This window comes from Gymnoscopelus braueri (genome assembly GCF_963280865.1).
Source record: "Gymnoscopelus braueri genome assembly, chromosome: 20".
In the NCBI taxonomy this organism is placed as follows: Eukaryota; Metazoa; Chordata; class Actinopteri; order Myctophiformes; family Myctophidae; genus Gymnoscopelus; species Gymnoscopelus braueri.
In genome coordinates, this window is record NC_137622.1 from 12300808 (window position 1) to 12361755 (window position 60948).

General features: G+C 40.6%; 2 protein-coding genes across 2 annotated transcripts; one reads left to right on the forward strand and one right to left on the reverse strand.

Moving 5' to 3' along the window:
* Positions 1-26252: 26252 nt before the first annotated feature.
* Positions 26253-40639, forward strand: aga (aspartylglucosaminidase). The gene is made up of 9 exons (XM_080415758.1): positions 26253-26533; positions 29354-29507; positions 32521-32633; positions 34018-34130; positions 36492-36600; positions 37061-37136; positions 37741-37848; positions 39193-39326; positions 40025-40639. The coding sequence occupies exons 1-9, from the start codon at positions 26416-26418 to the stop codon at positions 40123-40125; spliced, it is 1026 nt and encodes a 341-aa protein (XP_080271884.1). The 5' UTR covers positions 26253-26415; the 3' UTR covers positions 40126-40639.
* A 129-nt stretch (positions 40640-40768) lies between these two features.
* neil3 (nei-like DNA glycosylase 3) lies at positions 40769-59035 on the reverse strand. The gene is made up of 10 exons (XM_080415856.1): positions 58885-59035; positions 58342-58430; positions 57239-57373; positions 54714-54927; positions 54161-54235; positions 53423-53589; positions 43520-43701; positions 42134-42554; positions 41617-41797; positions 40769-41411 (listed from the first exon to the last, which is right to left on the reverse strand). The coding sequence occupies exons 1-10, from the start codon at positions 58990-58992 to the stop codon at positions 41229-41231; spliced, it is 1755 nt and encodes a 584-aa protein (XP_080271982.1). The 5' UTR covers positions 58993-59035; the 3' UTR covers positions 40769-41228.
* Positions 59036-60948: the final 1913 nt, after the last annotated feature.

Consider the following 60948-nt stretch of genomic DNA (forward strand, 5'->3'; position numbering starts at 1 on the left):
GAATGGAACCAAATGGACCCCCAACACTTGGATTTCATTGTGTAGGGTCTACAGCAGACGATGCCATGAGCAGTCATTAAGTGCTTTTCATTGATCGCCAAACTCTCTATCTTTTTCTTTACCAACACATGTCCTGTCTCAGCACAAATGCGAAGAGAGTGATTAAACGTTTCCGAGGACTGAGATCAGCACTTGCCGTGTTACTTTTCATAACAGTCATCTGAACTCCCTGTAGTGTTGAAATGAAACATTCCGTGTTCCAGCAGCGAGGGCAGATGTATCACTTCCTACAGTACATCTAGTTTGCATACAATTACCACTCACCCACCCCCTATTCGCCCACCCCCTATTCGCCCATTTAACCAACTCTGTCTGTCTGTCTGTCTGTCTGTGTGTGTGTGTGTGTGTGTGTGTGTTTTTGCATGCATGTGTGAAAGTAAACTTAATTTATCAGCGCCTTTTGAAACAAGAGTTACGCTGTACAATAAAAACACTACACAAGTAGAAATAAATTAAAATCAACAATAAAATAGGTTAAAAACTAAATGTAGGCCTACTAAAGGCCCGTTCATAGTCCCTAGATGGGTCTAAAACGTGCGTCAGGGGGTGAGGGATTCCATCCGTTCTTTACGGACGCATGCATAGTCGCTCACGTTATTTAGGGGTTATTTTATTTATTTTAAAGTGTACAGGCGTAATACACCTATTCATCCACCAGATGGCAATTGCGAGAGTATGTACCGGTACCTATAATGTTGCCATGTCTGCTTACTATAAGCGACTTTGGGCTTATTTTTCTGTAAAGTTGCTTGTAAACAAACAAGCAATTTTGTATTGGTGGTTGCGGTTTTATTTGGGCTTGTTTCTAAAGTGTAGTTGCTTATTTGGGCCAATTATTATTTAAACCAGTGATTCTCAAACATATATATTGTAGATCTGCTATATCTTAGTCGATTCTTTTGGGCTTGTTTTCATAGACCTGGTTGCTTATTTCTCTCACAAAACCTGGCAACACAGCCAGCTGCAGCTAACAACATGAAGCTACCATTGTAGCATCTAGCCAAAACAACGCAATAAAAGACACAAACTAGTCCACAAACTAGACAAAAACAATGGTTGTCTACAAAACGTGAGTTTCGACCCCTACTGCACTGTGCTATATATGCTATATATTGTCACAGACCGTGGATCGACCATAGGGATCGACGGGTCTAAGTGCTTAAGTACATTTACTCAAGTACTTCCACCAACCAACGTGGGTCTTTTTTTTGGAGAAAGAGGGCCAGAGGAAAACTTTTTTTCCTTATACTGCCAACGGGTTCCACTGGTACTACAGCCAACGTACAAACGAACGTACGTCGGCCTGACGGTGAATGTCGACTGCACGGACGGAAATCCTGGAGCCGTAAGTGACGGAGGGGGAGACAAAAACGACAACGCAAGGAGCGCTGGCGCTTGTTACGTCTCCTTACGTCCGACTATGAATGATACTTAATATAACCTTCATTTAACCAGTAGGATACATTGCTTTTTCAAGCATGAACTGGCCTAGAGAATTATACGGCTTCACATTAGGACAGTACAGAGCACAACCACATAACAAACAGAAAAACAAAAAAAAACAAAAGGACAAATACACTGAGATGCAACAATCTAAAACACTGATATAAAGAAAATAAATAAAGAAATAGGGGTCAAGGCCATCCAGACCAGATTACTGTTTATGGTCCAGTGTAGACAGCAGCAAACGCTTCTGAGACATGGATTCGGGGAGAAATCAAAGTCTGCCCATGTACTCTCTGAACATCCAGTTGAGAGGAAACAGAGTTTTGGTAATCAAATAAATGCTCAGCCTTTTAAAAGTGAGCATTAAAAACATTAGACATCTCTTTTTTTTAAATCAGAACACTCGTTTCTCAGAGTGTGGAAGAGAATATGTTTGAAATGCATCTGGCCGATTCTGAAAATATTTTTTGCCAGGGACCCCCATAAGACAAGATTTGTGTATTTGTGACAAATCTGTATGGTACAGTAGGCCTAAGATAATTCCAAATAACTAGCACAACCACAATGGTTGTATTTGGTCTCCCTTTTTTTTGAGAAATTTAGGACCACTACTGGTTGACAAGTGGTACTGCCTGAAAGTCAAAAATCGATTTCTCCCCTGAGCAAGCATGCTCCATTAAGTCAGTGGTAAGAATGGCAGCACTTTCGCAGGGGACCTGGGTTTCGAGTCCGGATAGGACATATACATTTCTCTGAACTTTGACCTTTCACCAAACAAATTCCTCAGTAGGTCAGTTCACTTTTTCTTTTCAAGCCATGTGAGGTCATATTCTATCACTGGCAAACATAACATTTTACTGTGCCAAATTGGAGAAATCACTGCAAAAATCACCTACACAACTCATATACATTTCTCCAAGTTACAGAGTGCACCTTTAATATGGATTTGATTTTGGAAATGTTTTTAAGAAATGTTTGTAAGAAATGGATTGGAACACTTCCTTTACGTTATTGTGTGTGTGTGTGTGTGTGTGTGTGTGTGTGTGTGTGTGTGTGTGTGTGTGTGTGTGTGTGTGTGTGTGTGTGTGTGTGTGTGTGTGTGCGTGCGTGCGACGAGAGTTCTCATTAGCGGAATACGTCATCACTGCCGTTACGTTGTTCAGTATATCATACTGTATGTTTGATCTCCTTTCAACGGTCTTCTGCTTTACTTTGATACAGCCATAACTTGGCTGTGTTTCTCTGAAATGTGTTTGAAGTGTGAAGAATTGACTGGCCGTTTACAGCTTGTTTTATTTAAAGCTACCGATGGCGACAGAATTAGTTCAGTCTAGTTTCAGATCCTCACTAATTAGTTACCTTGAGCATCTGACAAGGACAACAACAACATCTTTGTTGCTCTACGGGGGGTAGCAGAGAGGGTCAAACAGTGCTGAGTTGCAAACAAGCCCAGCAACATACACACAAATGCCGACTAATGTTGGGAAGGGAACAGACTACAGGATTGAAAAAACGGATAATGACCAGTACATGGAGATGGGCCAGTACTCACGTTACAGAGTTTGAGTGATTTTTGCCTAAGTGAGTACATTTACTTACAACCGTGTACCGCCTCCACATACTGGTGAATCTAGGTACACACTGTAGAGTTGTGTGCATGTTTATAATTAAGACAGCGGCCGCCTTGACTGAGGAAATGTATGGATTTCAGTTGGACCAAACTTGAGTTTCAAAGTTGGATACAGTGAAACATTAGGCCAATACGTGCAGAATAAGTAGCGAATGTTATGAACAGAGCGCAGTGCCCACACAATTTATATGTCACACTATATGTGCAATAGTACTACACAAATGCATTAACATTTACACTTAATGTTGTGACTGCATGTTTACATTCACTGCGTCCAACCTAAAGCAGGCAGCACACATCAAAATTAATCAATTGTGTTCTGCTTGCCAAAACCAAAGAAGTTCTCTGCGGATTAAATTATTTTATACTTGATACTGTTTTAGAGCATTGTCATCTGTTGAATCCCTTTCTGTATGGAGAGAGGTATAATTGCAATGATGTTCAATCTACAATAAAGACGGTGGCACATCTACAGTAGTTATCTAATCCAGTTTCAAATTACTTTAATGACATTGTCAATCAGCAGGTGTCCTACCCGCTTTACATTATCAGTTGGATTTTAGAAGCGTTCTAGTGATAGCGTTTGGGTGGCACAGGAGTAAATTACCTGTCCTCCACCACGGAGTCTAGGGGTTTGAATTCACTATGGTGCGTCTGGCTTGGCAGAGCCTCTATATGAACACAATTGGTGTTCATATAGATGCTGTGTTTGGGGGAGGGAAGCCAGGCGGGGATTGTGTCGCTGTGTTAGCAAATCCTACGGGCTGGGGCGGTGCCCGGCAGCAAGGGGTGTTAAACAGGATGGGCACAGAGGCTCTACGGTACATCTTCAATTGTTTGAGGCATATAATACACACCGACTAACACACATTCCAGCTAGGCATACTGAATTACACACATCGATAAAAACACTTATTCATTCCAGCTAACATACTCTCATTCTAGCTACCACCACGTGAAACATGGAGGAGTACAACAATCTTTTGTTGCAGGATAGCAACTTGTGTTTGTGACATTGACAAAAACGGAAACATACATCCACTTGTTAGCGCAGTGGCATAGCACTTCAAAGCAACCATGTCAGGCAAACTTCCAACGGCTCCAAGACAGTTTTTGGAAGAAAGAGCACCGTGGCGCGTCAGGCATATTAGCCTTCTGCCTTTTGATTCTCATCCTGCTCCGGGGGAGGGGCGCTCTGAGCATCGCTATGCAGAAATGCTGCCCGGGTTTCAAAGACCCCCTGCTGCTCATGGCAGAGCTGCAGCTCTCTCTGTACTCCATAAATTAAAGGTATCCCAAACCTCTTGTGGTATAAACGGAGGCTTCGTTCCCTCACTGTCAGGGAGGAACAACATTAATGAGTTTAAGAAGAAATGCTTGCTGCATCTTAACTGTTTTTGGTAACAGTCTGAAATGTTATCTTGGTATATGAGGTGTGTTCATTTGCTGCTAGGTCTTCAAATTAGTTGAATAAGAGCAACAACATTGTATTGGGCTGAGAAATATACTTCATTATACTCCTGCAATGTCAATTATTATACAAACAATTACTATTAACAAAAGTTCCATATATTGTGTCACTCTTGTTTTTCAACATAAGTGCAGTCATTTGGTCATTTATACAGGCTGGTAGGACTTGTTGGATTGTGAAACTCAACTGATTTGAAATAAATAATTGTTATAAAATGAAATAGAATATCGATGGGCTTACCAGCTCAGGGGAGTGTACCTTATTGCATATTCTCCCTGCTCAACCCCCAGAGGTGAGGGGATTGATTACACTTTACTGTGTTCTCTCTGCCTAATTAAAGATCTAAAGGATAACCTTCTCCTCATGGGAAAACCAGCTCTAGTCTTTCAACCAAATGTCACAGCATTCCAATGCTAAACCATCTCTATGCTGTGTTAACAGACTATGTTTATGGTGATTTTGTGCCCCAAGGAGTTTCTATATTTGGAGGGGCTTATGGGAGATCAACGCTGTGTGACTTCGAAACACAACACGTCGGCCTGTGCTGATCAGCGAAAACTCAAGATGTTCAGCCATCCATGTTCCTTGACCACAACACCAAAATTAGGGAAGGGAATTATCCTAGCCAGCACAGAACAACAGGGAGACAGATGGTGAGGCATAAAAGTTAGTCAATTACATTGATTGGGGCGACAGGTGCCAATCACAGCGCTGTCGCTGATGACTTTGATGGCGACAGAACATAGAGTTAACACGCTTCATTATGCCTCTGATTATTTGGAGCGTGCCAGCAACTTCCCACAAACCCCCCCCCCCTCCCCCGCCCTTAATTTGAATCCAAATCAATAAGCCTCTAGCTCCCTCCAACCTGAAAGAAAACAAATGAGGAGAACACGGAGCACAATACTCTCAGCGCACCACAAGATCCCTTCCTCCTGCCTCGCAAGAAATTGGCTATAAATTGAATTTGGAAATCAGGGCTACTGAAAGAAAAAAAAAATCTTTACTAAACAAATGAGCATTCATTGTCTCCTGGCGTCTGAAGTCAGTGGGGAGAGGTGAGGTGTCCAACTCTTATTGGGAGCTATATGGCCAACAAAACAATTCAATTGTGGCTTCAAGATTGGTTATCTGTCTCAATTGGGCCTAATAATTCCTTGTACATTCATTCTAATTAACTTTAATTGAATTGTGTTGTGCTTGAGGAAGCGGCAGTAACTGGTCAGCGTTCAAACAACACCGTCTTTGATTTGATTACTTCACCTTACATCTATTCAATAGCCTGTCCTAAGAGTATTTAAACACAGCACAAAGTGCAGAAATTACTTAAAAAGACTGTTTGAAAACAGTCCAAAGTGCACAAATGAATTCCAGACATTTGCACTCGCCACAGGCCAACATTACTGGTCTTTCCCCTATAGTGTGAAGTGTATCACTTCAACCTGGCTGTATTTTGACTGACATCTCTTATCTCTTAATATGAATACAAGGTTATTTTAACCAATCTGTAGTGCATGGTTGGAGGTGGTCTCCCTACTCTTCCATTGAGGAATGTACTCTAGTATTGGGCAGCTAGGACACCTACTGTACTGGTTGACAATGTTACTAAAGTTATTTGAAGCAGACAGATTGGACACTAGATGCGCCGCTATCTTTATTGCAGTTCAGACATCATTGCAATTACCTCTCTGCGCTTAAGAACAAGACAACAGATATAAACCTTACAAATTGTAGCTTTAAAACAGCATAATAAAGACAAGCCTCCATTGAGACTTGTTGCAAAACACAGAAACCATCCTGGTTCTTCCAGAAACCATATATCCTAAAAAAATTGCCTAGAGGGTCAACCGACGGCAGGCGGACGGACGGTGGGTGGGTGGACGTCACAAACGTAACATGCGGACCTGCGAGGCGCACCGTTGCTCCGATCCGCACCAAACTTGGCACCAACACTGGTCAGGGGTCTGCCATCAGAATAGCCACACCAGGGACCACGTGGCCCCTGGGTGCACCATTGCTCTGCCCTCTCTGTGTTTCTATTGGCTGGGCTTTAAACAGCCATAACTCCAGTTCCCAGCATGCTAAAGGCCCCAAACTTGGTAGGTGCTCTTAGACGGCCAATAGAGACAGGCTGTTATTGCTTAAGCCCGCCCCCTGTGTGTTCCTATTGGCTGGGGTTTTAAACAGCCATAACTCCAGTTCCCAGTATACTAAATGCTTCAAAACTGTTTGGTGGTCTTACAGGACGGGCTGTAATTGCTGAAGGCCTGCCCCCTCTGCTTTCCTATTGGTTGGGGTTTAAACAGCCATAACTCCAGTTCCCCGCATGCTACAGGCTCTAAACTTGGTGGGTCAACTTCTGTTTTTTCCTCTCTACTTCCGGTTGTCAGATTGCTTAAAAACTTCACCCACACACTCTCTGAGGGGTGTGGAGTTCAATGGTGTAACCCGGAAGTAGATCTGTTCACTTCCGGTTTTACCAGGAAGTGGTCGTAGAACCCTACCTCCCGAACACAAGTTCGCACAGGTATGCCTGTGGACCTGGGTGCTGCAAGTGCATCGCTGCTCGGCAGCAGTGTTATAGCAGTGTTTAACACTTCAAATGGCCATACTTCGGTGACCATTGCTCATACTGTATCAGCGCAACATAGGACTAGGTTTGAAGGCCGCGCAGAGGACTGAAAATCTAGTTACATAAAAGCCCAAAGCGACACACATCTCTGAAGCTACAGTGCAAAGGGGTGTTGAGCAGATCATGACAAATCATCATATACTTGTCACATTCATATGATTTTGAGTAATATCACACTCTTTTTATGGTAATTGTCAGATATACTGTAGCATAAAAAATGTATTTGCCTGACTACTGTGTTGCCAGCAGCGTAGATATATCCTACGCTGTCAAAGAGAAACATGTCGTCTTGATCCAGCTTCACTGTGGCAAAGCACGGACCAACAGAATTTTACACGAATGAGTCCATTCCCCCAGGTAATGGCCTGAAATGCTCTCCCGGCCTTCAACAGCGGTTTTAACTCTGCCTGTCCATTTGAAAAGGCTGGACTGACACAGAATTCAACTGCAATTTTTCAAGTCAAGTCGAGGTTGTCAGGATTTCTGACAAATTGCCCCATAAGTAGCCAGTCAAAGGGCTGCTGTTACCATGACACTACAGTGTGTGATGTACTGTACTATGCACTGCATCAGCTTGAAGAGAGGCTGCTAGAGGCCTTTTGGTTGCCAAGTCCTCTACCAAGACTGTAGGAATAGTCTTTCATTTAATTTATCTTACAAACCATTGGCAGTGATGTATATCAACAATGATGCAATTCACCTACTATACAATCAATATCACCTTATGAATGCTCTTTTGAAGCACTTTTGAAACAAACACCTCCATTATAGTTGAAGATTTGTATCACAAATGACACTTTGGTTTCAATGTGTTTGCCTTGTTTAAATGTTTTAATTGTAAAGAAATACATACATGTTCACAATATTAATTCATGAATGTAGGCAGTAATGGATTATTATTATTATTATTATTTTCATTTGGCAAGTACATGGCTCACATAAAGACAGACATAAAAATGTAACTGACAATATATAAGACAGATTGGTTGCTATTGAGCTGGGCGATGGCAGTGGGGATAAACGCATTTTCAAAACAGGGCACTCTGAACCATGTTACCTATATCTATTTTTAAATCAAAATTTGACAGAAAATGATTGTTTTTTTGTCTTGTGGCGTTATCTTATTCGGGCAATGACTATTGCACCAAGGGATTTAGGAAAAGTTTTCATCTCTACACAGCGTGAGTTTTCTTTCCTCTCAATGGGCTTATTACGGACTTAAATGTCTGGCAGGATGTTTCTTTAATGGAAACATGCACTCTGCCCTGTCAGAACACCACCGACAGGCAGCAAACAAACCTTGGCTTGTGACTCACTGGGTGAGAAATACTGCATTGAATCAAATCCATGCGACCGAGACCATGATCTGATAAGCCTTGTGAGTTAAATACACACATTAGATCCAGAGGTTTAATGTTTGCTGTCTCAATCCAAAGGTAAAGTAAGGTAAAAGGAACAACAAAACAGGAAAGAAGACAAATTACTGTATGTTTTACTTAACAAGCTATTTCATTAGTGAATTGAAATAATCGATTATAAAAACTAATTTATTGATTTAAATACAATAATTGTGTCCTTGTGATAGGCAACAAAAATGTAAAAACAATGTGGCACATTGTGTCCTTGTACTGTAACTCAGCTATTTTTGCTATTTTTGGGTGTAACTGCTGTATGATAAAGTATAAACAAGTGGTTAATCAGACTAATAAAAAAATATTGTACATCCCAATTGCTTGAGAACAACCTTTTGTTGCAAAATCCTTAAGAAATTCAGTCACAATATTGGCAAACATTCGTCATGACTATTCTGATTATGAATCATGATGATTCTTATTGGTGAGTTTGTTAGCCTCAACTTGGTCAGCCCTTCAGCATCATTATATACCTAGTCCTAGTATTTCCCCATCCGCCTCCCACAATACAATGCATCTTGTGATTTTACTTTATCATCATCATTATTAAATCTTTTTATCTGTGTCTTTCCCCCCCTTTTTTCTTCAATGGTCTACTTATGTCTATGGAAAGCTAACCAACCACAGTGACTTCAACAATCTATTGTATGACTTGATGTTGCAACTAAGAATAATAACAAATAAGTAAAACAAACAATAAACTGGGCCAACCAAGGCTCTGCCACAATATTTCCCCCTTTATTTCCACACTCCATTTATTATATTTTTATTATATTCAAAATTGAAAATGTAAACCTTTTCAATGTCTCATCACCTCTTGATGTGGTCCCTCACACCTACTGTACTGTGTATCTCAACCCTTTACCTTGAAATGTTTGGCCAAAATATTGTATATTAAGTGTCATACTTCTGCTTCTCACATCCCACTAGTCTTTCTGAATAGGGCACAGTTATTAAACCGTATTAAACTATTAACGCATTGACAGGAATATTTGGATCAGTCACATCACATACTGTACAAGCATAGCAGCTTCCCAGAAATTATAGCGTTAAACACATTTTGCAACTTATTAAGGTTAAACTTAATAAATTAACATTTTGAATAATCAGCTCACCAGTGACTCAATGAAATGGTGTAACCACGTGGTTACCTGTCTCCTCATACAGTCTTATCGGGGAGCAGAGAGGGAGGAACAGAAGAGACATTCACAGCAGCGAAAGCAGCTCTTCCTAAGAGGAGTTAGAATCTCTGGGGTAATACCTGGCATTCTATGATACATTGTATAAGTCCTTTAAGATGCATTTCATAGTCACATCAAAAGTCTTTTGAAGTCGTTTCAGGATGTGCTTTTATGAAGTACTGTGGGTACCATGTGCTGGGGATCTTGCTTTAACCCCACATGAAACTTCACAAGAATATAATGTGTACACACCTCAGGCAGATAATACTGTAGTGCAGACCTTTTTAAAAGCACACATTTTGACATGTAGTAGTAGGGCAAACACAGGTGTTAACAATGATACTAATTAAGGTTCAGTTGGAACTCCAATTGTCTAAACCTGTGTTTACCTGCTATTTTATTATAATATGGCTGCTGTGAAAAGATCTATTGTATTTGGTATACTACTCTTTGACAAAATTTAGAAAGAAGGTAATTCGACTTAAAAACCTGAACAAAACAGCTTCCATATTTGATTCAAACAAGTTGAGTTTACATTCAGGTCTATGGTTGTAACATTTGACAGATTGTGTCCAAGTTCCAGCAGTGTGAGGTTAATGCTTCAGCCCCATCCACTGGATCAGATGCTAAATTACATTGTGAATGAATTACTTGGATTCCCTTCATTACCTCTTCATTGCTCTTGTCTTTTTCCTTCTAGGATTACAGGAATATTATCAAGTTAATTGTACTCATTAATACTGGTTGCTTGTAATGCTGGTGACCTTGGTTTTGAAGCTTATTATACGCGCTACAGTAGTTGTAGAATGACAACGAGTAATTCCAAGCGAACAGAGAAGTATTATACCACTATGGAGTTTTGTCCCAGAGGCAACTTTGTTTCTAAAGTTGACTTTGGTTATGCCCAAAGTCCATCTATTTCTTCAGATGTTTTTTTTTTCTTTTCATTATAATTGATTCCTAGGAAATGTACTGTACCACTTCCAAGTAAAATGAAAATCAGAAAAATGAGTAACACTGAACACTCCCCAGTGCCATTTTTCATATCCTCAAAAAACTCGCTACACCTGATTGTATCATCTATCTTAAAACTGCTGTGTGCCAGAGAAAGAACCTGATACATTATAACCATGTCTGGGCCAAGTACAAGACATAACATTAATGTAAACACTGATTATGGCTAAGAGGAGGGTTACATTACACTATGCTTTTCATCATATTCCATAAGGAGCACAGTTTATTCTACACAGTAAAATTATGATGGACACTTTTGGGCCCATTTGCGACCTCTCAGAGTTAAATTAACACTTTTACAATGTAGTTGTACTTGTTTTTCCCAATTGAGTTTTATAGAAAATGCATGGTCAGTTGATAGCACATTTCTACACAAACGTATGTCAGAGAAGGCACAGACTCAGATGAATTAAACTAGAAGCCCGTGTCTCCTGGATATCCAAGGGCATGATGTTAATATGACATGGCACTAACAATAAAGCTGTCAAATAGAGCAGTGGTTTCAAGGCCCATTATTTATTCTGCATTTGAGCCACAGACCACCGTTTGATGAGACTTAGACTCTCAGACCCAAAAATATGTTATCGTTGGATACGATTTTGTCCACAATTCCATGCTGCATTGACGTCTCTTATAGGAGAGATAATAACAGGCAAACGTTGATCAAAATAACAATTCTTTTTTTTTATGTTTAACAATAATTTAACTCTTGAGAGCGTAAAATGAAACCACCTTGGAACCCCCTCAACCAGTGAGAACCATTGAAATAGAGAGCCTCTGATTAGATATTAATCACTACAACATGGATTATCTATCAGACAAGATGCAAACAGAGCTCAACAGTCAACCATTATATTATGTGAATTTCTCCTTGACAAATAGATAAAGTATAATCCTAGTCTACTACTTCACACGCTGGGGTTTGAACTGGGAACCTTCCGTTTCCAAGATGGACGCTCAACCCCCTCCGCCGCTGCTGCCCTCATTGTTCCAACAGCAGACATAATTGTTTCAGTGCGAGCACTGGATTTGTTTGAAATCCAGCATGTCCCTAAGTCTGTTTGGCAAGCTTCCACCAAAAGGAAAAAAACAAAAACATTGAATCGGACTTGAATCGTATAGCTTGTAGGTGTGTGTGTGTGTGTGTGTGTGTGTGTGTGTGTGTGTGTGTGTGTGTGTGTGTGTGTGTGTGTGTGTGTGCGCGCGCGCCTTTGAACTAAAACAGTGTCGATTCCTTTGCACTTTTGCAGCACTGTGGATGATGCTGCAATCATCTGTGGAAGTTACATTTTCTCATTGCTAGTGGGGATGAGAAGCACATTCAGCCACAGACTCATCGTTCCCCGGTACAGTATACCACAAAGTGACTTGGATGGTTCTTTGTGCCAATAGTTTTCAGGCTCCAAAACCAAGCCTGGCCCTCCATGTGTTCAGTTCTGTTCTGTTCCTGCTTTACTCTGGCACACTTGCACATGGACTACTGGGGTGTACAGTTGCCTGTTAACCCATTCAATCCGTTAGACAGCAGACCCCCCCCCCCTGTTCTTGTACATATTTTTTTCCCCTCTTTTTTATTTTTTTGTTGTACATAGTGTTATATATTGTTTTTGGCTGTTTATTTTGTAATGATATTTGAACTGTGGTGCCACTATATATGCCTATGAATTAAATACCAAGGCCCTCATTGGAAACAAGTCCGCAAGGACTTTTATGAACGGACCTGTTAGACAAAGTATTTTAAATGTAACTGTGCTGTTTTACATTTTTTGCCTAATAAAATATTCAATCAATCAATCAAAAAACGCATCTGTGTCATTTTAGATTTCTTTGACAATTCAAAAATAGCAGATTTACAAGCTCATAGATGAGCTTGTAGATCTTATTATTTTTTTATTTTTTTGAAGATTTATGCAAATCTTTACAAATGTCTTCTAAATTTTTCTGAAAAAAACTCATGTTGCTATATCAGTGGTTCTCAAAATGTTCATGTCAAGGACCACCCAAAATTAGATGTATGAAAAATATCAGTCATGTGCCAGTCTTGTATCTGGGCTTTCCTTGCTAGGCAGCCTCTTGTTGGAGGCCGGCCGTGGCAATTCCTGCAATTCCTGAAAAAACCAGGAATTGCAATTCCTGCAATTCCTGGTTTTCCTTGTCTACTGAAAGGCGGGTCAGACTGAAAGGCGGGTTTTCATTATTATTGTATGGATTATTGTATGTGGATGTTTTCGTTTTGTTTGTTTTTGGCACGTCCTACGCACTAACTAAACTCACAAAAAGTTTGGATACGTATTATTTCTCCCCTTTAATTATACCAATCGGTATTGTATCATTTTTGGGCGGTGAAACCGCCCCTATAAGTGAGATTTGGAAAAATGTACAAATATCTTGGGCAGTGAAACCGGCCCTAAAAGTTTGTACAATTATCCTGCGCTGTGATTGGCCAATCACAATCTATTCAGGACTGTGATTGGCCAGTGTCACATGACACATGTGCATAGCCCTATATAAGCAACCATAACTTAAAAAAAACCAAATTATTGTTTTTTTTTAAGTTATGGTTTTGTCCATCATAAAGTGTGTTTTACAAAAGATAAATGTATTTATCTTTTGTACATGATTGATCGACTCCATTCAGTATTGTGATTAGCTAGCAAGACACATGCTGACACTAAGTGGCTCTTTCAGATCAAAGCATATATATTGGTTGACTCCATTCAGTATTGTGGTTAGCTAGGAAGACACCGCCCACTTCACACAGGGTGTGATTTTTATCGTTGATTCACCTTTACAACAAGGTACAACTTGTAAAGATTGAGCAATTGTGAATGAGCAACACAGCTAAATGTGTTGGTAGCGCACCCCGAATATTTGCCAAAATCCTCCAATATGCTTCTGTTGGTAATCGCTCTCATTTTGAGCGACCTGCCAGCACACACCTGCTGGCAGTCACAGGTGTGTGAATGGCACCTGAGCATGGGTCCTTTCCAACCCATGGAAATATGCCACGTTTGTCCCTTCAGGATAAGTGGAAGCTGGTGTTCCGTTATGCAGAGTGGCAGAATTATTTGGTGTCAGCCCTGGTATCATTTGCAAACTTAGGACCAAGTTCTGTGAGACTGGTGAAGTCAAGGAAGACAACACCCCAAGAAGATCGGTTCCTCACCCTTGCTTCACTGAGGAACCATTCTTCAAGAGATTTACAGGCAAGATTTGCACAATGGTACCACAGACAGATGTCAAAGTTGCAGGACCCATACTCAGGTGGCAGTCACACACCTGTGACTGGCACACACCTGCTGGCAGGGGTCTCTGGCAGGTCGCTGAAAACGAGAGTGATTACGAACAGAAGCATATATTGGGGGACTTTGGCAAATGTTTGGGGGGCGCTACCCACACGTTTGGCTGTGTTGCTCATTCCACAATTGCACAATCCTTACAAGTTATACCTTGTTGTCAAGGTGACTAATCAACGATAAAAACATTTTCATTTAATTTCACCTTTACTTATTCAGGAAGGTCAATTAAGAGCCAGCTCTCTTTTCTAATGACGGCCTGATTAGTGATTACAGTTAACATAGCATACTATGTTAACACAAACAAATGACAAGATAATAGACATTTCAGAATTTCAAAGAGTGCAAGTACAGACAGATCTCAGAGTATTCCTCTAAGATGTTTAGAGCAATCAAGCAATTAAGTTTTTCAGTTTGAAAACTGAAGAACACATGTGAGGCCGGGGCAGAGTAATGAAAGTCTTACCCAGCTCAGAATTAACAGTGGGAATATTTAAAACCAAGTAGCCTTGAGAACGGGTATGGTGATGGCCAACTTTAGGTTCTAATAGGCTGTCAAGATAATTAGGTAATTTCTTTAGTAAGGCTTTGTAGATAAATACAATACCAATTGGTATTATTGGGGAGAAATAATCGACCGAAGTTAAGTTTCCAAACTTTTTGTGAGGAGTTTTATCATCAGTCACAGATGAATTCCACGTGTTGTTTGAAGACGTGTGTGGTAAAGTTAGTCATTAGAGTGTATATTAGTGTCAAACTGGCAATGTTTTTAAGGGAATTAATTTGGGATAAGGCCTCTCTCTCTTTCACAATTTTTTTAATAATAATTTCAGTCCGGAGAACATCAACCGATTTGGGTTGAGCTTCCTCTGAAGATGGATCAGTTGCTCGCATACTTCTTCCTGTGCCAGCCACTAAGCACTTCATTTTTTTCTTGTTCTTGTCCAACAGCTGCTATTGCGGTTTACCTAGCTAGCTGCCATTTTACACATGGCTTTCCTTTGAAACTGCCTTCCAACAAACCCATACATCCCTCCATCTGAACTTCACCGTTTTACAGGGAGATCTCTGAACAAATCAGCAGACCATCTGTTTAAGACAGTATTGTCGCGGCAAACAGGTCCAATTGACATTTCTAAACATGGAAATAATTAAGTCTCTGGAGGTCTCAGTGGTTGTTTATTGTAGTTTATTTGTGTAATCAGGGAATGAATTGGCTCAACTGGCTGATTATTTTTTTTTTTTGCTGAAGTGGTGTTCCAAAGATAAACTCATTAACAGTTATTTTTCATTTTGATTGATTGATTTCTTTGCCAAAATGCATATGCAAAAACATATTTGGACATCTGTCAAAAGAATAAAACATTATAAAGCTCGAGAGATTATTTCCTTTGTGGTCATTTGAGTCTAAGTGTGTGTATGTAAATTGATTGCCATGTTGGTTGGGTAGCAGAGAAAGTCATTCCGGAAAATCTAATAGAATTGATAATGAACACATTCATACAATTTAAGGAGTTTTGCGTCGCGAATCATTGGTGTAGACTGGCCTTAATTTAAAAGAATTGATAATAAACACATACAATTTTCAAAAAGAAAAACTAGAAAAAGTGCTCCTTGGAGCACAGGTCTCCGCCAGGTCAGGTAAGTTAGTGTGGGCCAGCAATGTTAGGAATTCGCCAAACAGGCTGATCTCGGACGGATCGGTCTTGATCACTTGACTAAAGAGATAATACCAATTTGCGTGATGTCAGATCCAGGCTCTTCCTGACAAAAATAGGTAAATTCATGAAAAAGTGAACAGTTTTAATCATAAATTAAGGTCAACCATAGACATAGTAGCACCTGAGAAGATCTAAAAGAAACCACAAACCGTGGCCACGCCCTGGAAAAAGGATCAAACTGGCCTGTTAAAGAGAGAATGCCGCAGAGCTGAGCGTGCTTGGAGGAAAAGTAAACTAATAGCCCACCGGGAAATCCTCTTAAATTGCATTCACACATACAATAAAGCTCTGCGCAACGAAAGGCAGGCTTATTTCTCTCAAATAATAAGTAATAATAGCAACAACCCCAGAATATTATTCTCCACCATTGACCGGCTTCTAAATCCCCCCCACCTCAACGAGCATCTCCACCAACCCTCACAGTCAAAGTGCGAGGAGTTTGCTTCATTCTTCGAAGACAAGATTATCAACATCGGAAATAGCATCTCAATTCATAATAATATTAATACAAATCCCCCCGTTATTAGAGTGAATTTGAACCACATACATCATTTTAATGAAATTAATGAAGGGGAACTCCGGAAAATTATTTCTGAGCTGAAATCCTCCACATGTTCACTGGATGCCATCCCAACCTCCTTTTTTAAAGAGACAGTAGACTGCTTTATCAATGAACTACTGGACATTGTTCACTGCTCCCTAGCATCAGGCACTTTCCCAGACCCCCTTTAAAAACCGCCTTAGTTAGGCCATTACTCAAAAAAACAAATTTAAACTCCGCTGTTATGACTAACTAGACCAATTTCCAACCTGCCCTTTGTAGGTAAGATTCTGGAAAAAGCAGTGCTGAAACAGCTTGAGCTGTTTCTTCATAAAAATGACATGTATGAAAAGTTTCAGTCCGGTTTCAGAGGCGGACATAGCACAGAGACAGCACTTATTAAAGTCATGAATGACATCAGATTGAGCATAGACCTGAAGAAAGCTTCTATCCTTGTCCTCCTCGACTTGAGTGCCGCTTTCGACACCATCGACCACGGAATACTCCTGAACAGACTTGAAACCCGGATTGGCCTCTCAGGACCCACACTGAACTGGTTCCGCACCTACAGTACCTCACAGGCCGGAACTATTCTGTGAGTCTTGGGGACTATGTTTCAGAGAAGCGAAGTTCCCTATTTGGTGTTCCCCAGGGCTCGATCCTCATTGTTATTCTACATTTACATGCTCCCACTTGGAGAAATTATACGTAGTCATGGTGTCCACTTCCACAGCTATGCCGATGATACCCAGCTGTATCTATCCGTAGACCCAAACAGCAGTGACTCACTTCATCCCCTGCTCAACTGCCTCTCCAGCATTGAGCAGTGGGTGAATGGCAATTCCCTTAAATTAAATCATGATAAAACTGAAATTCTCATCATTGGCACAGATGCTCAAAGGCTTGTAGTAATGGATATACTCGGAAATCTGTCCACACAGGTAAAACCAACGGTGAAAAACCTGGGTGTTATTCTCGACTCCGACCTCAATTTTGGTAAACACATAAGCAATGTCACTAAAATAGCTTTTTACCACCTGAGAAACATTGCAAGAGTCAGACCCTTCCTCTCCCTAGAGGACGCTAAGAAACTGACCCATGCCTTTGTTTTATCAAGATTAGATTACTGTAATGCACTTTATACAGGCTTACCCAAGAAAACTACTGAGTGGCTGCAACTCATTCAAAATGCAGCAGCCAGAATCTTAACGAACACCAGGAAAAGGGACCAAATTACCCCTGTACTTGCGTCCTTGCACTGGATCCCTGTGAAGTTTAGAATAGATTTTAAAGTTCTTTTACTTGTTTTTAAAGCCTTGAATGGCCTAGCACCTTGCTATCTGTCAGATTGCCTGCATAAGTACGTCCCAGGCCGCCCCCTCAGGTCACTTGGTGCTGGACTGTTGACGGCGCTATCAACAAATGGCAAGAGACATGGAGAGGCTGCCTTTGGTAGCTATACACCAAGGATTTGGAACTTACTCCCCCTGCATATCAGACAGGCAACCTCGGTTGACGGCTTTAAGAGGCAGCTAAAAACCCATTTCTATGACCTTGCTTTTAACTGATCTCCTTTTAATCTGTCCCCCCACCCCACACACATTTTTGAGTGGTGCTAGCCACTCCAAGGACTGACTTTGTGTGTGTGTCTGTCCGTATGTTTGAGCACGGCCTCAACAGCTGCGGCTGATTGCAACACGAAGATGCAACCAAACAGGAGTGCAGGAGTGCAACACACACACACACACACACACACACACACACACACACACACACACACACACACACAGGGTGTGATTTTTTCACTGTTTTTATTTTTCTCTTGAATAGATTTTAACTTATTGTTTTGTTTAACTTTTGGTTTTTTTAACCTGAATGTAAAGCACTTTGAACTGCATTTATGTCTGAAAGGTGCTCTATAAATAAAGATTATTATATTATTATTATTATTATTATTAATCAGGATGGAATATGACAAATCTGAAAGACCTGTTTCGATTAATGACTATAAAAGACTATAGAGATACTGTGTACCGATTTGCGTGATGTTAGGATAAAATCTGTAAAAATGTGTTTTGCAAAAAGCAGCCTCCTGGTGGTGCTATAACAAGATTTGGGGCAGAGGTTCTGAATTGGCATCCAGGGAGTGTGTGTGAACATGTTTCGTTGTGATCAAGCCAATAGTGACGGACATTAGCTGTCCACAGACGGACGAGGCGACGGACACACACACAGACGGACGGACAGGGTGCAAAACATAGTCTCGGCCATGCCTTTTGGCCTGGCGGAGACAATAACAAAAACAACATGAAACCAGCTACAACTCAACTAAAATATGGTCCAGCTGCTAATCAGCCAGCTTTTACATAATTAACAAAAGAGCTTGTCAAAAAGGTCCTTACACAGAATACACACACCAGGAGCATTTATTGTGTGCGATTAATTCACTTTTTTTTAAATGCTGCAATAAAGAACATTCTTTTTCGAAATAAGGTTGATTTGTATGAGGCATCAGTTAATAGTTTGACATGTGAAAAATACACATTTTAATGGGATACTCTCTCGTTACCAGCAACACCAATTTTATTATTCATCATAGATTGCAGAATTTATATTGGCCGACAGGATTAAAGTCTCCCAATAGTTTTATGCTGTCCAATAGTTTTATGCTTTCAATCAATCATAACCTTTTCCTGTTGTGTTTGCAGCAAAACAGCAGTGTTGTGCATTGTCTGAGAAAGTTGTACTTAAATGCAAGCATTTAAGTAAATGCTTGCATAAATAACCCAATAGCCAGAGAGGAAAAGTTGCCATATTAGATACCGTATGTTGAATCAATGTATCAACAATCAGTATCGTAATCAGGAGAGAGAAATGATACAGGATAAATAAGTGAAATTGAAAGTGATGAATGGGTAGCTGAATGGGTAGAGTGGCCGCTAGGGAAACAGAAGGTCCAAGGTTCGAGCCCCAGCAATGTGTCGAAGTGTCCATGAGTAGGACACTTAACCATTAATTGCAAGAGCAAATGTGTGATTGTGTGTCGTTGAAATTAGTTTTCTGGTCATTGTAGAAGATGTTACAGTATCATTACTGTTGTTAACTCCACAACTCATTTGTACTACAAATTACCACATCCATTTCTTCAGCTACAAACAAGTTAGTTAGTAGATTGGAACATAACAGGGAGGCTACAATCTGAGTTATGTAATATAATCCGGTTCCATTGTTTCCTTTTCACTTTATTTTGTTTTATTAAGATCCTGTTTGAGGTTCATCGTGAATAATTGTTTTGGGTTGTTAATTGACTTCCAGTAATTAACACATTTGCATAATGCAAGCATAATTGTCCACTTTCATTTAGATAAGAGTATTGATGATTAATTTTCAATGAATCACACTTCACTATGGAGAATCATGTGATTATTCACTATTATCTTTTTACAGCACTAGTAAGTATACTTACAAGGCAAGCGGCATTGCTCACATTACTTTGCACTGTTGCAAAGTGGAGTTAGAGTGCATGTGCCAAGGTTGGCCTTAGGATAAATGACAAGAAAACTGAGGTTATCACCTATAACATCTTTCGGAACATCCACATCTGACAACTACAGGAGGCACTGTGCAAGATCTTGAAGTGAGGAAGGCAGTTGCATGGAGGGCCCTGAGCGGCATGACCAGTGTATGGAACTCCAACCTCCCCCGTCAAATCAAACTCAGCTTCTTCCATGCAACGGTAGAGTCTGTTCTCGTCTATGGAAGTGAATGCTGGACCCTGAAGAAGTCTCTAGACGGGTGCTACACCAGAATGTTGCGTGCAGTACTTAAACATCAGCAAGAGTGCACATGTTACCAACAAGATTCTGTATGAGGGAATACCAAGGGTGAGCGAGAAAATAGCAGCCAGGAGAATGAGACTAGCAGGACACTGCCAAAGATATCAAGAGCTGCCAGCCAGCAAATTGGTGCTGTGGGAACCAACACATGGGCATCGGTCACGAGGACGTCCCATGCTAACATACGTGGATGTACTCAAGAATGATGCAGGAGCGCAAAGTACCAACGAAATGGCCAGATGTATGGAGAACCGAGATGACTGGAAGCGACCATGGAGGGCTCGTCTGAGGACGACCTAGAGAGTTGCAACTTGCAATATGTACTCATTGTATCTGTAAGCTTTCAGAAAACATAGATAGATGAACTGAGCACAGAGAATGGACATATACATGTATTTAACATAGAGTATAAATGGACCTTTACATTGTATTAATGGTGCTGCTGCTGCTCAAGTCCTTACTAAAACCAAGAAAGTGAATCATATCACTCCAGTTCTTAGATGTTTACACTGGCCCCCCATCTGTCAAAGAATAGATTTCAAAATACCACTGTTGGTCTATGAAGAAATTAATGTTTAGGTCCAAAATGCATTTCGGATCTTGTGCTACAACACAGGATTCTTCTGCTGCTCTGTAATGTCACCTTTATTTATTCAGGAAGGTCAATAGAGAACCAACTCTCTTTTCCAATGACACCCTGATTACAGTTAAAATAGCATACTATGTTAACACAAACAAATGACAAGATATAAACAGTCAGAATTTCAAAAAGTGCAAGTACAGACAGATCTCAGAGTATTCCTCACAAGATTTGTAAAGCAATCAAGAAATTAAGTTCTTCAGTTTGAAAACTGAAGAACACATGTGAGGGGCATAGTAATGAAAGTCTTACCCAGCTCAGAATTAACAGTGGGAATATTTAAAACCAAGTAATCTTGAGAACGGGTATGGTGATGGCCAACTTCTAATAGGCTGTTAAGATAATTAGGTAATTTCTTTAGTAAGGCTTTGTAGATTTTCATAAGCCCAGAGTGCCAATGACGTCGCCGACGTCATGAAAAAAAAACAAAAACAATATTACGTTTTTCTTTTTATTTATTTTTTATGTTCAGAACCCAAGATATGATGATTTGAAGATTTGCTGCTCCATTCACTTCTTGTCACTTTTTGGCCTTGGCACAGGGGTGATAAAGCCAGAAATACGTTTGGCACTGAATGACAGTGGGAATGTTTAAAACCAAGTAATCTTGAGAACGGGTATGGTATGGTATTTCGGTTTTAACTTTTTTTTTCTATTCTTTTAAACTCTCTACTCTCTACTTTTAAACTCTACTCAGGACATTATTTTGGACAAATCCATTTTGACAACATCTCACATTTAAAGGGATTGTAGGCGATTCAGAGATAAACAAAGAAAAAAACTCCAGCAGTTCATTTCCCCGACCACCAGGGGGTGACACAGGGAGGACTTCCATAGAGTTAAGGGGACTTCTAAACGGGCCATGCCGAATATAGGTTACTTTATTCGGATACAATTCGCGGAACTGCCCGCCCCTGCCGGTTCTCTGAATTTTTATTTTTAAATAGGCTCTTTCATGACAAATTGACCACATATATGAAGTTAAACAACTAAATTCTATCCAAACGCTATCTGAAAAGTAAATTATGTGCCTCAAAAACGAAGTTTGAGTTTTAAAACCGAAAGTAAAAAGTTCACACGGACACGGACGCACACATGAGTGCGTTAATTTACGGCCCGAGACAAACATAAACAGTAGGGAAATACGGATTTCAGAAAGAGGACTGTGTTTCAGTGCAGGAAAACACCCCAGCATCATTATATAGTGGCTGATAGAGGGAAAAAAATGCAAAATATATATATATAGATATTTTTCAAATTTAGGCTTAATGTTGCCAACAATCCCTTTAACTGCATCCTGAAATTTATGGGGATTTAATTCTAGATGCGCACACATACGTGTCTGCAAAGGCATCCTGCAGCTTCACACATCCATGTTAATCCACTTTATTCATTTAGTGAAGCTCCTCAGACTACAGACATTGAACATTGATCCTCTGCAGCCAGTTATTTGTACAGCCCCTATTGCAGCAACAACTATCTGGTCAGCAGCCATCTATGGCAGTCAGTAAACATACCACCCATCACACAATAATGCCACAAAGAAGGTAGCCGCCTGAATTCCCACATGTCCACACGATGGGCTTATGATGCTATCAAACCTTGTTATTTATGCTCTCTCGTACGACGGTGTCGCACGCCCCCCCAAAAAAGCAGATCTACAAGCTAACAATGTGTTCAATCTGCGGCTTGTGGTGTGTGAGCTTGTAGATTGCCTTTTTTTTTAGGGTGCTCGGGTGGCGCAGTGGTAAAGTCACTGCCCATCACCACAGAGGTTGTGGGTTTGAATCCATCGCGGTGCATCTAGCTTTGCCGAGCGTCTACACGAAGACAATTGGCTCGTGTTCGGGGGAGGGAAGCTGTGCGGGGAGAGTGATATCGGTCATTGCACGTACTCCTACGGGCTGGGGCGGCACCTGTCAGCGGGGAGTGTTGGGCGGGAGGAGTAGGACGAAGGCTCTACGTCCTCCTGGTGGGGGCTCCTCACTGGCAGGTGAGTCAGTAGGATACGACAGCAGTGACAGAAGTGTGTGTAGGGAGGAATTAATTGCCATAACTACTACATTGGGGAGAAAAAGGGGTAAAGATAATTGGCTACTCTAAATTTAATAAAAATAAAAATAAATGCCTATTTTTGCCGTGCGACACTGTCATAGGACAAAGTATAAATTTGGCTTTGCTCAGACCAACGGTGACATTGTCTTTACATTTTCAAACAGCTATGAAGGACTTTCTGAAATGACTTTACTGCCACAAACAGCCCTGGGGATTGATGAAGTTATCATGCGAGGGCGATTTCACTCAATAACACAGGTAAAAGTAATGACACACAGTCAGTCTCTCGTCTGTTCACTCTCCATCAGATGCTGTGTCAAAAGAACGACTCGCCGTTGTTTAAGGTAAAAACCAATGAATAAAATATAAGTGAAAATTGTATTTTCCATATGAATAATGTAAAAGCGGTCGACATGTTCTTCTCAAGGTTATATTGTTGTTTCTTCTCCTGCCGGGACTGCTCTTTGTTCATATTGGCTATGAAATGAGACAATCCCATTCTATCAACTGTTTTCTGTTCTTGGGCAAATTCTGCCTCCTCCCCTGGACTACATCATTCCAGGAGACAGAGAAAGGAACATCCAAAAACCAGCATGTGTTATACGGTGTCAATGCGCTGCCATATGGTATGCCTGGAAGGGAATTCCACATTTTTGACTAGAGCTTGTTTTGCCGCCCTTCTGCTAAAATATATAATACATTCTATCAGGCAGAGACATTAGAGGAGCCAAGGAAAAATAGGAAGTTGAGGTGCCGTGAAGCGAGAGATTGTATGTATGTGAGGGCGGCAGTAGCGCAGTTCATATGGATTTAGTTTAGGGAAATGGAGGGACACCAATTTAAGTCCAGCACAGATGACAGTATGGAGTGTGAACTGGGGGCAAGAGGGGTGACAGTTCACCTCCTAGTTACTGCTGAGGTTCCATTGAGCAAGGCAGTAAACACCTAAAACAAACCGCTCCTGGACGCCATTATGTGCAGCCCATCACCATTACTCCACCATCTCACTTTCCTGTTTGGAGGCAATAATCTCATCTTGACAAGTATTAGCAAGTACTGTAGAAGTTGACCACAGACAGTAAGCTCTAAATACTTTGTTGTGACAAACGTTGAAAATAACAGTTGACATGTTGTGAACTTATACGTGTAGATCTATATTAGCTATTTTTTAAATAAAAAATATATAATTGAAAAGTTATCATTTTTGAAACATTTAGATTATTTGACAAAAATAGGGACACTACAATGTCTGTAAAGAAAAGAAACATTTAGAGTGGAAATGAGGTAGAATCATCTTTTCGGAGAAGTAAATGTATTTCTTGTACAATCCTCTGTGTCAGTGGTGACTCAGGGTTTAATACAGTCAGAGCTGTAACCTTGACATCCTACTACAATATCAAGACCCAGGCCTAGTTCAGGAACAGAACAGGTGTGGGGAAGGAAGGCTCTCAGATCTTCTCCTGCTATGAGAGGGTCATCCCAGTTGACCCAAACAAAGTCATTGCAATAACGTGGCCAAACTAAGAATTCTTTTCGGATTCCACCACACAGATTATCAACCTACCCTAACCAAGCTCATGAAAAAACAGCTCATTCTCACTGACATCATCACATGTGTGTGTTTGTAAAATACATTGTTAAATAGTTTCCTGTGTTTTATTACAGAGGAGTAGTTTGTTTTGGTTGCCCAAAAACATCCCGTCTACCAAAACAAACAAACACAATACAGCAGAGGCCAGTGTGTTTCTGCAGGTAAACACCACCACACTACTCCAGTGGTAGACAACTGCTGGTGAAGAGGGTAATGATGGGTAAAAATGTAAATATTGTTTAGTTATGCAAACACAGGGCAAAGTTACATACTACATCTTCAATCCTGAGTGACATGATAAGTGCAGGCACGCCTATATGTGCGCTGCCGTGGGGGCTCAACTCGAGCCCCACTAGCCCGGCCCCCCAGCCGCGACTGGAAAAAAAAGTCATTTTTCTCTGTCTGGGCTATTGTTCTAGGTGTTAACGGCGCGTTGCCTGCTCTCTCACGGGCACGCATTTGCACCTTCAGTGCTGCGCCCCACTATAGTAATGGTACTGTAAATTCAGAACCTCTGCCCCAAATTTTTCACATTGGCCTGTTATAGCCCCACCAGGAGACCGCTTTCGGAAATCGGTACATATTATCTCTTTAGTCAAGTGATCAAGACGGATCCGTCGGATTTTTCACATTCCAGCCTGATGGCGAATTCCGAAAATTGCTGGCCCAAACTAACCTACCTGACCTGGCGGAGACCTGTGCTCCGAGGAGCACTTCTAGTTTATATTGTAATCATCATCATCACCATGTACTACCAGTTCTGGTAGTACATGGTGATGAAGATAAAACTAGAATAAGTGCTGTACTGCTGTTGCATAGCCCACATGTCTTTCCTGGGCTCCTATAGATGGGTTTCCGCGCGACGTCATCACAGAGCAGAGTGCGCAATCTGCGCATGCGGGTGGTAGAACGAACCGGAAGCGCCATTCACTCTGTTGTTATTTTCGGGATTTAGATAGGCATAATGCTGCTATTTTAGGCATAATAGGCATAATGCTGCTATTATATACAAACAGATCCAACTTCCGACAAATCATTTTTATTGAGTAAAGAAGATATTACAAACTGCATCATTTAATCTACTTTCATTAAACCCGGTGAAGACCATTTCTTTTATGGATGTACATTTGACTAGAGCTGCTGCGGGTAATAGCGCCCTCTACTGCTCAACCCTCCACTGCGCGAGCATCATCCTCTCATGTTTACAAACAGGAAACCCATCTATACATTTACAATTCACGGTCATTTGTCTCCAATGGACAGCATACTGGCAGCGCATAATACAAAGGCTATCTTCATTGCAATGGTGTCATCTGCACAGGATCTAAATGTATGGAATGTTTAGTTAGAAGTTATGACATCTTAGTTTTGCCTGAGAGTTGAATTCCTTCTGGAATAGAGTATTCAGTTCCCCCCTAAAACTGTTCTTACTGTGACAATTCAACTAATTGTGTATAATCATGATTCACTGATGATTCAGAAAGTGAATATTAATTAAAGCCTGGTGCAACAACTTTTTGTCTTAAGTACCAGACAAAAGATAATCAGTTATCAGTTATAGGCAGCTTAATCACGTTTAATTTGTTTATCCAAATAATGAAAGCAGTCAAAGCACCATCTATAACTATGCCACAAAAATAGCTACCAGATTGTGTGCATCGTTGCAGTTGGTATTTCACGTACTGTCCCTTTAATAAACAGTACCACCCACTCACACGTGACAAAATAAGGAAGTCAGAAGTTATCGTCGTCAGTGTTACTTACTAATAGTTTGTTTCTTTGCAGCCAAGTATTTGTTATATTAGCCTATTTTGCTGCACAATTGGTCGATTGCAGAAGATGTGCTGGCAGTGATTGCATGAAAACGGAACGAAGACGAAAAACCTGGAATGTGGCTTAGAGCAAAAATGTTGACATCACTATGTTTTACTTTACTCTTTTCATCTGGACACGCGTTATTACCTCTTGTTATCAATACATGGCCCTTCAAAAACGCAACAGCGGCAGGTATTTATGTCCGTGCATTAAATAACTGATCTACATACAATGCGACGCGTTGTGAGCTAGTAGATTGGTAGCCCTGACACATGACAGTCATGGATGAACTTCAACCTGGTGTTTGCACTTTCTCTATGTACGGCCCGTACAGCTACATAAACTTTCAGATTTCAAATATAAAGTACTTACCCCATGGCCACGGATGTTAAAATTCTGTACGGGCCCTCAGAAGTACCCGTAGCTTCCGTATTGTTCAATAAAAAGCATTTCAATCCGATTGGTGTCCATTTTCAACTACGCGACCCTATCGGTTGGGAGGTGTATTGCACTCTGATACATAATGGATAAAGTGCAACAAATACTAGATTGAAGTTCATCCATGACGGTCTTGACAGACGTATAATGAATGGCATTATAGTTAAAGCAACTATAATGATGGCTAACAAAGTGATTATTAGGCTGATGGATTTTGATAGATCACTTCATCTGAACATGTTGGATTTTTTAAATTCTGAACATAAATATGCAGCATGGTGGATAGTTTTTCATTTAGGCAGTGGTGGAAGACGTACTCACATTTTGTACTTAAGTAAAAGTACCAATACCACAATGTAGAAATACTCTGTTACAAATAAAAGTACCAGTATTCAACATTTACTTGAGTAGAACAAAAGTATTGGCATAAAAAAAAAGTACTCATTATGCACAATGTCCCATTTCACAAGTTTCCGAATATGTATAAAATCCTAGCCCCCCAGATCTACAAGCTCACAATGTGAGCTTGTAGACATAGGTCTGAAGTGGTTAATGTATGTTTTACAAAGTAAAGTTTTAAAATAATAGTGGAGTAAAAAGTACAATATTTGCCTCTTGAGATGTAGTGGAGTAGAAGTAAAACGATTGAAAACTGGAAATACTTTAGTTAAGTAAAAATACCTCCAAATTGTACTTACTGTATGTACAGTACTTGAGTACATGTACTTAGTTACTTTACACCACTGCATTTAGGTAAGTGTCTGCTAAGATGTTGGATATCATCAGTTAAAGAGTGCAGCTCTCCACATGGTCATCATCTGTTATCTGACCAACAACAGGCACCATATGTTTAATCTTAGACCAACAGGGTTCCATTATGTGAAAAGCCTGTATTAAATACCACCACCAGTTCAGGCACCATACAATCTGATGATGGTTTGATGACTGAAACATTATTTGAAACTAGCCATAGTGTGTAAAGGGACTCTTTGTAGTGTTATAGGGTGTTGGAATATATAAAATACTTTTTTTTATAAAAAAAATATTTTACAGGGTAAAAGGAAATAAGTCACCAACCACCTGTGTCTCTTCACATTTACTTTCTTCACAAGTCCACCTAATTATGGGCATGTCATAATCAGAATCAGTTTTATTGTCACATCACAGGTTTACAAGGTAAAAAAGTGGGTGAAATTCTTTTTTGTACATCGTTCCCATCGCAACGTTAGTTTCCATAGAAAGAAGAGGGGGGGGGGGGAGAAGAAGAGGGTGGGGGGCAAGTGGGAAGGAGATCAAAACAAGAGAGCAACAGAAGGCCAGACAAGTTATCTACATATTTACAAAAACCTGAGATAATAAAAAACTAAAAAAAATAAACTAAGGTGCCTGAGCATAGCAGCAATGTATTGTATACTGTGCATGTTATACTTATACTGTGCATGATAGACAATGGACGTTAAGGTGCTTAGAGGAAAAGGAGCACAATAAAAAAAAAAAAAAAAAAGTCAGTGCGTTATACAAGGGATTAAGGTGCAAAAGGTCAGTGCGTGTCCACCTAGAGTGGACTGACCCTAGTCTAATCCGCAGGTAGCTCCATGAGGGAGTGCAACAAAAAGTCATTTGTACCTGGTGTAGTCCACAGGTGTGTCCGAGGGGGGGCTAAAGTCCAAGTCATTGTCCCTGGTATAATCCACAGGTGTGTTCAGGAAGAGCCAGAAAAGTCTGCGCCGCCTGTTGTCAGGCTGCTGAACAAGGCCTATGCCTCATTCAGGCTTATGCCCCATTCAGCATTCTGACAGCAGCCGGATTGAAACTACACCAGAACCTGGTGGTGGAACTCTTGATACTGCGGTAGAGCCCCTTGCCCGGTCGCGGTCGTTGTAGGGGGTTGAACAGTCTGTGACTTGGGTGGTGCTTGTCCTTGATGATGCGCTTGGCTTTGACCACGCACCGCTTTTTGTACAGTTCCTGGAGCGCTGGGAGCTCGAGTCCCATTATCCGCTCTGCCGATCGCACTACTCGTTGTAGGCTGATCTTTTCTCGGGCAGTGCAGTTCCCGTACCAGGCCGTGACACAGCCTGTTAGGATGCCTTCAACAGAACTGTTGTAGTACAGCCTGAGGATGCGATGTCCTACTCCGAGCTTCTTCAGGCGGCGGAGCCAGTACAGTCGCTGCTGAGCCTTTTTCCTCACGTGTGTGGAGTGCGTCTCCCATTTGAGGTCCTCCTCGATGTGTACTCCGAGGAACTTGAACTCGCTGACCCTTTCCACTGCAGCACCGTCGATGAGGATGGGCGCATGGTCTCTCCGCGGCCTCCTGAAGTCCACGATCAGTTCTTTGGTCTTGTCGACGTTAAGAGAGAGGTTGTTCTCCCGGCACCAGCGTTCCAGTGATTTGATCTCCTCTCTGTAGTAATAGACAAAGTATATTTTGCTGCCAATACTTTTGGGCCTTTTACTCAAGTAAAATTTTGAATATGGGACTTAACTTAACAGAGTATTTCTAGATTGAGGTTTTGCCACTTTTACTTAAGTAAAACAAATCTGAGCACTTCTTCCACTACTATTGTGTAGCTTGGAGTACCCTCCAGTCGGGCGGTTCAGTGCTGGATGCGGTGGAGAAAGGCTGTGCTCGCTGCGAAGCAGAGCAATGTGACGGCAGCGTGGGCTACGGAGGAAGTCCTGACGAATCAGGAGAGAGCACTCTGGACGCCATGATCATGAATGGGTGAGCATCAGCCACAACAACATGGTGGGATGTTAAATGTCCTCACTGTTGGCCAGAAACATTGTACTGTATCGCCAGGTTTCATCTTTTTCTTTTTGTAAATTAAAGGCTGTTTTATTGCATTGTGAGATTGTATATCAGCAATTGTAGTTAATTTTTTGAAAATTTTGGCCTGTGTATAATATCATGTCCAAAATAGGGATTCCAGGTTGAAAGTTGTTAAGTCTGTCTGTGGGGTTTATACATATAAACCGATGGAAAGTATTAACAAAGAGCTTGTGACTAAACAATAACTACATTGGATCCATTAGAATCTCTTTTTTTTTACATTAGAAAAGGTTTCCGGCCGATAGCGATGATATATAACATTTAGACGTAGAATATGCACATCCACACACTAATGACATGGAGCTGAACTAAGTAATATAATTATAAAAAAGATATAGAACAAAATCAATGAACTTAATTGACAAGATGTTAAATGTACTCTGAACATTCAGTCATGCTAATTGGCCAGATAAATCAGTGTCAGCAGTACACACATGGTGTAAGGAAAGACATTAAATATAGATTGATAAGGAAGGTCCCATCAACTAAAACTAGCCAACATAGCTTATCTACAAGGTTGTAGCTCTTTTATTTTCACTATCTTTTGAAGATTTCTGAATTTCTGAAAATGTGCCCAATCTGCCTATAATAATGACAATATATGGATGCCAGGTTAAAAGTGATTTTTCTTTTCTTTTTTTTTAAAGAGGGGGCATTATTTTATTAAAATATATTATTTTTGATAAACCAATTACTGCAATTAGCTGTTAAACCCCTACTAATGATGCAGCCTGTCTGATATGAATAGGTATAGTGTTCCACAGTCTCTTGGAAGCAAAGCCTGGTCACATTTGGTCACATAACCAAGCAGAGCTGGCATCCACATTACAGATCTCAGAGAACACCCAGGCATATAGGGACTCAGTAAATCCTTTTTGTAATTTGAAGTGAGGCCATTTAAAGTTTTAAATGTGATCAGTGACATTTTTAAATCAATATCAATATGGCATAAAACTGGCAGCCATTGTAATTTGGCTTGCACTGGAGTCATGTGTTCATATTTCTTGGTGCCCGTTAAAAATTTGGCAGCAGCATTCTGCACCAGGTGAAGGGAGCTCTGACTGATAGCAGCATAAAGAGCATTACAGTAGTCAAGGTAGGGACAAATAAAGCATAAATAACTTTGTGCAAATAAGTCAGAGACAAGAATGGTCAAATTTTAGAACATTTCCTTTAAAACCCCAACCCTTAAAATAGAGATCCGATTAAAAAATGACACCAAGATTTCTGTCCACCTGATTAATATTTTTGGTCAGTGAACCAAGCTTAATGTGAAGCAGGCTGCTGGAATATGTTTGACCAAAGATTATTACTACAGATTATGTTTTTAAGAAACGTTTTCTTTCTAAACTGCTGTAGTTATAGACTGGAAAGGAAGATACAGTAGCTCTGTATCACCTACATAACAGTGATCGGGGACACACCATGGCTCTGGATGATCTGGCTGAGGGAATTCATGTATATTGAGAACAATAGAGGGCCTTGAAGTACACCACAGTTAACCCCAAGAATCCCATCGTCCCTATTCTAGGCAAACATTCGCCTATTTTAATATAAGAATAATGTTGTGTTATGGCAATATCGTGTTCACTTCGACAGCCCTAGCACTGATCAGGAAGCCAGGGGAGGATGTTGGTTTTGTGTTTTTCGGTAGCACCATGTGGTCTACAATGCAGGAACAGTAGGGGTGCAACATTTAATCAAAATAATCGATTCAGTCCATTATAAAAAAAACTAAATGGATGCATGGTTTCCTCTGCCGTCCATGTGTGAATAATGTGTGTGAATGAGTGAATGTGAAATACACATGTAAAGTGCTTCGGAGAAAGGCGATATATAAATGCAGTCCATTTGTTTTAGCATTTTGTTTTAGCATGAGTCCATCACCGCGTGAACTTTCAAACGGGTATCATCAGACATACGGTACACTTGCGTTGTAGAAATTATTTCAAACGTTACTTTAAAAGTTTCTGTACATATTTTCACGTTCTTTCACGCTAAACAACACAGTAGAAATATTATGCAGTCATATGTTTAGTTGTTTTACATGTGAACACAAGCATCCTCTAGTGGATGCAAACAACACGACAGGTGGTTGTATCCATTACATTTGTGTCCGACACGATGGAGGATACATACAGTAGATGATTATTTGTGGGATAATAGTGGATTACAAATGCTGTTACTGTCAAATGAAGTTACATTACAAGAGACTTAGTTTTAATTAACATTAAGCCTAAGAGATATAAATAAATTAGGCCCACAGGCTGGTTGATTATATCCCTTTAGGAAGAGAATTCTCAGTGATTATTCTAAACTTAATTTCAAGTCATTCCAGTACACTGACTGCGTGCAGCATGACTGCTTAGTAATTTAGAAGATTACCTTCATTAATCCCCATGGGTAAATTGTTTTTTTTCACTCAGTTTTGTTTTTACACAGTACATGGTTAAGTTCTGGTATACGGTTAAAATGCTGTGGGTTTGGCTTGGTTAAAGTCTGGGTAAGGACCTGGGAGGGAGATTAGTCAATGATTTGTTAGCTCAAAATCCTGTTTTCTGAACTTGTGTACCAGGTTCAAGGGTCCCCACCTATATATGTATATTGCTACATTTCACATCTTTCTGCACAAATGTCTCCAAGACAAATACCCATACATCTAATTCAATAAACAATGTAAAGACTAAGAGAGAAGAAATAAAGACATGGCTTTCCTGAAAATAACGGTGTTTTCACCGAATGTTCGCTTATTATGACTTGCCCAGAAAAGGGACTCTAAGGTTCATGAGGTTAAGTAACATAATATACATCAGGTCCACGATCAGATTCTCACAACACCCTAATGGGCCCTGACCCCACTGCTTGAGAACCACTAGTTACTGTGGGTTTTATTTTCTGTATGCAGAGATACGATGGAGGTCGGCGCCGTAGCAGACCTGAGGAGAATCAAGAATGCCATTGGAGTTGCCAGAGCTGTGATGGAGCACACCCATCACACACTCCTAGTGGGAGAGTCAGGTATGGCACGAGTACTGCCTGATAAGAACACAGCTACTGATTAATGGCATTGTTTGACATGGTGAAATTTAGACAGTTTTTTTGTCCTTGGATAGATGTCATATTAGGAGGATAAGGTTTTACATTAATTGTTTCAAGTTTCGCAAGGCAAGTACAGTATATTTACTGTATATAGCACATTTAATACATAAATGCAGGTGCATTACATAAGGCATTTAAAGACAAAATAAAATAAAGAAACATCAAACTTATTTTTATTGCAACTGTAGCTACTATTTTAGTGTCCCTCTAGGAAGAGATATTTTCCATTAGCTTAAAATCTCTGTCTCTGATGTCAATCACCAGGTAAATTCGAGCTATCCACAGCCAACCACCGAGGCACACAGCAAGTAGACAGAAATGGTGCCATCTAATAGTGAGCGTTAGTGAGGAGCAATACATGGGGATAAGACTGAAAAAAGTGTTCCTAAACCCTAAACACTTTAAGTAGAACACACCCTTTTAAAAGGTGTGTTGCTCTGTATTCTTGGGAGTTGCTGTCATCCCATCACATGGGATCCTTTGTATTATTATTCTGATTTATTTCTTGGCAAGCACCCCTGTCTGGAAATTGCCATTTTTGTAGCGCCGGCACACTGCTACGAAATAGAACAGAGCCCTGTATTCTTCTCTCCTGTGTTTCGCTCTTAGCTTTCCTACCGTCTGTCTCTCCTACAGTCTCCCTCTTAGCTTTCCTACTGTCTGTCCTTCCTACACCGTCTCTCTCTCAGCTTTCCTTCCGTCTGTCTCTTTCAGCTTCCATATATTATATATATATATAGTCACTCCTACATTGACTCTCAGCTTTTTTCTACATTTCCTCTCTCTCTGTCCACCTCTTCTATGGGGCTTGCAACACCCCCACTACTTCTACTGTAACTGGACACACACACACACACACACACACACACACACACACACACACACACACACACACACACACACACACACACACACACACACACACACACACACACACACACACACACACACACACACACACACACACACACACACACACACACACACACACACACACACACACACACACACACACACACACACACACACACACACACACACACCTCCCTCTCTGGCACTTTGACCCATTGTGTCAGAGCTGGCATTAAGAAATGCATTAAATTAAGAAAAACATTAAACAACAAATTAGACTGTACACACACACACACTTCTTTTTACACACCACATACTGTATTAAATCATAATACATAGATAGATCTACAAATTTGATAACATCCGTCCACACCTTCCTTTGATTGTATTTTCTGAAATACAAGGTCAATGTCGGTCTGGAATGCTCAACTTGATGTTTTCCCCTTTCTAGCTTCTTTGTTTGCTGAAAACATGGGCTTTATTGTGGAGGACCTGACTACCAACAAATCCATGAATATTTTCACACAGTGGCTGAAGGGGAACTGCCAACCCAATTATCGCAAGGTGCGTGTTTTTCTATCCATGCCCGTTTCCCTGGCTCCAGGCGCTGAGGTTCTAAAAGACTGGTATTAAACTGGGAAATCAGTGGGCCTGTTCCAGCAGTCAGTACAAAGATAACTTTGGTGTTGGATGTGAAGCTTTTCAGAGCCACATTGTTGCTTCTTTTAAAAAGTCAAACTCTTTTCTAGAATTACATTCTATGCTGCCATAACATGGATAAATAGCAACTTTGGATGGAGTTTTGAATGCAACCATCATTTACCCACAGCATTGCAAGTTTGCTGTGTGTGCGTGCTTCTAGAAAAAACTATTCTACTATAGACACATTCACAGGTAAATTCCCTATACAACCAAAATCCATCACTATAATATAAACCTTCTCTGCTTATGGAACATCTTTATTCTTCAAATAATCACTCAAAGTGAAAGCATCCGTCACAGTCCAGGGTAAAATCAGGCACAGGTGTGCATCAAGCAAACAAATTAAAATACAGCCGTTGAAGTTGCCAGGATGAAGTCATTACCCCGTTTTTACTTTTAAACCGGTTGATTAAAAAGAAAAGGGGAAAACAACATGTTGCTGAGGTCTTTGTTGACCAACTTTACCTGTGTTTTTATAATCATGCTTCAGCAAACTTGTCAAAGGTTTTCCTTTCACATCTGTGAAACTTTGAATAAAACAGACAGCTGCATGAATAATGCATGAGCACACCTTCATGAAACAGACTTGTTGATCCTAACTGGCTGTTATCGGTGGTATAATCAAACCCCTCTGGTGCAAGAATGGCTTCCGCCAGATGGCGGAAAATACTTTTAAGTCAGCTTTGAGCCCCCATATTAAAGTGTATAAGCCCCAAAAGGCTGTGGTTACAGTGAATTTAGAACAGATAAAGGGAGTTGTTAAGCACGACAAAAAAAACCTAACTGATGTAAAATCACTGTAAGCCATGGCCTCATGTGGCTTATTGCTTTTTTACAACTGTTACCAAATATAAAGCAACATGAAAATAGACAGTCCAATAAAATCTGTTTAATCATAATTAATGAAGAAAAATCCTGCACACTGCTCTTATTCAGCAGCATCACATTTATTCAACACTTCAACAAGGGGTGGATGAACTATATGATGAATCTATATATAATCATGATGGTATCATTTCTGTAAGGCACTCTTAATGAAGGTCCAGAAGGACCGAAATGTCATGTCAAATTGTCAAGTGTTGAATAAATGTGATGCTGCTTAGCAAGAGCAGTGTGTGGGATTTTTCTTCATGTCATTTGATACTGTCCAACGCACCTGCACCTGAGCTAAGTGGATGTGCAAATATTTCCGTTGAAAATAACATTTCACTACAAGAATTATTTGTACAAGAAAGTAGTCCCTGACTTCCTGCACAAACAAGTTGGCTGCTATCCCCCATTACTGCATAGAAGCTCCCAAATACTGTTAAACAAGCCATAAATGTGAATTAATCGGTATTGATTGAATGGCCCATTTCTGGCCTAAATGGAATCAGAAACTTTTTTTTTATATATAAAAATGTATAACAAAATCTGACATTTTGTTTGGCATAGTAATACTGATGTAATACGGTCACAGGTGTGTATTTTGTAGAGCATTTTTAAATGGCTAGGCCAATCATAATTAAGGAGCTGGGCTACGGTATATATTTATTTCTTAACTAAATTAACCATGTGTCAAAATCTGAATTTTACCTACAAAAAAGGGTTTCGTAAGTGCCGTGTGAAAATTATTCATTTAACCTATTCACCCGGATTCCATTCTACTTGTGAACAATATAAGTGGAATACAAATGACTGAATCCTTCACACCTCTTAGCTTGTATCCGAGGCACCAAGGGTCATACAAGAGCAGAAAAGAACCTCTTTCTGGCAGTGAATGAGACGGTTTGAGTTCAGAAAACCATTTCAAATTACACCCCACCCACAGCACTCCACTCTCAACCAGCAGCCATGGTGCTGAGCTCAATAGCCCAGCAAACGTGATTTTGACTATATTATACTGTTCCGATATCGAGCTGCTTTGGTAGTCAAAGTTTAAATGGCGGGTCTTTATTTTTGACATACATAATTGACCGTGCGTTTAATCCAAACAATACGAGTCTGCCAGCTCCGTTTTAATTTATTGCTGTGGCGTTTAACTGGCCGTGCTGTATAACAGCTGAAATGCTTGATGACAATGGCTTTTGTTTCGTCGCATCTCATCAAATTTGAGTAATTGTCTGGGGGAGCGACATTCTGCGGTGCATGTGTGCACCACCACATTAACGTCATTCCAGGAGTTGTGGAAATGAATTGAAAATGAAAGATGATGGCTTTCGTATGTTCTCTGTCTTCCAACAGAACGTGTTTCCCAATCCGTCCAAGTACTGTGGACCTTACAAACCCAGGGCCACCCTGAGACAGAGCAGAACACAAAGACACATTGATATACACTCCCATGACACCATTGGTAGGTTTTATGTTGTGGGTGGGGGGGGGGGGGGGGGGCGGGGGGAGTCAACCTTCTCTCATTACTTTTCAGTTGCTTTTCCAGACCAATCCTGGTATTAAAGATTCCTTTTGACCCTATCAGGACATGATAGAAATCAAGCCTGGATATTAACTGCATGCAACTAGTATCCTTGTCACTATAGCTGTCAAATCAGGGACTAGACCTGGAACACAAGGTGCATGCAGTTAACTACCTGGTAGGACAGAAAACCAGCAATACTAAGGTTCATGGTAGGATATAATACCAGCATTACTAGAGATCCTGGTAGGATATAAAGCCAGTATAAGTTGAACGTTGGACCACCAGCAGTACTAAGGGTCATTGCAAGATAGAAAACCAGATGTACTATGGATCCTAGCAAGAAAAAAGGGTAGAAAAGAAAAAGCAGTAATTAACTGTTTTTACCTTGTCATACCAGGGATGATTGCAATGGGTGCAGATGGTGGCGTGGCAGCAGGGACGTCAACCAATGGAGCGAACCATAAAATTCCAGGGTACATGATCTTAAAAAATGTTTGAGCCACCAACTATATCACTACTACTACATTACCTAATATTGTGAAACATTGAGCATGAATGCTGCTTCAAGGCTTTGTCAATTTGTATGCCGTTTTATAGTGCATATTTTCAATATTGTTATTTTATACCACAGTGATTCCCTAACAGTGGGTCGGGACCCTTTTTTTTTGTATTTGTATTTCAAATAGAAAAAGTAAATTCTATAAAAAAATCTATAACTTTCTATATAAAAAAAATTAAGTAGTAGTGAAAATAGCAGATCTACAAGTTCACAATGCGCCATATTGCAAACTTGTAGATATTTTCACTTGTTTGGATCTCGGGGAGACCAAATTTATCTTCTGGGTCTCGATCTAAAAAGTTTGGGAACCATTGTTATAGGCTATGAAGAATGATGTATTATTATTCATAGTCACGCAGTATTTTAATAACTTATAAGCATCCACTCTGTTAAGTCTGTCATAATATATGGGTAGAGTTGCAAAAAAAACAAAATAAAAAATATGTGGGTAGAGTTTAGTGCAAACTAAAGGTATACAGTATTTATCTCTAAGCCCTGATCATGTTCAAATCCTGCAGGCGTGTAGGAGACTCTCCTATCGCTGGCGCCGGGGCCTATGCTGACAGCACAGCAGGTGGCGCCGCAGCCACAGGAGACGGAGATGTGATGATGCGTTTCCTTCCCAGGTAAACATTGAAGAAACATCCTCGATTGGTTCCAGGACCTTTGGACCTTTCACAACACAATTTTCTCTTCAAACTTTTCTTTGAAATTCTCGAAATAAGGATATTTTGACACAGGTCTCAAGTGACCCGCAAGAGTCAAGGGAAAAAGGAAATAACAAATGATAGCCATTTTTAATATTTCTGTGATGGAAGGACTATTCTGTAGAGAATCTTGGTGACTGTGTGACCTGTGGTTTGGAATTTATAATAGCTTATTTCTGCCATTAGCCTCTCACTGCAAACACAACACTACCATTTGGTGACAAGATATGAGTAAGTCGCCCCAAAAATGCCATTTGTACATCCCGAAAAATACTTCACATTCAAATAATGTGGTTGTTGGTTTCTCGGGTGTGAAAATAACCCAACGCAGAAGTGTTTTTTTAGTCTACTCTATCCAGGGAAGGTTTGCTGTGAATGCAGGTGAAGGTTTGCTGAGCACTTCTCTGCTTTCTGCTCCGACAGTAAAGATACATTCACACCTGGGAATGGCCCAGTACAACCACAGTCTTCTACAGATGGCAAATGAGCAGCTCTACTGGAGCAGTTGGGAGAGAAGCCTCAAGGGTACCTAGAACATACCATAGGTTGTTTAGGCTGAAAGGGGCATTACTCTTCTTAACCAGTTAAGCCCTATTTTATATTTCGGCTATTCGAAAATAGCTGATCTACAAGATTGCGGCGCGTTGTGAGCTTGTAGATCTGTTGTTAAATTTTTTTATAAAATCTTGAAAACATTTTCACCTAAAATGAAATAGGGACAGGGTTATTGTGGTTAAATCTCCTTGCCCAGTTATCTCCAAGCATTCTGGTGATTCAAATAACACATCACAGATTTCAGTGTACCAATGAGAAAAGCATGATATAAATGGGAGGTCCAAAATCATTACCCTTCTGTTTATGGAGTCATGTGGCGCATTGTAACTTGAGTGTTAACTTCTGATATATATATCATCTTATATATATATATATATATATATAGATATATATATATATAAAAATAAATAAATGGAAGGGGGAAAAGTGTTAACCCACACCACAGATTAACACCATTTAGATAAGCCTTCTGGCTCTACAGTTATCATTGTTTATTTTAAATATATGTATTGCTGCAATTCTCAAATAAAGTCAATCAATAAAAATAAAAGTGTAGTTTATTGAAATTGAAGTTGTATTCATCCCTCCTGTTTAATTAATTCTATAATTATTGTTAGCACGACACGTTCATGACTGTTCATCTGATTTGGTGGCTTTGAAGGACCTCTTTTAGCTCCCCTCATACTCTCCATGTTTTCCTGCCAACAGTTTCTTGGCTGTAGAGCTGATGAGGGCAGGGGCAGATCCCTCAGCAGCCTGCAAGACCACCATTTCCAGAATCAAGAGGCATTACCCAGAGTTCTTTGGGGCCGTCATCTGCGCTAATACAACAGGCCATTATGGTGAGTGTTTGGATTCACAAATACAAACCGTTTAGCTGCAGCCAAAGATGCCACAACACATGCCAAAGTAGCATTGGCCTTGTTGAACGTAGGGAAATCAAATTGTGGATTTTTGAGCTAGAGGCGCATGGGTGAGATTTTGCCCCCACAAATAAGTTTTGTGGGAATGTATTCAAGTTCTTGGTTAAATGATAGAAGCACCAAAAAGTGTTTTGTTAACCCTTTAAGACTGGGGAAGCATCTGTCATTTTAGATTTCTTTGGCTATTCAAAAATAGCAGATATACAAGCTCAGAGTGCCACGCCATGAGCTTGTAGATCTGCTATTTTGAAAAATCGTGAAAATGTGTGCAAATCATTGAATATACGTATATATATTTTTAAACTAACATTATTAATTCAAATCTTTGCTTCTGGGGGTCCCTGGAACAAAATATTTTGAGATGGGGGTCTGCGGCCAAATACATACAATTTTGGGGGCCCTTGACATGAAAAAGTTTGAGAACCACTGACATAGAAACATAAGTTTTTCAGAAAACTGTTTTTAGAATCGGCTTCAGGTCTTAATGGGTTAATATCTTGAAACTAAACTGAACTGATCAACTAAATGTCCAACACAGAGCAAGAATGCGTCGGGGAAAATGTTTTTCTCTAGACAGCAGTAAATATAATGTTGCTTTTTCTCTTCATTCATTCCAGGTGCAGCATGCAACAAACTTCCTGGTTTCTCCCAGTTTCGCTACATGGTGTCTGACTCCCAGTCAAACACACCGCTGCTGAAATCTGTGGACTGCTTTTAGTTAGCCTACCATTCATACATGCCCAAGACAATTATCAATTATGTTAATTGGTAATTTTATTTTTACTCAATAGTGCTCTATATGAAAGTTACTTCACTTATTGACATGACAAATTACTGCAGATAATCACAGCCAAATGGAGGTACTACTACACAGACAGAATCATCAAGTGAATAAAACTACGCTTATAAACACAACTTCCTCTCCTCTGTGGCTGCGAATGAATGATGAGCCGTGATATTTTGCATTGCAAATGTGACACACAGATGGCACATTCCTTGAAGTGAAGTCATTGTCTAAGTAGATCAGAAAAGTAGGCACTGCATAAATTCAGCATAATTAGACAAGCTAGTCCTTAATCGTTTAAGCCTGAGATACCTAAGGGATCGGCACTTTGTTATAGCATTTTACCATACAAGTCTGAGTGTAATTAACCCATTCAAACCGGGAACGCATCTGTGTAACCACTTCAACCATTATTTTATACTTTGGCTATTTTTGAAAAAAGAAATTGTGCAAATCTTCGAATATATATATTTTTTGAAGCGATTGTGTTAAAAATTAAATCTTTGCTTCGGGGGGGGGGGGGGGGGGGGGGGGGGGGCGTGCCTGGAACAACATTGAGATGGGGGTCCGTGGCCAAATACATATCATTTTGTAAAATTTTTTTGTACATTTGTTGAATCCCCAAAAGCAAAGATTTGAGTTAAAGAGGTTTGCTTTAAAAAATATATTCAAAAGTTTAGGGAAAAAAAATCTAGATTTTTCAAAAAATTGCATATCTACAAGCTCATGGTGCGGCACTCGGTGCCGCACCATGTGAGCTTGAATATCTGCTATTTTTTGAATAGCCAAAGTATAAGATAATGGTTAAAGTGGTTAAAATCTAAAATGACAGATGCTTTCCCGGTCTTAATGGGTTAAGCACAGATAGGGAGGAGTGCTCAGGTAGCTTCATGACCATAGCAATCAGATGGTCACGCTCTCATTTGATGGCTTGAGTTCAGTTGAAAACAATTCACTCACTCTCCATACAGTACCTGCCTGATCCAAATTCAGGTTCGCAGCAGGGGACTGGTGGGTAAACCCAAAGCATGCAAGCGCTAACGGCCAGGGAGAATGGAGACCCCTGGTCCATTCTCAGCCCACTTGAAGAAGTCACACTGTTTGCCCTTTTTGAAGCTACAGGTGTAGAAGTTGCGTCCGTTATTGGGTCCCAGTTTCAGCACCGTCCGCATCAGGCAGCGTTTGCCATGGTGACATGTAGGGAAATGCAAGTCTGCCCACTGTTGAAAACGAATATAACCATTACCAGATCATTTGAAATTAATCTTTCATTAATAAACGAGACACATGATTACATTTTGGGTCTGAAATATGTCTCCCGTTGAGTGATATTTGTCTAATACTGTACGTATGTTTTCATTTTCTGCTAAAGCCACATTATTCCATAAAGATGTGTATAGCAGGTTTTATTCCGTTTTTTTTTACCTCAAAGAAGTTGCACTGTGTGTCTCTGGGGAGCGAACAGGTATAAAACTGTCGCCCTTTATTCTCGCCCTCTTTATGGACCTGTTTGAGGATGGCCGGCCGACGATGGGACACGCAGCAAGGGATGCTGGAACTGTGATTGGTAGCGCCACCTTCGTTCGGTGCATTGATTTGGTGTGATCTAACAAAATAATTGAAACGGTGTTATTAGTTTATGATAAATTCAACATGTTAGACAAGCGTTACTGTCATATGGTCGTATGCCTGTTAGCAAATGAAAAAACATTGCTTCAGCCGTGTGTTTTTTAAATGTGTGTGGTGGATGATGACCTGAGCACTTTCCTACTGCAGCCATTCATCAATCTGAAACTTCACTAACAATGCTTCTGCACATTAAAAATTCCACAGGCAGATACTTTTTCATCCCACTTATCCTTACCCCCCCTTTAAGTTGCAAAAACTTCTCTCATTATAAACTTTTATTCATGAATAACCAAGCGAGGGATCTACTACTCACCCTAAGTTGGGGGTTCCATTTCTAGCTTTGTTACTGGGAGAGGGACTGTGATCAATTCTCATTTTCTTGGAAGGGTGACTGTAGGAGGCCAGTGATTCCCCGTTGGACATTTCCATGCTTTGCTTCTGCCTGCCACCAGAGGCATAATTGGGGCTTGTTGTCCCTTGGCAGCCGCTGTATTTATACAAACCACCCTCCTCTGCCGCTGAGGAATTCAAATGGCCGGCGGCTGGGGAGCGAGAAACCGCGCTCACAGGCCTCTGCGTCTCGCTGAAGTCAGAGAAAAGCAGGGTGGTGGTCCCGAACACCGACCTCCAGTTGACTTTGCGCTCCTCTGGTGGTTTGGTGAAGGCAGTGCAGGGGTATTTAATCAAGTCTGTGGCGAAGGCCAGCGATTCCGAGCTAATGTCTCCTTTAGGGACTGTGGATGAGGGAGCCACAGCGAGACACGTTCAGCAACACGCCTCACTTTACAATAATGCATCGACTTGTCTCATAAAAATGCAAGTTGTTGTTGTTGTTACGTTTAAATGGTTAGGCTGGGCTTGCCATAACATTTCTGCCGTTAGCAGCAAACTGCTGTTGTGCAGTAAAATAAAACATGCCACACTATCTGTTGTGCTGATGATGCACACTCATCCAAAATGCTGTAAAATTTGCCCGTATAAAATACAACTCTGGAGGTAACAACACATTTTGATAGTAAATGCATTAAAACGCTAAATTAGAGTCACACAGGGAGACCATGGCTTAATGGTCAGTGTGCATTTCACACTTTACAGAAAGCAGTAACTTCAGACTAAATATTCCCCCTGACAAAGAATAATACCTCATATGACACCTACTGTACAGTATGGATGTTATGACAGTGGCTAGAGTATAATACACGGAGACACATCAACAATATAGAGCTGTACTATACGATGTTTACCAAATAAATGAAATATATTGCTTTGATTAGAATATTGCAATAAATATAGATCACCACACTCAAACAAACCTTTCTTCTAAGCATATGGAAGAAAATTTGTAACGTCGTCAAATATTGTCACACAATTGTTCATTTCGATTTTAGGGTGTTTTATTGTACTGCTGTACTGCTTCATGAATCTAATATAACAGGGGTTATTGTTCATAAAATAAAACGTTCATATATTGTCTAAGTCAATACTTTAGAGGCTAAAGTGGTAGACTATTGCAATATATAATACTACCCAATGTATTGTGCAGCCCTTGAAATGTAAATGAGTTACTGCACCACCCTGCAAAACTGCAGCTCAATTATTCACTTTACATGTCATGGTTCAAGTGCCACTACGGTACATACAGTACATGTATATATACAATCCTATTATAAAATAACTGTGACGGGAACATTGAACTTACTCTCAGGTCTAGGAGTGAGGCAGGCGTCGCAGGCCTTGGCTGCTGACTGGTTGATCAGTGTGCAGAGCTGACACGCCCACTCTTCTTCCTCCCTCTTTGCCACAAGATCACCGTTTCCATCTTTGTAGGCCCACCCAGAGCTCTGGGCCCACCCAATCAGGCTGTTCCTGGCTGGGAGCTTGCTGGGGGAAAAAAGGAAGATGACAACACTGATTAACCCATTGAATCCGGGAACACATCTACAAATGTCTTATAAATCCTAACAGTTGTCTGAAAACCGTATGTTTCTATATCAGTGGTTCTCAAACTTTTTCAAGTTATTAAGGACCCCCAAAATTATATGTCGTATCTTGTCATCTTCTAGGGATGGCTTTCCCAAGTGCAAATGTGTGCCAAGCACAATCTTTGTTTCATTATAAGCCAATCACCATGGACCCCCCCCCCCCCCCATCTGAAAATATTTTGTTCAAGGGACACCCCAGAAGCAACGATTTGAGTAAAAAAATTCCCCTTTAAAAACATGTATATTCAAATATTTGCACAAAATGTTCAAGATTCTTCAAAAATAATACTGAAGCAGATCTACAAGCTCATAGTGCGGCACAGAGTGCCACGCTATGAGCTTGTATATCTGCTATTTTTGAATAGCCAAAAGTATAAAATAATGGTTATAGCTAAAATCTAAAATGACACAGATGCGTTACCGGTCTTAATGGCTTAGCAATGTCATAATAGTCACTAGTAACAAGCTGAGGAGGAATTGACATAATTACAGTATAGCATGTAAAATCAGTGTTGGGCACACGCTTGGAAATAGTTTCAAACACCTTAAAAGGTGCTTCCACTTCCAGCACCGGACAGTTTCATTGACATTACCCTCCTGTGCAAAGCCACATATCAGGCCCCAAGGATTTTTTATTTTATTTGCCCTCAACAACATGTCTATTAACATAACGTTAATAGTTCAAATTGTCACGAAAAGAGAGCTGAGCCAGGAGGCAAAGCTCTCGATACACCGGTCTATCTTCATTCCTACTCTGGTCATGTGTCATCATGACCATGAGAACAAGATCGCGGATACACCCGGCCAAAATGAGTTCTCTCTGGAGGGTAAGTACATTTTATTTATATACCAATTCTCACAGAGAGAACACACACTATAGTGCTTAAAGTGCTTTACATACAATAGGAATAAAAACACAGCATGAAGCATTCAAATAATTGCAAATCAACAGAAACACAAATTGTGCAATTAATCTCAAGAAATAAAACAGCAGACACATTACACACAAAGAGACATTTCGCAAATGCTTTTAAACAGGCTCGCACCGCCTCCACTGAAACAGTTCATAGAGCGAAGGGAAAGTGGTGATAGAGCATCAAGGGCAACTACCAGAGGGGACTGATGTACCATTCAGACGTAGTGCGTTTGGTGAAACAGTCTTCTCTATTAGAGCCTCCCATCACTGGAATAGTCTCCCTACCGAAGTAAGAGAGACCACCAACTATTTTACCTTCTAATTCATCCTTCCATCCTTCAAGAGATGGCTTAAAGCTAACCAAATTTGTAATCATGGGTAATTATCAGCTCCATTTGTCACTGGTGTCATTTCTCATATTTCACCTTAATTGTTCTGTCTCCTGTACTATATCTAGTTGTCTTGTATTGTTTTGATGTCTGTTTTTGTATGGATAGTTATATAACCCCTTTTTAACAGCCTGCTCAGGGACAACAGATGAAAAATAGCTTTTGGCTAACTCTGGCTCATTTATGTGGATGTGAAAACTGACATGTTGATTAATGTGCACTGTCCCTGAAATAAATAAATAAACAGTAGTGTTTTTAGGTGGTTCTTTAAAATGTCCACAGAGGCTGCAGCTCTCAGGACCTGTGGAAGGGCAGTCCTAGTCTGGGAGCTACAGACTGAAAGGCTCCATCGCCTTTGGTTATGAATCTGGTACGAGGGATGACTAATAGGCCCTGGTCGGCTGACCTTAGCGTCCTGTAGCAAGTCAGTTCAATATTCTGGTGCTTGACCATACAGAGCTCTATGTGAGCACCAAGACCTTGAACCGAACCCTGAAAACAACAGGAAGCCAGTGCAAGGAGGTCAGGACTGGAGTAATGTGACACTTTCGGCTGGGCCTGGTTAAACATCTTGTGCATGGTTTTTGGCATGGTGCATATAGAAAAAGATAGAAAAAGTCAAAGGGAAGAAATGTGTATCGGGGTTGGAAACAAGGCCAGGGAGACGAACATGCTCACATAATTCTCCTGGCCATATGGCGAGTAATAGGCTTATGCCTGCTGTATTTTGCCAAATGTTGTGTCTTCATGCTCGTGTGCTTGTTCAATGTAGGGTGTGACAGCTTTATAAATCCAAAACCCTAATAACTATGGTTATAAGCCAATATAAATACTAAGTATTCCATTTATGCACAATATATTAATCATCAGCAGTGCAGCGTAGGGAATCATGACATTGGAAGAAGCACCGAATAAAAAAGATGCACGTCCTTGTATGTAGTGCATTATGAAGGCCTTGAGCTGCTGACTTTGCGCAAGGCCTTGGATATCTCCTAGAAGATGGTGCTGCAGCCAAATAACCAATGAATATCTGGGATTTTTAAATCAGTGGCATTGGCCAATGGCCGTGCCCATGTGGCCAATTAACAAAACCTAGTGATTCCCCATGTCAATTCAGCATTTTGAGGCCTGTCAGTGGCTACTATTAACACTAGAAAAAGTATTTTAATTTGCCAGGTATGTTTGCACACATCAGGAATTCATCTCTGTGTGATTGATGCATTAGAGGCCGTGCCCATCGAGGCGGTTTTCCCCCAGCTGAAAATACCAAGGTGCTTGCTTTGAAAATGCTTCCGAACACTCGGGTCGAAGATATTTCGGCTCTCAGCAAGCAAAGACAAACGGCACACATGAACGAGCAAACACAAAATAAATGCTCAGCAGCACCTCATCACGCTGCTGGGGTTTCCAAAAACGCTCAGGAGGGGAAAAAAAGAACTGGGGGTCATTGAAATGAAAAATTGCATTACAGCAGGATTGTGGTGGTAGTCCAAGGGGGATCAGTGAGGGGCAGGGGGCTTGTTTGTGAGCGCCACTGCCATGGTGAAGAAACTGTGATGGTGTTCCATAGTGGTCATGAGAGACGCTACCTCCTGCCACATAGATGGAATAGTTATCTCACTGGATCTTTCTTTCACTTCCAAGTCCTGGAGCAATCCACATCTAGTCCTCTATGAACCAGATGATGATGGATGCGGTGAGGATGGACTCAAACGCTGGCCATGTAGAATTGGACCATCATTTTCTGTGGCAGATTGAATTTCTTCAGCTGCAGCAGGAAGATCATCCCTCGTTAAGACCATTGAATTTCAATGACTCCATGTGAACAGGAAACGCGTGACACCTTCATACAGTTATGTTTCCGGTTGAAATCTGTTGCTGAGTCAATCAAACGATGCTCTGGGAAACTGAATCAGGAAAAGGAAACGGGTACGCCACTTTCTGGAAACCAGGAACTACAGTTATGCACAGAGCCTAGTGCCAGATTTTCCACTTGCACACGGGAGTGGAATACCAGTTACCGACTGGATGGATTGTGATTAAATTTGCAGAGAACATTCATGCTCCCTAGGGAATGATTCCAACTGATCCCAAAATCAGCCTTTCATCCAGCATCACCCTTGGTCCAAAAGGCACTTCATGTTTTGATCCTTCAGTGATCAAAGCCCCCCCACCCAGCCCCCATTCTGGCACTAATAATCTTTTCCTTTTTTCTATTTTTTGATTCACTAGTGAGTGTGAAGCTCTAAGGATGGCAATGTCAGTCAGTCACCATGACTGAAATTTCCTTCGGGATCAATGAAGTATCCATCGATCCAATTCAGGTTGCCTCTTTCCACTCCTATATTTTGGTTTCATGTCAGCTTACAGGGGGATGTGAAACCTAACCAATATAAAAAGGAAGTTAATTCACAGGGGGAATAAACCAGCTTACAGTCAATAAAAATATATTCCGGGTCAGGAGAACAAGTTTGTAACATCACGTTCACATCAGTACACCAACACTGATTTATACAAAAACGAATCCGCCACAATCTTTTGTTTTCTTTGAACCGTGGCCTGCACATAACACTCATTTCTAATATACCCGTAACCCCAATGCGAACAAGTGAACATTGAATCGCTTCCTGTACCGTCAAACAACCTGTCCTAACCAGCTCTGTGCATCAATGATCATGGCGAGCAATGTTTCACTTGCTTCATTTCTATTCTTACAATGTTTCGCATACATTGGGTACTAGGGAAACTAAAATAGAAAGGAGTTGAAATAAAAGGTTTTCAGGCAGCTCAGCTGTATCTGGGCCCATGTCCTGAGAGAAACAAGGCCCCTTCCAAAAACTGAAATAGAAAAGAGTTGAAACAAAAAAGGTTTTCCTGCAACTCGGCTGTACCTGAGGGCATTTCATAAGAGAAACAAGGCCCTTCCAGAAGCTGAAATATATTTGAAAAAGAGTTGAAATAAAGGTTTTCAGGCAGCTCAGCTGCACCTGGGCCCATATCCTGAGAGAAACACGGCCCTTTCCTCATCTCTGTATCTCTCCAAACAAAGTTTGTCCATCCATCTTTTTGATTCATAATTAAGCAATATTACACGAGAGGGTGTGCTTTACCGTCATTATTGGCACGACAGTGATGCGGTCAGGAACTGTAAACATTACTTATGAATGCTCCCAAATTAATATGCATTTGGCCTCGGAACCCCATCTGAAGAGATTTTCGGCCAGGGAGATTTGTGTTTAATAAATAGATTTTTGGGCGGTGAAACCGCCCCTATAAGTGAGATTTGGAAAAATGTACATTTTCCTGCGCTGTGATCTGGGCCCAGGAAATTTGTACAATTATCCTGCGCTGTGATTGGCCAATCACAGTCTATTCAGGACTGTGATTGGCCAGTGTCACATGACACATGTGCATAGCCCTATATAAGAAACCATAACTTGAAAAAAACCAAAAATTTGTTTTTTTCAAGTTATGGTTTTGTCCAGATAGGTTTTGTCCATCATAAAGAGTGTTTCAATAAATGTATTTATCTTTTGTACATGATTGGTTGACTCCATTCAGTATTGTGATTAGCTAGCAAGACACCGCCCACTTCACACAGGGTGTGATTTTTTTCATATAGCCAAAGTCTAAGTTTTTGCTCTTTTTGATAAACCACACCCTGTCATGTAATATTAGGATTATACAACAGTTACCAATAATAAAACATATATATATAAAATCAGAAAAAATATATACCGGTAATCAGAATGTATTCATAATGTGGGGAAACAGTGGAAAAAACACAAAAGTGAAAAGAGGAACATGATTACTAAAATCTAGACAAGATCTTCGTACATGTAATCAGGTAGCTTCAATCACGGGCAATTTTCTAAACGTTGTGGAATAAATTGTATTGGAGCATATGAGTGTGGAGATTTCTTTATGATCATTTCTAACCCAGCACCACAAAAAAGTGATGTGCATATTTTATTAGCTTTTGTATTAAAATAATCCTTACGTTCTCATATTAGATTTTTATATGTCATGCATCTTTAGTTCTATACATTATGAATTTTCTAAATATTGAAATATCTTTATATTTTCTATCTTTTACAGACACGGAGTGGCACAGTTTGACGCTATTCTACTTGGTCTAGTGATCATTGGATCATCAGTATCATCCTCACGCTTCATGCACTTAAGTGAGCTGTCCAAGTTCAAGTAACAACCCCATTTTTAAATCAATTACATTCAGCTAGTTCATATGCTCTCCCAGGAGTTGGCCTCACTGGTACTTCACCAATTCTGCAATCTCCCAGACCAATACTTCTGCATCCTCTGGTGACTCATTCAGTTTTATGAACACCTTAGTTTCTTGTCCATGTTCTGTTCTGATCTTGTTTTCTTTTCTTGTTTTGAGCCCGTCTGGCAAAGTCAGCATTCATCTTCTTTGTCGTACAGTACATGCTTGATCCCTTCAGCTTTCTTCCCTGCCCAAGTAGTGTGTTTTTCAGTTTTCTGTTCACGAAGTGAATTATCCACTTGAACCGCAGCATCCATATTCTGTGGGGAACATTAGCAGCCAATCTACAAGCTCACAACGTGGCGCGTTGTGTCGCGTTTACTTTTTGGTGAAGAGATTTGGTGTAGACAGAGAAAACAGACTTGAGTTACAACTGTACTTGGATTGCTTTTTCCTAAGAATAGAGTTTAAGTAGTTATTACAGCCGTTTTCTTGCTTATGTCTTCGGGGAGAAGATGACGCCCCTCAATATGCTAGCTGTACATGGACATGCCCTTGCTGTCAAAAGATGCAATCACCTGTTAAAAGGATCCCTGGCTAATAAGCCTTAATACATTATAATTGCCCTCTATAATAAAACATTAAAAAACCTTCAATATTTTTTTTCTTTTAGAAAGAGTTCATCTTTTACTCAAGGGGCACAACGCCCGTTGCAAGTTGATGATGTCATTTGTCCATGTGTGGTCCAGCCCTATGGACTGTATGGAATGCAGGTGCTAATAAAAACATAATTAATATATCATTTTGATGCTCATATTAACTCTTTGACTGCGGACGACGCGATAACGCGTCAAGTGCTACTTTGTCCAGTTGGCCGTCGACGCGCTCGACGCGCTGGACGCGCGTTCATTGTTTAATCTCTGATTGCGCTATGCTGCTTAATATTCAATGTTATTCTCGAGTTCCACTTACTTCACGGACATCTGCATCCGGTTTCATGGCCTGGATTCCGTTTCCGGTTTTTGATTTTTTTCCCCAGTCATTTTCGTCCAAAATAGGTAAATAAACGGGTTTTCACACGGTATAACGGACAAACGGACAGCTTCTCTTCTATAATCTATGGTCTGGGTGACGATCAGTCATCGCCGTCGTGTCTCACAACGTAATTTTCGCTGATCAAAACAATCTGGGTGACGTCACATCCGTTTTCATGTTTTTCCTTGTCTAATCTATGAAGAAGGGTGAGAGAGACCCAACGACATGATCTAGCTGTCATGTGCTGCTCCCTGGTGGCGGATTTGTGCTGGGTCTTTACATTATGTGTCCTTAAATTATTTTCATGAGAAAAATTCAAAATAAAAAAATAAAAAAACACGAAAATTGCTGGCACTGGGGGAGTACTTTATGAAAATACTCTGGCAGTCAAAGAGTTAAGTTAACCTTTGGTATTAAGTATTACGTGTTTTTTTGTTATGCTTAGGTTAAGTACGATTGTTTATTGGACCACGCATGGACCAATGACATCATCAACTTGCGACGGGCTTTGTCCCCCTTGAGTAAAAGGTTTAAGGCGTTTTTCATGTTAGTTACAGAGGGCAATTTTTTAAGGCATATAAGGCCAGGGATCCATTTACCCATCAAATCCGGGAAAGCATCCGTGTAACTTTATACTTTGGCTATCCAAAAATAGCAGATATACAAGCTCATAGCGCGTCACTTCGCGCCACAACATGAGCTTGCAGATCTACTATTTTTTTTTAATTGTGAAAATCTTTGAATATATATACATTTTAAAGCGGAAATGTTTAACTCAAATATTTGCTTCTGGGGGTCCCTGGAACAAAATATTTTGAGATGGGGCTCAGCAGCCAAAATTCATATCATTTTGGGGGTCCTTGACATGAAAAGGTTTGAGAACCACCGATATAGTTTTCAAGAAAGAAAGACTTTTTTTTAGAATCGGCCTCAGGTCTTAATGGGTTAAAGGGAGTGTAGTTGGTGTCTCGTCTCCCGCCCGCTGATAATTATGTCGTTCATGCAGGAGTACCGTTCCAAGTCCGATACTCGACATCCCAAGAGGCCATTCGATGTTTTGTCTTTTCTCCCATCAAATCCATTATCATTTTCTCGAGATCTAGATTGTTGCAATCTCTTTCGACATAAAGGTCAGCCATTGCGTTACGTACTCTACCTCCTCGACCATTTGTTGAACATTTCTTTTATGACATGACCACTTGAAAAACAAGTGTGATGTAACTTCAACTTCCAGATCACCTTTATTCACGTTGGCAAACAGCTTGTAGGGATGCCACAATCTGACCTTGAGCCAATTCGAATATTCGACAGCCCTGGCGATTATTATTCGATTATTCGACGGCACCGTAACCCCCCCCCCCCCAATGATTTAAAAATGATTTTTTTTTTTAGGATGCAGGCCACCGGGAATAGTCCCGGTCCTTCCGACGGCCAATCCGGCCCTGAGTGTGTGGCTGCAGCAGCACTCTGAGTCTGCACAGACAGCGCAGCTGGCTTCCTCCACTTTACAGTAAAACAAACTGTGGCCATTTACAATTATTAAGACTATAATATTACTATTATTAGTATTAGCATATATTTTGATTGAAACTAAGGCATAAAAAACTTAAAAAAAAAAAAAAAAAATTAATTAATTAATAAAAATTAAAAAAAAATAAAAATTAAAATCGATTTTTAAAAATCATATTCGATTATGGAGACTGTAACGAATATTCGAAAATTCGAATAATCGGTGGCATCCCTAACAGCTTGCCAATAAAATGTTGTATTCTAACAAACTGAATCGAATATAACCAACATAAATAAACAAAGAAATACCTAAAGCTGTGCTCTGTAAAGAGATAAAGGCCATGGGAAGAAAACTGAAAGTTTTGTTTGAACTGAAGACAAGAGCACTCAAAGTAGAGATAAATCTGATAATGCAGCATGTGACATCACTCCATCCCGTCATGTTTGCATTCTGACACAATGCTAGACAATGTTTGACAAGTATTCAAAAGCTGAAAAAGTCAGCAGACATGGAGCAGAGGAAAGGCGGTGTTGGCTCACCACAAATTAGAAAACGGAGGGGGAAAAAAAGAAAAGAAAAAGAAAACATCCCCTTCACAGATTGTCTTCTCAGCTGTGTGACGCCTTCGCAAAGCTCTGCTCAAACACAACCCAGCAGGCTCTGAGCTCACACCATGTCTGCCACACACTGCCTCTAATATGCACATTAATTTCCACTCATTACTATTCTCTCACAAAGTTGAGGTGGGAAATGGAGAACGTGACATCTCTTGCCATATTGTGTGTAGGAAGTAATATTTCCTCCACAAATATGCCTAAAGCCCTAATTATACTTACTTTGTCGTACGACGGCATCAGGAGCCGAAAATAGCTGATCTATGAGCTCATACATCTGCTATTTTAGCTCACAGATTTGCAAATCTTCAATTTTTGGTCCGAGATGTACAGCTGAACATACATTTGCCATAAGATTCCCCATGACATGCATGACCAACCTAATTGACCAAGCTGGATTTCTAGAGCCAGTTTGTGTTTCTCCAGACCCAACTTCTCCCCCTGTGCTAGTAATCCATCTTATCTTATCCCTCACATGCTGTAGCTGTGGTGATATTATTTAAACGATTCAGCCCTGTAAGAAAAAACTCTCAATACATTCTCCATCTCCATACAGAGGACTCAGGACTGTTGAAGACCAGTCTCTATTTAATGTGGCCTTTAGATGAGACACGCCATAGGTATGAATTGAACGTGTAAATCCAGCTGCTGCAACCAGCCCCAGGCTTGTACCCCTTAATAATTGTTGCTTGTGGTGAATCTAGGACCTGTTTATTTGTTTTAAGTCATTGTGGATAACAGAATTAAAATGTCTAGAATTTTAAGTTGAAGATAAATAACTGGGTATTGAATAAATATGATACCTGGTATTTGTTATCAAATCAGATGTTTTTGGGGGGCTATTCAAAATAAAAAATTCTACCCCAAATTGATTATTAAAACCGATTACATTTGATCGATTAAATTGATCACCCCTAGTTTCCATGTGTACCTGATGTCAACTTCACCGGGGTCATCGGTCTGACAGCGGGGACAGAAGTAGGTCATCCTGCTGTTGTCTCCAAGACGACAGACTGTGACGGTTGCTGAGCAGCGTCCACAACGAGGCCTTTTGTAAACTCTGTAATGTTTGTTCAGAGGAGCGCCGGACTTACGACACTGATGGAGACCGGAAGAGAGGAAAAAGAAAGAAAAACTACTTGAAAAGCCTCTTCAAACTACATCTTCAAACTGCTGCAATCATTTCTTTACCTAAGTCTGCCCAGTTATGCATTTCTTTTTCTAGGGACAGAAATAGGGCTATTTTCATAATTGATTAATCTATCCATTATTTTGAGGATTACATGATAAATATATCTGATCAATTTAGACCATAACTAATGAAGTACAAACGTTATCTGAACCCAAACAGACACATTGAAATTGCTTCGTTGTTTACCCAGCTGTCAAAACAAAAACAAAAATTAAACAGCCAAAAAATAAAGCTAATCAGCTTTCCTACAGTCTCTCTCTCCTACACTACCTCTCAGCTCTCCTTCTGTCTGTCTTTTCTACACCATCTCCCTCTCTGCTTTCCTAGTCCGTCTCCTTCGATGCTTCCCTTTCAGCTTTCCAATTGTCTGTCTCTCCTACGCTGTCCCCCTCTCAGCTTTCCTACTGCCGGTCTCAATAAAAAAATATATATAACAATGGTTGGGCTGAATAACACAGCAAACAGAAAATGTCCAACCTTATAAAAGAGAAGGGTGAAATCTCTTGTCATCTTCACCAGGTGGCGGACCTGTTCGTCTGTCAGATGGTCAGCCTGAGTGTAATATACAGTTAACAGTTCCTGCAGTCAGTTGAGTAACCGGAAAGTCTTCAGTTACAAAATACATGACATTTAGCACAAAACAATGAAGTACATGAACAAATAAAGATGATACATGGCATTAATTAAAAAGAAGTTAATAAGAAGCAAATATAAATAAGACATGTTTTATAACAGCTCATCTTTTATCTAGACGATTACTGATTGCTACTGAAGCATTACTGATGATGCTTGAGTAAGTCGAGTCAAATTACATGTATTTATACAGCACATTTCATATGACAAGCTCATCAGGGGGTGAACTCCAAAGGCTAAAGGACCTGTATTTTACACAGACATGCACTCAAACTGGTGCAACACATTAGCCACTAACACAACACGTGGGAGGTCCTCTACAGGGAAGGCACCTTGGAATTTCCTTGTTATTTTTCTGTTCCTCCAACTAAACACCATCCATCACGCTGGCTTGTACCTTCACGGCTGGGTGGAGGCCGCAGTCAAACAGGGCCTCGTTCTTAATAATGTTCCCCACTCCTGGCAGCACGGACTGGTCGAGGAGGACGTCGCAGAGCATCCTGCCGCGCTGACTCTTCACCACGTCCCCCGCACGGGAGGCGCTGAACTTGGAGGAGCACACGTCCAGACTCTCCATGGACCTCACCCTCTGTCCACTGTCCTCCGTCAGCCTGCCAGGACCACAAGTTTAGAAGATGCCGACACATGCCTAATTTATACTCTGTCACACAACTGTGTGTGTGTGTGTGTGTGTGTGTGTGTGTGTGTGTGTGTGTGTGTGTGTGTGTGTGTGTGTGTGTGTGTGTGTGTGTGTGTGTGTGTGTGTGTGTGTGTGTGTGTTAGTGATGAGCGGGTCGACCCGTAACCCGCGGGACCCGCGGGTCAACCCGCGGCGCGGGTAGGTCGAGTCAGGATTTCAGAGAAAATTATGCGGGCTGAGGGTGAGCGGGTCAGCCGCTCTCCACGAAAAAAAAAAAAAAAACCCCTATTTTGACCAACATGCTTGTTTATTCAGCCCATGACAATGTTGTGCTACTGTAGACATTTAAAGGGACTTTGGGTACTTAAAAGAGCGCTATATAATATATATATATATTCCCACCGCGGGTCGCGGGGCGGGTTGAGCCATAGATTTATATATGGGTTCGCGGGGCGGGTTGAGGCGGGTCGCGTTCCGTCGCGGGTTGGGGCGGGGCGGGTCATGAAAAAACCCGACCCGCACATCACTAGTGTGTGTGTGTGTGTGTGTGTGTGTGTGTGTGTGTGTGTGTGTGTGTGTGTGTGTGTGATTGAATGACATTCTTATTGAAATAGGTATAAATACAATAAAATACACACATGAATCCAAAGAATAAACACAATAAAGCACAAACACGTATTTCCATTATGGTCCGCTGGTGGAGGTGTGTGTGTGTGTGTGTGTGTGTGTGTGTGTGTGTGTGTGTGTGTGAGAGTGTGACAGTGTGTGTGTGACAGTGTGTGTGTGTGTGTGTGTGTGTGTGTGTGTGTGTGTGTGTGTGTGTGTGTGTGTGTGTGAGTGATAAGAGGTGGGGGGTTTGCAGGGGGAATTAATACAATAAAACAAAAACAAGCAAAAAATAAATTAAAATAGTATTTCAGTTATGCTCAAATACATTAAATATTAACTGAAAATGGGGAACCTGCTGTTCTTTTCAGCAAACGGACACCATCATGCGATAAGAGTATAAATTCAGCTTGAGAGTTAGGAGGGACATACAAGACAGAGGAAGGCCTGCAGGTCTGCTTTTAAATATCAGTTAAACCCATCTTTTCTCCTTGGCCTTTGAATCCATTTGATAGCTATTTTATCATGATACATTGTGTATTGATCTATGTTTTAATTTATATTATTATGTCCACTATAATTTGTAGCTTGTTTTAATGTTACAATGGTGTGTTTTAAATGTGCATTATAAATATAGTTGACTTGCAGGTTACAGAAAAGCTGCTTTGTTGGTTTAAACTTTAAAGCGACCGGAAATTGCTGAGACATTCTGTATGGGGGAAAGTGAGAGAAATACTCTCAACAACTGTGGTGTCATTGAGCTTTCCCCACCAATTAGTCTTATAGCAAGGTGGGGCAGGGGAGCATGATTTGCAACACAGATTTGCCTACCAGGGCTGGCAATATCTCCTGCCATTTTTCACATAGAAAATAAAATTGCAAATAGCAATTGATTCCCCTTTGATTCAACTCATCACGAAACCAGTAAAGTTGCCAACGTAATTGTTGGTAGCCGACTAGCCGTTATATGACATCCTCACACACTGCACGAGCAAGGGCCAAAAAAATAAAAGGAAAAAAAGCTTATCATGGCAAAGGATTTTGCCACGTTTATGCAGTGACATGGAAATAAAGACCGCTGAGAGGGAGAATCTGCCAGTGCATCAGAAAAATAAAAAGCCTCTGCAGATTAGTTTGGCCCCGCTCGGTTGTGATTGGATTTCGCTGCCCCCGATGTTGTGGGGCACCAAACCGGGCCCGGCCGGTATGCAAATATGGGCCGGGTTTATCACCAGAGGAATTTATTTAATCAGCCCCTTGGAAATGCAGGTTCGACACAGAGATTCCAGAGGCAGACTAATATCTACGCAGTGATATTAGTCTGGCCATGCCAGGCTGAGAGGGAGACAGTGTAGTAGAGACAGACAGCAGGAGGCTGAGAAGGAGACGGTGCAGGAGAAGACAGAGAGTAGGAAAGCTGAGAGGGACACAGACTGTATTTGATTATGATGTAACACAGTGAGAGGGTGCCATCTGCTCTTGTAACCAAACAGGGATCAAAAAGCTAAATCTACTGTCAGAAACGCAACAGTTAAGCCGACACTCTCAACGGCATTTAAAGTCCCCGTCTGATGCAGGACTCGTGCGGCGTTGAGCAATTGAATGAGACCTCACCTCGCCCCCACCCCACCCTTCATGTGTCATTTCTACCTAGCCTAGACTGGTGGCCCCGTTACCTGATTTCCACAGCGCTGTCAAAGAAGCAGATGACATCGTTAGTCAAGTGGACCACCAGCGCCGGAGGAGAGCTTTTACCATCTTTCCTCTCTGCAGGATTTATACGCATCGATCCATTCATCCCGAAGTGCACTCTGAATCACAGAAACATGTGTAGAAAGAGATAGAGGGAGAGAGAGTGAGTGATGCAGAGATAGAGAGACATAGAGAGAGGCAGAGACAACAGAACTAAGTATGTTGTTCACACATACAAGGAATTAGTCTTGCTACAGTAGGCTACTCTTTATGTTCACATGAAAACACAACGACGAAATAATATAATTTAAATGATATATTAATACAAAATATGTACCTGTTGGTATAACTATAAAAAGGTATTATTCGTATCCTGTAGTTAAGTATTTTTTGCAGTTGTTGTACACAGTATGAGCTTGTAGAATAGCTGATAATTTATTTTATTAAAAAAAAAAAACAGGGCTGAAGTAGTTAACTCTTTAATAACCATGTTTGTTTTCAAATGTCCTTTTATTATGTGTTCCTTCTGTACTGTCTGTTGTGTAAAGCACTGTTTCCCAAACAGTGGGTCGGGACCCATCTTTGAGTCACGGACCAATTTTTATGGGTCGCGAGAAAATGTCTCCTTTTTTCCGTTTCCTACGTCTAAAAAAATACATACATATTGTTTCAAAAGATTTAAAAAGTTTAAACAAAAACAATCACAACTTTTCATCAATTAAAAATATTCCAACATTTTTCAAAAGTATTTCATAAATAAACTAATTTTTTTTTTATAATTTCCATAAATAATAGTAAAAAAAAAAGTTTAAGAAGTAGTGAAAATAGCAGATCTACAAGCTCGAAATTACAATCTGAGCAAAAATGGACAAGAGGGCCGGGCCGCATCGTGCGGGCACCCTAGGCTCAATGCCAGCTTGACAGCGTGACGGGGGTTCGAATCCCGATGACCTTTGCTGCGTGTCACCCCCCATCTCTCTCCCCATTTCCTGTCAGTCTACTGTCCTATCAATAAAGGCATAAAAGCCCAAAAATAAATCTTTGGAAAAGAAAAAGTGCACAAGAGTTGAAAGTACACTATAGTTACCTTAGAGCTCTGTGGCCAAAATACATGAACAGCTCCTTTCCTAAGGTTTCAACACCGCTGTACTGACAACCTACAAACACATGGAAGCTCTGTGGAGAGTAAACACAATGTTAGTAATCAGCAGACAACATTAATTACATATATATTATAATACACACAGACACATGCGTACTCTGTGTGTGTGTGTGTGTGTGTGTGTGTGTGTGTGTGTGTGTGTGTGTGTGTGTGTGTGTGTGTGTGTGTGTGTGTGTGTGTGTGTTGTCTCTCTCTCTCTCCCTCTCTGTATCTCTTTAGTAGCTATAGACCCCTTAACAGACGACGTCACACTGGTTGCAAGCGTCATACTGGTTGCAAATGAAACCCATGAAACAATCACCTGTGCATCCAGTCTCAATGTTGGTAAACAAATAATTGGTCTATTCTGTCTAAACACACGTCATCTCACTCACAGACTTGCGCGTGTGCGAGGAGTTAGTCATTTCCATATGAATTAAAGAACATTACATTATTACATAATACAGATACAGTAGCTTCCATAACTACCTGAGACGTGGTGGTCAAAGCTCCTCGGACTTCCTTCACTGTCTGTCCCTTCTGGACCTTTGAACGGACCTTCTCTCCGTTCAACGTGCATCCCGGCCCTTCCACCATTTTAACCTTTTAAAAAGCGTTTAAGAACAATGTTTTTAAAGTGTAAAATAGACTAAAAAACATGAGTTGACCCGCCATTCATTTCAAGTTCGCGCAGCCGCAATGCGGGTTTTGCATGTGGTATTTTATTTTGCCATGCGCATGAAAGGCAGGATTATACACGCCGCTGTATAGATGGGTTTCCGCGCGACGTCATCACAGAGCAGAGTGTGCGATCTGCGCATGCGGGAGGTAGAACGACCCGGAAGTGCCATTCACTCTATTGTTATTTTCGGGATTTAGATAGGCATAATGCTGCTATTATAGGCATAATAGGCATAATGCTGCTATTATATACAGACAGATCCAACTTCCGACAAATCATTTTTATTGATTAAAGAAGATATTACAAACTGCATCATTTAATCTACTTTCATTAAACCCGGTGAAGACCATTTATTTTATCAATGTACAATTGCCAGAGCTGCTGCGGGTAATAGCGCCCTCTACAGGCTCTTCCCTCCACTGCGCGCGCATCATCCTCTCATGTTTACCAACGGGAAACCCATCTATAGCTCCGAGATGAGGTCCCGCTGCGTAGGGGGCCGGCAGAGTGCGACACCGGCGAATATTTTCCGCACATCGTATCTAAAAAGTAAAGGTATTCCCCTTTGCTCTCAGATGTTTGACATTTTAGCGGTCAAGAAAATGTAACCGACGGGTTGAAACAAGCGTTTAAATCGCTTATTTAGTCAGCCTGTGCCATGTTTTCCCAATGCAAGCTTAACGGGAGCAGTACTGCGTATGCGTACAGGGGTTGACTGGCCACAGGCTGACTAAAAAAGCGATTTAAACGCTTGTTTCAACCCGTCGGTTATATTTTCTTGACCGCTAACATTCAAAATATTTCAGAGCAGGTGGGCGACCTTTACTTTTAGATACGATGTGCGGAAAAGGGTAAGAATCAATGATATGGGCCAATATTCGCCGGTGTCAGCCGCACTCTGCCGGCACCCGACGCTGTGGAACCTCATCTCGGAGCAGAGGGAGAGGTTCCGATTGGAGCTATTACTTCTTTAATTTCACATAAGGTTAGTTGTAGCAGTGGTGTAAAGTAACCAAGTAGGCTACTACTGTACAGTTTAGGTATTTTTTACTTTACTGGAGTATTTTCTAATTTTCAGTACTTTTACTTCTACTCCACTACATCTCAGAGATGTACACTACAATTATTTGAAAACTTTATTATTAAAGTTTATTTATTATTACAAAACATACATTAACCACTTGTACATTTCGGGCTTTTGAAAATAGCCGATCCAGAGGCTCACATACGCCATGGCATTGTGAGCTTGTAGATCTGCTATTTTTGTGAAACTGACATTCTGCATAATGACTACTTTCTACTTTTGGTACTTTAAGTACATTTTGATAGCAATACTTTTCTACTTTTACCTAATTGTGATTACCAGACCTTTACTTGTAACAGAACAGAGTATTCCTACATTGCAGTATTGATACTTTCACTTAAATAAAAAATGTAGTACTTTTTCCACCACTGCCTATACGTGTCATATTTTAAAATATGTTTATCAACGTTCCAACACCAGAATACTAGCTGAGTACTAGGTGAGTGATTGTTGAACTTGAATATCAAAGAGGGCCGTCATTATAATAGGCTCTGTTAAAAGGTGTCTAATATTTATTTTATCAGGCAAAAAGTACTCAATGCAACATATCTCCATACACAGTATCCCATAGTCCGGAGGGACGGCTATGCTATGATTGGCCCCCTTTGCAGACGTGTTTATGAATATTAATGTTATTGTAGGCCTATCCCAGAGTCATATGGCCTACCCCTGTGCTCAAAATCATGGTGATTATTAGCCATGCTTGGCTATAATCTTTTTAACACATTATTTGGTGTGTATAATAATTTGATGCATGATGTAAAACTGCAGTTAAACAGCAGTTAAT

Bases quoted from the DNA above. Each gene is read 5' to 3' on its own strand.
- aga (XM_080415758.1), top strand. From the start codon at position 26,416: ATGTGGCTTAGAGCAAAAATGTTGACATCACTATGTTTTACTTTACTC. The intron at 29,508-32,520 runs GTGAGCATCAGC...TTCTGTATGCAG, and splicing joins GACGCCATGATCATGAATGG to AGATACGATGGAGGTCGGCG. The intron at 36,601-37,060 runs GTAGGTTTTATG...TTGTCATACCAG, and splicing joins ACACTCCCATGACACCATTG to GGATGATTGCAATGGGTGCA.
- neil3 (XM_080415856.1), bottom strand. From the start codon at position 58,992: ATGGTGGAAGGGCCGGGATGCACGTTGAACGGAGAGAAGGTCCGTTCA. The intron at 43,702-53,422 runs GTACACATGGAA...TTTTTCCCCCAG, and splicing joins CCCGGTGAAGTTGACATCAG to CAAGCTCCCAGCCAGGAACA. The intron at 41,798-42,133 runs GTGAGTAGTAGA...TTATTTTGTTAG, and splicing joins AATGGAACCCCCAACTTAGG to ATCACACCAAATCAATGCAC.